Source organism: Haliotis cracherodii, unplaced genomic scaffold (genome assembly GCF_022045235.1).
Source record: "Haliotis cracherodii isolate W230 unplaced genomic scaffold, xgHalCrac1.p SCAF_12, whole genome shotgun sequence".
Lineage (NCBI taxonomy): Eukaryota > Metazoa > Mollusca > Gastropoda > Lepetellida > Haliotidae > Haliotis > Haliotis cracherodii.
In genome coordinates, this window is record NW_027266267.1 from 18,650,452 (window position 1) to 18,722,540 (window position 72,089).

The 72,089-nt window shown below is 40.5% G+C and overlaps 2 protein-coding genes across 2 annotated transcripts; one reads left to right on the top strand and one right to left on the bottom strand.

Annotated features, from left to right (window-relative positions):
- Window positions 1–7,011: 7,011 nt before the first annotated feature.
- LOC139457612 (26S proteasome non-ATPase regulatory subunit 9-like) lies at window positions 7,012–15,696 on the top strand. Its single transcript, XM_071238969.1, has 6 exons — window positions 7,012–7,116; window positions 8,782–8,884; window positions 10,017–10,210; window positions 11,925–12,026; window positions 14,075–14,163; window positions 15,376–15,696. The coding sequence occupies exons 1-6, from the start codon at window positions 7,024–7,026 to the stop codon at window positions 15,401–15,403; spliced, it is 609 nt and encodes a 202-aa protein (XP_071095070.1). The 5' UTR covers window positions 7,012–7,023; the 3' UTR covers window positions 15,404–15,696.
- Window positions 15,697–24,666: 8,970 nt separating this feature from the next.
- On the bottom strand, window positions 24,667–54,704 carry LOC139458217 (mitochondrial import receptor subunit TOM70-like). Its single transcript, XM_071239563.1, has 12 exons — window positions 54,499–54,704; window positions 52,197–52,370; window positions 42,873–42,999; window positions 40,945–41,054; window positions 39,496–39,680; window positions 36,641–36,848; window positions 33,479–33,613; window positions 30,539–30,644; window positions 29,762–29,880; window positions 28,924–29,021; window positions 27,900–28,022; window positions 24,667–26,936 (listed from the first exon to the last, which is right to left on the bottom strand). The coding sequence occupies exons 1-12, from the start codon at window positions 54,691–54,693 to the stop codon at window positions 26,777–26,779; spliced, it is 1,740 nt and encodes a 579-aa protein (XP_071095664.1). The 5' UTR covers window positions 54,694–54,704; the 3' UTR covers window positions 24,667–26,776.
- Between the last annotated feature and the right edge of the window lie 17,385 nt (window positions 54,705–72,089).

A 72,089-nucleotide genomic window follows, 5' to 3' on the forward strand; every position in this document is an offset into this window, starting at 1 on the left:
CAAACAAATAATTTGAGACGTTGAATTCGTCTTGACTGTCCAAAAGGTCTGCGGATCCAAAGACCTAGTTCAATTTCTTTTTCTGCTTCTTTTTCTCTTTTTCATAAACGATCATTTTGCTTCTATGTTCTAGAACACAGCTAATGAACTAAGTAACTGAATAAAATTATCAACTGAACAACTGAAATGGTTTCTGATAATGTATTGAACAAAATAGTAGTCCTACATTCCCGCATTCGTCCCATACCCATGCAAAGATGCCTTCACTGCTCTCCAAGTCGACGCCATATAAGGAAAGTCACATGATCAGACAGATGACGTCGGCTTCACTTTCTATCGTAAAACTATCGACCCCAATTGGCCTCATTTTTGGGGTCCTTTTTGCTAAAAAATGCTTCCTAACGAATTTCGCGCTTATATGTGGGCATAGGTGCCTACGGAGTCGGGACCCAAATACCGCAGTTGACCCAAGACTAAACTAAAGAAAGAGTAACACGAAAATTAAGACTACTCACACTTTCAACAACGGCATCAGAACTCATTTTGCAACAACTTTTAGACATTTCGAAAGACAATATGAAGATCTGTTATTTCGTAGAATTTTGTAACGTTGTGTGAAGAAATAGGCTGACTGACGCCCAGGCACCATGAGGGTAAATTACACAGACGGTTCAGAATTCGAACTGTCTACTATGATGGGGATCAAAGATAGCATAGAGCGTTACCGTAGACATCGATGCACCTTGCTGAACTTGGAGAGGTTTTGAAATAAACACAAAAATTATTACAAATACAAGGAAAAGGAATATTACCCCAAAAAGCTGATCCTGTCCGATATTGAACTAAATAAACTTCCTGAATGCGGACAGCTTGGCACCTAGTCCCCAGACACCGTGTTACTCTATCAACAGCTATTCGACCATTATGAATCACATCAAAATTTATCATGCAAAACTTTTTTTGGTTTGGTTTGTTGTTTAACGCCGCCCTCAGCAATATTCCAGCTATATGACGGCGGTCTGTAAACAATCGAGTCTGGACCAGACAATCCAGTGATTAATATCATGAGCATCGATCCACGCAATTGGGATCGATGACATGCATCAACCAAGTCAGCGAGTCTGACCACCCGATCCCGTTAGTCGCCTTTTACGACAAGCATAGTCACCTTTTTACGGCAAGCATGGGTTGCTGAAGACCTATTCTACCCCGGAATCTTCACAGGTCTCATCCCAAACTGGCTCCCACGGGAGAGGGGTGAGAGCAGATAGATAGATAGATAGATAGATATCGCTGCAATGAGTCGGTGAGTGGTTTTACGCCGCTTTTGGCAATATTCCAGCCATATCACGGCGGGCTTCACACATTGTACCCATGTTGGGACTTGAACCCGTGACGAGCGAACGCTTTAACCACTGGGCTACCCGACCGCCCTCGCTGCAATGAAAGTGCATCACAATGTTATCATAAAATCTCTCCCTCGTGTCTTTTGATATCAAATATATCAACTCGTGCCGATATATTTGACATCAAAAGACACTCTGGTCAAATTCTCTATATCAACAAACTCCTGTCATCCACTAAGCTGTGTCCACTCCACAAGTGTGTTTGACAAGTCCTCCTAAAATCCCACATGCACATGTTTCCCATCAGTCACACTTGTCTCAAATTACACACGATGTTCATTAAACTTCTTGTCCGGATTAAACTGTAACGCCGGTTCTCTTGTCATTCCTGGTTTCGGCTGTCTGATATCTCGGGTCATTCATTCCGACACCTTGACAGCAATCGTACTTTTCAAAGTTTACCTACTTTTCGTAGCTTTCCTCTGTACATTCCGCCTGTGTTGTTTTTATAGATTTTGGGCATTTTTGTCGAATGACACATGAAAAAATAGACAGGTTTTCCGTGTTTCCTCTTCTCAACGTGAAATGCATGCCAATGCTGGTGTACGACGGCGGCTTGTCTGTAAGTGACCAGATCTTGTCAAAACAATCCTTGATTAAAAACCCGATGAACCTTTTTTGAAACTTGTCTTCCCTTATCAATGCTAGATAGTTTACGCTGTGTATATCTGACAGAAATATAACTTCAAAAATGTGATCTTTAATGGTTTTAAACAGAACTATATTTTTCACACGTCTTTCATAAGATTAATAAAATAGAATAACCCACTCGTTGTACGAGTGATTACGAGAAATATGTCACTCGTGAAATTAATGTTTTAAGTTCCTCGCTAAAGCAAATAATTTTCACCTCGTGGGTTATCCCAGTGGTTAAAACGTTTGCTCGTCACGCCGAAGACCCGGGTTCGATTTCCGACATGGGTACAATGTGTGAAGCCCATTTCTGGTGTCCCCCGCCGTGATATTGCTGGAATATTGCTATAGCGGCGTAAAACCATACTCACTCACTCACTCATTGTTGTCTTCTCAGTCGCGATTTTGGAAAACGGAATAAGTTTGGATTAATTGTGCTTAGCGTTGTATTTTGAACAGCACGGCACCGAACAGAACAATAGGCTGCGCATCTGAGAAGATAGAACCACACACCTGTACCTACACCACGTGAAACGAGTCTAATAAAGTCTTATGACGTCATTCCTTTATCAATTGGCACAATGACGTCATATTGCAAGGGGCACAAGCCATGGTGTGTTTATTATGGAAATAGAACTCTCAGTAAATGTGAAATATATGAACCGATTTAATGAATAAAATAATTTAGATACTTGTGATATTTGTATTGCTTTGCCTCTGAAACTACTAGGTAAATATTTTTCATGATGAAAAAGTACAAGAAAAATTATTTTTTTCCGTGTGAACTTGCCCTTTAAGACAATGCTTATTACTGTTTACAAACTGAAAATGTTGGACAAATGATGTTGGATGACAAATAAAATCTCACCCTCGTGACTCGTTCATAAAAGTGGAAAAACTCCTCGATAAGCCTTGGTGTTTTTCAAACTTTATCAACTCGTGTTGATATATCTAATATCAAAAGACACTCGGGTGAGATTCTCCTTGAAGAACCGGGTTAGAACTGGTCTTCAGCAAGCTATTGATCGGGTGGTCTTGCTCGCTGACCTGATTGATGCAGGTTATGGTATATCAATTGCACTGACCAATGCTCATGATGTCAATCACTGGATTGTGTGGGCCAAACTTGATTATTTACGAACTGCTGTCGCGTGAAGGTCCGGGGTAGAATACGTCTTCAGCAACCCATGCTTGCCGTAAAAGGCGACTATGCTTGTCGTAAGAGGCGACTAACGAGATAGGATGGTCAGACTCGATGACTTGGTTGACGCATGTGATCGTATCCCAATTGCGTAGATCGATGCTCACGATGTCAATCAGTGTATTGTCTGGTCCAGGTTTGATTATTCACTGACGTCGTCATATTGCTGGAATATTGCAGAGTGCAGCGTTTAACAACAAACAAACAAACAAAATGGACACGCATTGAGGAAGGTGTTGGTTTTTTGGATAGTTTTTACCAAATATTAAATACAAAATACCAAGACAGACGCCTTCATGTGTAGGGCAATACATGCCAAATGTTAAGATCAATCAGCCGAGCAGTATCAGAGGAGATGTGTAAGAGCATGATAAAAGTCCAAAGGTCAGACAGTGCCTGGGTACTAGCCGTCACAGGATCATGTACCGTATAAATAGAAAGAAAATGTATTTCTGTGAAAAGGCAAATGACCTTCCTACAAATATCATTCAAATACAGTGTGGATGCGACAGAATGTAGCGTATGATATGCACAAGCAAGTATATATTATACCTTATAGCAACAATGCTTTCTATGTAGCTAAAGCCTCCTATATATCACTTCTACAGTTAGTCATACCATTGGGTGTGTGAGTTGGGTTTTAACGCCGCTTTTAACAGTATTCCAGTCATATCGCGGCGTGTCAGCTTAATGTGGGAGGAAAGCCCGAAGTGATGCAGGTCTCAGACGTTGACCCACGACCACAAACCTGACAAACCTAGAAACATAATCGGGGCGAACTGGGATTCGAACCCACAATCACAGGTTTCTGGCGTGCCCAAGGGACGCAACTCTGCACAGCGAATCGCGGTGCTATAGACGACTGGGCCACCCGTGCCCCGTTAGTGATGACATGTTTGATTGTATGATAATAGGGAGTTGCACATCTGGGAATTTAACATTATATTGTGGTACATCCTTTTCTGAAGAAATTAGAGCATGGACATATTAACAAGAAAGTGATATTCATTTATGTAGAAAACATTAACAAGAAAGAGACATTTTGAAAATAAAGATGGCTGATAATGGCAATTATTGAGTAGTATGTTTATCACGACAACACGTTTGCTTGAATCTTGATTGGTTTACCACTACCAACAGTGTAGGGCATGGACGGGTAACTCGGGTACTCGGGTCGGGTGGGTCCTGAGTAGGACCCGGGTACCCACAGGACTACCTGGACCTGTGGTTTAATGACAAAAATTATCTAAAACTATATGACAAGGTAGACACAATTTTAAGGATAACAACTTCTTTAATACTGTAAAAAGCAACGTTTCGGTATAGATCCTTATACCGTTGTCAAGCAAGACTGAATGAGGGACATAGTACAGAATATATATAGTAGGTGGAGGATTAACAGTAGAGGATTAACAGTAACAGCAATTGCATACATGAGTGGGATAACATTGGTAGGTGTAGATCTATACCGAAACGTCGCTTTTCGCAGTATTAAAGAAGTTGTTATCCATAAAATTGTGTCTACATTGAAATCCGTCAACTTCTAAGTAATTCCTATCAAACAATTTAAAACTCTATGGTTACACTATAAGTCACTAAGGTTCCCATTTCTTTCTAACTATGCACCCATTCCTTCTGACTTTATATGTCTGAATAAAGATAACACTCCAAGCGGTAAGCGTCAGTGTATGCATAACCAGATTGTTTTACACGTGTACCCAAATACGTTTTGCCAGGGCTACGGTCAAGCCTTTCCAAATCGGACAGTTGGTACTTATCTCTAGATATCTACAGTGGGTACCGGGTAGGGTCAGGTAATAGGGAGGTGGGTACCCGGGTAGTACATTTGGACTCGTCCCAGACCTACAGCAGTGTGTTTATCACGACAACATGTATGCTTGCTTGTTGGTCTGTTTATCTCAGTAGGCAGTATGTTGATCAAGGTTAGGTCTACTAATGCCTACAGTGACTAATGCCTACAAAAGTTGTTGTTTTAGTGTACACACTGTTTCACGCACCCCTGCACTCAAATATGATAATGAATATGAATTATGATAAATGGAACTATGGATGATGTATGATGTATGAAATATCAGAAGAAATGTATGAATAAAGAAAAACCACTAAATATCATTTGCTGGTGTTTGTCATTTGTCACTGTAGGCAATAGTACACTAAAATGGGCCAGTTCAACTCTGCAGAGAGGCAGCAGGGTATCACATGTAAAACCACTGAAGCATATAAATGTTTGTTTTAAACTGTAGGCATTTGTCACTGTAGGCATTTGTCACTGTAGGTATTTGTCACTGTAGGCATTTGTCACTGTAGGTATTTGTCACTGTAGGCATTTGTCACTGTAGGCATTAGTGGACTCCTCCTTGATCAACAGCAGTCAGCCGAGTCGCCAATCCTGCCACTTGCGATTAGCCTATGCTATTGCGCGAGGACCTATTTTGACCTGGCGCGATCGACCTAGACATGCAGACTACCTCTACTTTGTGATATCTTTTTCAGAAGGGTCTTATTTCCTGGAATACCCTTACAGGTGATAAGATGATAACCGACGAGCTACGAGGAACTACTAATTACGATTCGTAACGCAGAAAGAGCTCATAACAATCAAGTTGATAAAACTATTTTTTTCCGTTTCTTCCTTCGGGACGTACCTAATTCGGGAAAGAAACCTAAAACCTGCCAACTTAAGTTTAAGCTCCGGACAAAACCTCCAATTGCTAGATAGAAACGAGTTTGATAACTTGAAGACACAGAGAAATACTCTGCATGTCTGTCTGTCTCTCTGTCTGTTCATCTCTAATTCAATACAAATTAGTTAAATTACAAATATAACACATATTACAAATGTATTTAGGATAATCTGTATCTGAATACACAATGCCATTTAGAAAGTGGTCAAATGTAACTAATGTTATATTTTGGATAACACTTTCTTAGTAAAGTACAGATTCTAGTACTTTTTGGGGTTGAGTCCCGTCCGGGATTCGAACCCACACCTGCCAGGGTGAGGCACCTAATCGCCAGCACACAAAGTCAGCGATCTAACCCACTCATTCACCGAGGCTTCCACACAAATGAAAGTCTGACAACTGGTAGTCTAGATCACGTACTTTGAGTACCCCCCTGACAAGTGTAAATTGGCACGGCTCACATGGCCGAAAGCTATGAATACACAATGCCATCTAGAAAGTGGTCAAATGTAACTAATGTTATATTTGGGATAACACTTTCTTAGTAAGGTACAGATTCTAGTACTTTTTTTTATCTGTATCTGATTAACGGTAATATCGAGCACGGCTTCGCGAATCGCCATGAGCACACAGCGAGATGTCATGATAACAGTACGTACAGTTGAAGTTGATCAACATTTTTACAGGCTGACAATCAGTTAGATTTCCTTCGTCAAAAAGTGGAGACCGTTCAACTCATCTCAATCTTCACTTTTCTAACAACACAGATCTAAGATAAAATATGACTTGAATCACATGAAGAGTGCATTTGCACTTTGATAAATATTGTACATGCCCATATATATTTAGGCTTACATTTCAGCATTATTATCTATAGATGTATACTATCATCATATAAAATTACACTAGAATACTGCGCTTGTTTCTAGGTTTATCCCTTTTTTATATTAATAATAGTCTTAAGCTTGGAATCTATGAATTTTGAAAGACGGTTGTCTGTTGTAAGATATATTTTTAAGAGGAATCAATTTTCGCTGTAAAAGCCGGCGTAACTTTTTGTATATTGTAAATAAACAAGATGGCAGCCTCCACAGAGCGAATGAAAACATTGGTGAAAAGGAAAGACGACCTCGAATCAGAGATTAAGGAACTTCATTCGTTGCTTGACTCGGTGAGACTTTGGGGTAAACATACTACGAGATACGTGTATTGATTTTAAATGTATGTTTAATTGTCATCAATAGGCCTAATCACTGCAATCTTCCAATTTTCGCATGACATGGCATTTTGTAAATGGTACACCGTTAGAAATTGGCACTCGTCCTGTAGTCCTTGCCAAACTGTTCAGTAGTTAAGGTATCATAAGGACTTGTGGGCATTTGCCATTTTGAGGGTTTTGCTATATGTTGTCATTATAAGGACTAATGGACTAAAATGTTAGTTTCTACCGCTGCAACGGTAACCACAGTATGTATGATGAATACATGGAAACTCACATGATCCGGGGGCACGGGTGGCCTAGTCGTCTAAGGCGTCCCTTAGGCACGCCAGAAACCTATGATTGTGGGTTCGAATCCCGGTTAGCCCCGATTATGTTTCTAGGTTTGTCAGCACCATATCCGTGCTCGTGGGTTTCACCGAAGTGGTAAACGTCTGAGACCTGCATCACTTCGGGCTTTCCTCCCACATTAAGCTGACACACCGTGATATAACTGGAATAATGTTAAAAGCGGCGTTAAACCCAACTCACTCACTCACATGATCCTGCGGTGAATAATGAATGTAAAAGGTGGCAAGTCTCGCTTGTTATTTAGACTTGTATATGTTACAGGAAACAAGTATAATCAGTGATTAAATCTAATGACTGAAAATTTCAGTGATTATGTCTAATAACTGATTCACTCGGTGGTTATGTCTATTTACTGAAATCTTCAGTAATTAGACATAATCACTGAAATGAACCAAGGGATTTTATACTTGTTTACTGAAAGCATATTCCTGCCTTGTTTTTATAATGTGTGCTAGTTTTGAAATTAGATGAGCTATCAAAGTAAATACAACCTCCTGTAACCAGATACCTTACACAAAAATCACAGAAATATGCTTAAACAGTTCAATCTTTTATTTCATAAAATGGTATCACGTGAATGGTATGACATGTATGGTATGACAAATAGCAGTCAGATGGACACTCAGGAATGTTTGTTTGCACATGAAAGACTTGAATGACATCTAGAATTACATGGCATCTTGGCCTTAAAACATTTGCAGCGATTGGTCTGACATCGTTTAGTTCCAACACAATTACACCTTACAAAGCCTTGACCACCACAGACTGAGTCAAGTTGAACCGCTTGGCGCAAAGAGAGTGTTCAATCGGTATTGAAATCGTCAGCATTATACAGTTTGGTTTGGTTCAGTAATTAGACATAACCACCGAGTGAATCAGTTATTAGACATAATCACCTAAATTTCCAGTTATTAGACTTAATCACTGATTATACTTGTTTCCTGTAACATATATACACTGCTCTTGTGACTTTATACGACATGTGAGATACTTGGAGCAGCAGACAGAGGATACAAATTAGAAGTAATTTGAAACAGCATTTTTAACAGTTATGTTTACAAAATGTTTCCTGACTAGGGTCCAGTTTTTGCCAAGCACTTTCGGCTTTGGATGACATTTAGTCGTGTTTAATTAACTATGAACCATGTCAAAAAATGTAATGAATAGGTTTATTTCCTAACTTTCACTATCAACTCTCAACTCTTTTGTGTTTTCACCTCGTCAAATGATTTTTATTATAAAGTAGATTTCCTTTCTTTTCCACAGCAAAAAAGTGTGGGAACAGATGGTCCACTCATTGACACAGAAGGTTTTCCCCGATCTGACATTGATGTGTACTCTGTCAGACACGCCAGACACCAGATTGCCCGTGAGTGTTGAGTTTTGTGTGTTTGATGTACATCAAAGACAGAGCTGAGGGTGAAATATGCTCCCAGAGCCCCGGGACTGTCCTATAAGCCACCTGTAGTATCAGCCTGGTCTTGTGTTGAGGCGGCTTTACATGAATGCTTGCAAACACAGAGCCAAGGGTGGGGTATGCTCCCAGAGCCCCAGGACTGTCCTATAAGCCACCTGTAGTATCAGCCTGGTCTTGTGTTGAGGCGGCTTTACATGAACGCTTGTAAACACACGTTTTACTTGTTTGAACACATTCAATACCTCTATGCTTTATTTACAATACTACATCACTAGTGGCTGTTCGATGTGTAATTTGGGGGCACGGGTGGCCCAGTCGTCTCAGGCGCCACGATTCGCTGTGCAGAGTTGCGTCCCTTGGTCACGCCAGAAAGATTGTGGGTTCAAATCCTGGTTCGCCCTGATCATGTTTCTAGGTTTGTCAGCAGCATACCTGTGCTCGTGGGTTTCACTTTAAGTGGTAAACGTCTGAGACCTGCATCACTTCAGGCTTTCCTCCCACATTAAGCTGACACGCCGCGATATATATGGAATATTGTTAAAAGCGGCGTTACACCCAAATCACTCACTGACTATGTATAATTCATGCCACAGTCATCAGAGATCTGGAATTGTCCTTATTTAGACTAGTTTATGTATCTATGTTTCATATGTATGCATAGTTGAAGAAGCTTGTAACATTTAGCAAAGAAAGTTCATATTCTGAACAATAATATTAGGTAACATTTGTCTCTTGTCACAAGGGGAGCAAGGGTGGCCCAGTCGTCTAAGGCCCCGCGATTCGCTGTGCAGAGTTGGGTCCTTTGGGCATGCCAGAAACCTAGGATTGTGGGTTCGAATCCTGGTTCGCCCCGATTATGATTCTAGGTTTGTCAGCACCATACCCATGCTCGTGGGTTTCACTGAAGTGGTTAAGGTCCAAGACCTGCATCACTTCTGGCTTTCCTCCCACATTAAGCTGACATGCTGCGATATGACTGGAATAATGTTAAAAGCGGCATTAAACCCAATTCATTCACTCACTCTAGTCACAATGTGAATCTACCTTATTACTGTGAATAAACCAATCTGATGTATGGCACCAGGTCTGCAGAACGACCACAAGGAGGTGATGCGGGAGATTGAGGAGGAGCTGATCAGCATCCATGCCCAGGCCAGACAGCGTCTCAGCAGCAGGGAGGAGGACATGGAGGTGGACAAGGAGAAGCCTGAGGAGAAACCCCTAGTAGCCTTTGCCAGGATAGACAGAGTGGATGCCAACTCCCCAGCAGCTCAGGGGGTAAGGAGAACCTGGACTTGCTTTGGTGGAGTGAAATACAGCAGGCAACACAGTCTACTAAAACACCTCAGTCTCCTGAAACACCTCAGTACCCTGAAACACCTCAGTCTCCTGAAACACCTCAGTCCCCTGAAACACCTCAGTCTCCTGAAACACCTCAGTCTCCTGAAACACCTCAGTCCCCTGAAACACCTCAGTCTCCTGAAACACCTCAGTCTCCTGAAACACCTCAGTCTCCTGAAACACCTCAGTCTGCTAAAATACCCCCAAAGATCTGAGTTAGAATAGGTCATCAGCAACCCATGCTTGCCGTAAAAGGTGACTGCTTGTCGTAAGAGGCGACTAATGGGATCGGGTGGTCAGGCTTGCTGACTTGGTTGATGATGCATGATATCGTATCCCAATTGCGTGGAGATGATCCACATTCACATAGAGATGATTGTGCTTTTGGCCAGGCTTTTTTTATTTTTAGGATTATGGATTTTTCAGCCCAAAGTCCAGGGTTGGAGGAAGGAAAAAAAGAAAAGAAAGCCAGATGCATTTTTCTTATGCAGAATGCCTCAGGCATACTTTATGGACATATTCTGTGCTCAAAAGACCACCATTTGTGACGATAAAGCCTCTTGTAACAATAAAAATTCTACCACTTACAATTACCACAATTGTCAAGGGAGGCTATTCATGTTCGGCTTCGAGATCAACAAAGATCAATTATGTATCTCTTTACTAGTTGACAACGGTAAATTCATATGTTTTTTATTAAAAGGTGATGATAACAAATAACATAACTGACTACACAGCTATTGGCGGGGGAAAAAATGGACATCTGATATATATTTCTTTACATTTTCTAAAAAATTAGAGTTGGCAGGTCTGTATCCGAAAAATATAAAACGCCTGGCCTCAGATTCAGCTTGACAGCTTGTCCGTTATTCATACTTGTTTTTACTTTGTCTAAGTGTTCGTGTGTAACAGGGACTTAGTAACAGGGCTTAGTAATGGGTCTCCAAGGTATGAAATCGGGGGCCCCGAGACGTGAAATTGGGCGGTCCCAGGTTGACCACTGCACCAACAATAAACAAAATTTGGAATTACTGGGCTCGATCGTAGTGCCACCAGTGGCTATTACCAGTTATGTCCCTTCTAAGCCTCTCCTATGGACCAGTCAGATTCCATCCCTCGTATCACTTGTGTTTGCTTCACACAAAATGGTGGCGCCAAGTGAGGACGATGTGATCGATAATAAGGATCTATATTGTGAAAAAATGGGTCTTACATCGTGAAATGCATCAAATCACGTGAGCACCTTGATTAAAAACATGAAAAGATTTGGAAAATATCTGCTGACAACGAGTTGGTGGTGCACATGCTTTGCAAATCCTGCAATCGACCGAAATCTGCATGACACTTTACGAACCTGATTTTGATTTAGGTGCGCGATTTTGATTGGACTATGCATAGACTCGTTAGTCCAGACAAAATGTAACTCCATAATACCAGCCTAATCGGCAAGGGTGGAAACTGGACTTTTATAGTCAGTTAACTCTCTTGCCTCGGGAAGATGGGTAGTGCCGGCAAAATGTTATTTTCACTGCAGTGAACATTTCACTTTTCTGTGACTGCTGTGAAAATATAATTTTTCTAAACTTTAGAACTATCAGTCTTTTCATTTATAACATAAAATTATGATATTGTCTGTGATTGTGTTTTTCAGGGTTTTGAAGTTGAGGATGAGGTGATAATATTTGGCTCAGTGACGGCAGACAACTTCACCGGCCTGCAGAGCATTGGCTCCCTGGTCCAGCACAGCAAGGATGTGAGTGCTGTCTCCGCGTCTTTGCATTCATGGTCCTTTGCGTTCAGTCTCCAGCAACTATGTAACATTCCTGCTGACAGAGCAGCTGCAAAACTGATGATGCAGAGTTTAGCAATACTCATTGTTTGTTTGTTTGTTTGTTTGTTTAACACCACACTCAGCAATATTCCAGCTATATGACAGTGGTCTGTAAATAATCAAGTCTGGACCAGACAATCCAGTGATTGACATCATGAACATCAATTCATGCAATTGGGATACGATGACATGCATCAACCAAGCCTGATCACCCGATCCTGTTAGTCGCCTTTTACAGCAAGCATGGGTTGCTGAAGACCTATTCTAACCAGGATCTGTCAGTAGTCCAAAGGGCCAGCACAACTACTGGTCCTGTTGAATCTATACTAGGCACAATGGTGCTGACCAAAAAGGTTCTTAAATTGTATTACTTTGTTCTAATACTACATGCTCAATTTTTACCGAATGGGACAAGTTAATGTTGGTTTACTTCAGAGATTTGTTTGTTTGCAACAGGTCAACTTTTCACCTATTCCCAGACAGTGTGCAACACATCCATTAGTCTTAAAAACAAGTGAGCATGTGTAAGCAGTATGAGAAACCAGTCAAGAAGGTGACTACTATACCACACAGGGTTGTTTAGGGTGCTGGTTTTGCTTACACTTTAGAGTTAATCTGTTGATGATTTCCAAAGCCCGTACAAACTTAATTACTTTGTTCATCTCCAAAATGGTGCCGCTGTTGAGATGGGCCCAGGGGGCACGGGTGGCCCAGTCGTCTAAGGCGCCGCGATTCGCTGTGCAGAGTTGCCTCACTTGGATATGCCAGAAACCTATGATTGTGGGTTCGAATCCCGGTTCGCCCCGATTATGTTTCTAGGTTTGTCAGCACCATACCCGTGCTCGTGGGTTTCAACAAAGTGGTAAATGTCTGAGACCTGCATCACCTCAGGCTTTCCTCCCACATTAAGCTGACACGCCTTGATATAACTGGAATACTGTTAAAAGCGGCGTTAAACCCAACTCACTCACTCACTCATCTCCACTCTAGTTTAACTGGTCATTAAGAAAATATACTAGACTTGGCCCATCAGTGTTAGTGTCAAACACTGACACTACAGAGCTCCAGATAAGCTGTATATCCGCGTAAAATACGCATGAGAAATGCAGAAATACGCAGTAAAATAAAATCCAAGCGAATCAAATACGCAACGAACATTACAGATATGCTACAAAAATAAAACTTGTGAGTATCATCAAAATATTGTGACGTAACCCTGCGTATTCAATTAGCAAATCAGCAACTTATTTTGAAATTATAAACGGGCATTCCGTCAACCTTGCCAAACTCCATGATGACAGTCACATCATGATCATTTGCCATCACACTTTCTTGTGGAAGTATCGTGGTATTTTTGAGTCCTATAAAGTTCTCAAACCCACACGACACCAGTTTGCAGGGACTAGATGAATAGTGTTTTTAAATATTTAATTTAAATACCCACATGTGTAAAAACTAGTGGGTAACAGAAATTTGAATACCCACATAGAATTACTGATACCTGATGTTTTTAAAATGCATGGGTAAAATACCCACAACACCAAAAGCTTATCTGGAGCTCTGCACTAGCTGACATGATTCCTGTAGGTTATCATTGACATAACCAGGGAGATCCATGAGAGAGAGATAGGTTTGTGGAATTAGATAATGTATATATAAGTATAATGGTAATATTTATTTTGTGATTGCCTGTCATTGTTATGAGGTTAAGGAGGAGCTAACCACATTTTATTCGCTCACGAACTGACCAGGATCTTTTCACAATACCACAGTTTTAAAGTCTTGGGAGTTACGATCGTAGCACGACAACAGTGATAGGTCTATGTTAAAGTCTTGGAAGTTAGGATTGTCCAAGCACTACAAATGCTTTGTGGAAGGGGGCACTGGTTACATTGGCCTGGTAGTGGAGGGTCTGTCAAATGACTGGAGGTCTTTCATCTTCATCTGACAAGACCTGTTTGTGATTTCAGAAAGCCCTGAGTGTGACGGTGAGAAGGCAGGGCAAGGTCATGCGGTTGAGTCTCACTCCCAAAACATGGAGTGGGCGTGGTTTATTGGGGTAAGTAATATCCGTGGATTGGGGCAAGAACGAGGCTGATTAAAACAGGTCGAGTTTACATTGCTTAGGGACTGTTCATTTATTATTGGGATAGGTTTTGGCAAAGGGGTGGGGGAGATTCGACTTACGACTGTATCTTATTTTGCTATCGTACATGTAACAATTTATGACCCCCCCCCAACCCCCATAACAGGTTATCAGTCCCTAACTAATATTCAAATATATTTATTTGAAAAAATAGAATACTGATGTTTACTGATGGAAATGAACAAGAGAACACGTAGGGTTAGACACAGTAAAATGATATGCTATCATGGGTTCCCAGCCTTGTCTACCAAATACAATGTAAACAATGCACACAAAGAAATCTCAACATTTGATTCTGACATGTTGAATTTGCACGCGCACTATTTCAAATGTACTGACAGTGATGGTTATTTCCTATAGTTGTCATTATTCACGGATTGGTTTGGGGCACAGGTGGCCCAGTCGTCTGAGGTGCCGCGATTGGCTGTGCAGAGTTGCGTCCCTAGGGCACGCCAGAAACCTATGATTGTGGGTTCGAATCCCGGTTCGTCTCGATTATGTTTCTAGGTTTGTCAGCACCATACCCATGCTCGTGGGTTTCACCAAAGTGGTAAACTTCTGAGACCTGCATCACTTCGGGCTTTCCTCCCACATTAAGCTGACATGCCATGATATAACTGCAATAATGTTAAAAGTGGTGTTAAACCCAACTCACTCACTCACGTTATTGTTTCCATCAGTATAGGTGTGATACATTTTGACGACCCCATTTTGCTGTCATTTTTCTCATGATGTTGCGAGTTTGATTCACGTCATGGAATTGTCATATGAAAAGAAATTGTGACTTTTAACCAATCAAAAATCAACATTAGATGCATTTTAAAAGGCTGTTATAAAATTCAAATGTAAAACCTCAGAGCAAGTTATAATAGGTAAAAGTGACAGCAGGTTTACGACTTCGGTATGACGTGTGTGAGGATTTTGTATACAGTAAACTACAGTTATAACGAACTCAACTCAAGTATACAAAACAAAAACAACAACAAAAAAGTTTGTTATATCCATCAGTTCATTATGAGCATGTTCATTATTAACATAGCTAACTGTAGAAGAATCAAATGAATTTAGAAATTGATGTTAATATATCAGACAGTAAGATTTATTTTCTTCATGTCTTGATTTCAGCTGTAATATTGTGCCCACAAAGAGGTGAAATATTTCCACCTTCACGATCACCTTTCATAATTCATGAGACAAACATTGAGTGTCATGGCCGGATGAACACTTCCTGTGATGTGACAACAATATGGAGACTTGGCTGCAGCAGAGCAACTCATCCCAGTTGTCCGTCCTCCTGTGTCTGTAGCTAGTCCCGCCATGCTGGCCTGTCTGCTCAACCTGCTGCAGTTACCTTCAACAACGAGACCCGTTAAGTTTCCGGGGTAGAATAGGTCTTCAGCAACCCATGCTTGCTGTAAAAGGTGACTATGCTTGTCGTAAAAGGCGACTAACAAGATCAGGTGGTCTGGCTCGCTGACTTGGTTGATGCATGTCATCGATCCCAATTGCGTGAATTGATGTTCATGATGTCAATCTCTGGATTGTCTGGTCCAGACTCGATTATTTACAGACCGCCGTCATATAGCTTGAATATTGCTGAGTGCGGCGTTAAACAACAAAGCAACTAACCAACTTCAACAACCAACACTGACAGCAAGCGTGGACCCTGCTTTTTGATGTAAATAAAATCTCGAAGAATGCAAATATTTCATTCGGGAAACAATTTGCCAAATGTTAGTCAAGTATCTGTTATTTTTGTTGAAAACTTGTCACCAAATGATTCAGTTGTTTTTTTTGTATGTTAACATGAGTTAGTGAGTATGGTTTTACGCCGCTTTTAGCAATATTCCAGCAATATTACGGCGGGGGATACCAGAAATGTATGTTAACATGAAAAGTATGCTTAATATAAGCAGGTCACTGAAGTGCTCTGTGACGGTGTAACTCAGCCTAGTGGTACAAGTGTTCGCTTGGCACACTAAAAGCCCAGGTTCGATTCCCGACATGGGTACAATATGTGAAGCCCATTTCTGGTGTCCCCCGCCATGATATTGCTGGAATATTGCTTAAAATGGCATAAGACCCTACTCAATAATTGGCTGCTCTGGTGTTTGAATCTATGTACTCACTAACTCTGTAACTTTCAACATTAGAGTTATCATTTTCTTGCTTAATTTCGAACACTGCTAGTGTTATACATTAGAGGGAAATGGTTTCAAGTATTTGTTGAGAGGGCATAATCTGTAGCTGATTAGTTCTTCCATGTGCATTTATTCTGTTATTTGTTGCCACACTTTGTATAGGTAAATGCAAGCTATGCTTTTACCATATTTTTATGATGAAACGTTCATGTGTTTTCAATAAACACAGTGTATGAAGTTCTTCATTTCATTCTGTTTCTTGGACTTTTTGACATGTGTACAGTACCTCATTATCCTCACAATGCCACGATACGTAACCTCAGACAAGAAGCGAAAGCATGACGACAGCCAGTCGACCGATGCAGATCAGTCGAGCGGATCTGCCAAACCCTCGAAGTCTGGATGATCATTTTGTAAGTCGTGGCTAAGGACTTTCACTTGGTTGACATACAATGAGGATTTGCAGATTTTATTGTTTTCAGTAGCTAGTCGTATATTGAATCTTGATTGATCGCCATTTTGCTTTCTGTGTCGATCAATATCAATTTTTTTTATGGTCAATAATTAAGTTCAGATGAAAAAAGTATTCAAATAACTATTACTATCAACGATATTTTAGTATTTGTGATTATATTATCTGTCTTGTTTTTAAATAATCTTTAGTTTAAAAAAAACCTTTTCCCGTGAGGTCACGTGATAACCAAATATGGGATAATAGTCTCGATCCAAATGTTACAACGCATACACTTGAGCAGACTCATGAATATGACTCATGAATATAACTCATGAATATTATTCAGACCGTTCACTACATTAACAGATCGTTATTATAACAGAAACAAACGTATGTTTTCCATGTATATCTAAATTGATATTATTTGTTATTAATTGTCCGGTGAATTAAACAATTTAAATTGAAACAATTCATAATTCATCATATTATGAATACGTAACAACTTGTAATGTGTGTGAAAAGTCATACTAAAATACGCTATTTGAAGGGGGCATGGCCTAAATGCAAATGTCCGATTGGGATTTTAAATTTTCCGGACCCCTCGTTTACACGATAATTATCTTAACCTTTTGCTTGTAGCTTTACCGGCTGTATTATTCCATCAAAATGCTTTAGTTGTGATTCTTGACAGAGTGGAGTCTCAGTACTCCATGCTTGACGTGTCTGTCATCCCCTGACGATTGGCGGTTACAGTGTGTGATTGTTGGAGGTCTTGACCTGACAGAGAGGAGTCTCAGTACTCCATGCTTGACGTGTCTGTCATCTCCTGACAATTGGTGGTTACAGTGTGTGATTGTTGGAGGTCTTGACCTGACAGAGAGGAGTCTCAGTACTCCATGCTTGACGTGTCTGTCATCTCCTGACAATTGGTGGTTACAGTGTGTGATTGTTGGGGTCTTGACCTGACAGAGTGGAGTCTCAGTACTCCAACTCTGTACAACACTCCCAGTTACAGTATGTGGCCTTGGTGATTGTTTGATGTGATGACCTGACCAGGGATTGATCTAGACCTAATTAGGTCGATTTTCGGCCCAAAGCCCGAAGGAAATATCGGTAAAACTTTCCCACATCGGGTGATTAGTGTGTGGCCCAGATGACTGTTTGATGTCTTGAATTGACCAGAGATTTATATATCTAGACCTACTTATTTTAGAATTCTAGAATCCTGCCTGACAGTCGCTCATGCTGTCAACCACATGTAATTTGTAATGCCATGACAGATTAACTATGGTAACAAAGAATTGGATCGTCCTTAACATATTTTGAGTAGTATAGATTTAGTTTGAATGTGGTGCAAAACAGGATACAGTTAACAATTAGTTGGAAAAACTGTGTAAGTTTGTGTTGACAATGTCGATTGTCCCGCATCGCGATCAGTGAAACATTGTGTATAATTCTAAAGACAGATTCACGCAGGTTTTTCAATTCACAACTCGTGCACATGGTCGGTTCCATGTGCAGAGCACAGAAGACAAATATGGCGAAGATAAGCAACGTTGGCCACGGAGAGGACTTAGATAGGTGACCGTGTCTGGAAAGCTTGTCTGCGAGGGCTCCAGTACTGCCCCATACTGAACCACGTTACCGAATTCTACGTAATAAGCGCCCAGGGCGCTCTCAAAATTAGAAATAGGGGACTCTTATTAGAATATCATTTTGGTGAAAAAAGTTGAAAGATAAATTTCGTGGTAAATGCTGACAGCCTGAAATGTTTATGTGCGATAAATATATTTTTTCCAGAATTTAATTGCCCATATTTAAGGGTAAATATAACACACGAGTGCATATTATACGTGAATAAATAAGTCATCTGACATTGATCAAACGGAAGGGGTGCCAATTGGGATTGTTCACTAGCCAATATATTAGCAAATATCGCCATGGGCGCTTATTACGTCGAATACGGTACTTGTGGTGTCTCCTTAGGCAAGAGACATTGCTCGAAATATGCCTCTGTTCACCATGCAGTAGGATGAGTTTGTAAAGTGGGGCTTCCAGGCCGCTTTCATAACGTTGGCCATGATATATCAAGTTGTTATGCTTCTGTGAAAGATTGTTATACATTGTGATTAGCTTGTGATGTTCTCGTACTGATCTCATGTGCTTGTGACACATCGTGCAATCGTGATTGGTTCACGGTGTCAGATATTTTGGATATGGTCATATTATCGCCAATACTCATGTTAGATTGTGTCCTGCTCGTGTTATACTTGTGTTCTCAGCTTTGTTCGAAGTTAGCTTGTGTATATCGTACTACACTCGTAATGACCTCGGCAGTACTTGTGGATTTGGTGTATCATAAGCATGCACATTATTATGAACTCCAGGAACCGAAAAATAAATCAATCCTCAGATGTGACAAAAGACAAGAGACAGATTGTTGTTCACATGGGTGCTTTAATCCATGTGACACATGATCCTATTTACATAGATGACACACACATACAGTATACACATGTATACAGATACAGTATACACATCGCCCACCTTGCTACACTACAGCCCAGGGGGTATTGTTTCTGCACTCTCACTCAGTGTAATCTGGAGGCCACACAGGTGACACAACTGGATGGCTTCTAAAAGCTATTTCAATACAAATGACGAAAACAACCGTCTTTACACCCTTGAATATGGTCAACTCTGAGTAAGTGGGGTGAAGTATGGTCTTCACTATTCACATCATTCATGAAAGAAGACATTAGGTACAACACTCACATGAAGGTCTGATAACGTCCAGAGTTGACTGTACAGGGTTAAAAACTGACAGTTTTTGTCCACTAGTCCTTATAATGATATCACATAGCAAAACCCTTAAAATGGACCAATTTCTACTAGTCCTTAGGATACCTTTACTATTGGTCAGTTTGGTAAGGTGAGTGAGTGAATATGGTTTTACGCCGCTTTTAGCAATATTCCAGCAATATCATAGCGAGGGACACCAGAAATGGGCATCACACATTGTACCCACAGTTTGGTAAGGACTATAGGACTAGTGCCAATTTCTAACGCTGGTGTATTGTAAATATCAAAATCTAAATTTGTCACTGATTATAAATATTGACACATCAAAAGATGGACCACAAGCAAGAATTAAAGAAAGGAAGAAGACAATCTAATATTTACTACAAAAATGCTTTTGAAATACATGAAATATTAGACAAATGTCAAGTTTGGACTTAATTTGTCCACAACTGGATGCATTTCCTGGAAAGATTCAAACAGAATCAAGGAACATGATATTCACCAGCATGGGAGAAAGGCCTGTTTCATCAGTCAGTTTGCAACCTTGGCCTCTGATCGACGTGTCTTGTACGATGAATTCCAGTCTGGTTTGTTCAGCCAACAAAAGCCACACAAAAATAAACTGAAAATGATGCCTAAATGACAGGTTCAGGCAAGCAGTCTAATGTCTGACACAGATTGCAAAATGTATTAGGGGGGCCTGAATATGGAGAATGGTTGTGATGGAAGTCATTGATGTATTTGTTCAAAACATTCCCATGTTGTTAGACATACAGGAATCAGTCAATTATGCACATTCCAGGTGCAACCTCCTATATTATGTTTGAAGCAAATGAAGTCACATCAGCCTGGTGTACAACTGTACAATGCTTGGTAATAGCTTGGCGTACAACTCTGTACAACACTAGGTTACAGCTTGGTGTACAACTCTGTACAACACAAGGTTACAGCTTGGTGTACAACTGTACAACACTAGGTTACAGCTTGGTGTACAACTGTACAACACTAGGTTACAGCTTAGTGTACAACTCTGTACAACACAAGGTTACAGCTTGGTGTACAACTGTACAACACTAGGTTACAGCTTGGTATACAACTGTACAACACTAGGTTACAGCTTAGTGTACAACTGTACAACACTAGGTTACAGCTTGGTGTACAACACTAGGTTACAGCTTGGTGTACAACACAAGGGTACAGGGGCCTGTTCCACAAAGGGATCTTAGCGCTAAGGTGATCGTAACTCCAATACTTTAGCATAGGCAACAGATTATCATAGCACTAAGATTGCTTTGTGGAATGGGCCCAGATCATTGCAGAGTTATGTCATAGGGAAAGAAAATAGCAACATTTAGCAGCAAAATCATCAGGATAATAAAATTCACATTTGGAAAAAATAATCACTCACACAGAAGCACAAGCTGATTCAGATATTCATCCATAAACTCATCCACACACAGCATTGAATCATCGGTTAGGTGGTGTGGGCAAGATGTTCACATACACTGGCACACACATTCACATTCATTTCACAAATGACTGGTGACTATATGCTTGTACGGTCTTGAAAAGTAAGCAAGATATTGAATGACAACTATCTTCTCGAATGGTCTGTGGTAAGGGCAGCAGGATGTTGAATGATGAGTCTATCACTAAGTGGTCTGATAATGTAGGCAAGATGTTAGATGAGAACTTTACCACAAAATGGTCTGGTAATATTGGCAAGATGCGATGTTGACAGAGGGTGTTTGACACTTGACATGTTACAGTGGCCTGATAGTGATCACTGCCTGCATGTTACAGTGACCTGATAGTGATCATTGCCTGCATGTTACAGTGACCTGATGGTGATCACTGCCTGCATGTTACAGTGACCTGATAGTGATCACTGCCTGCATGTTACAGTGGCCTGATAGTGATCATTGCCTGCATGTTACAGTCACCTGATGGTGATCATTGCCTGCATGTTACAGTGGCCTGATGGTGATCACTGTCTGCGTGTTACAGTGGCCTGATAGTGATCACTGTCTGCATGTTACAGTGGCCTGATAGTGATCACTGTCTGCATGTTACAGTGACCTGATGGTGATCACTGCCTGCATGTTACAGTGGCCTGATAGTGATCACTGTCTGCATGTTACAGTGGCCTGATAGTGATCACTGTCTGCATGTTACAGTGACCTGATGGTGATCACTGCCTGCATGTTACAGTGGCCTGATGGTGATCACTGCCTGCATGTTACAGTGGCCTGATAGTGATCACTGCCTGCATGTTACAGTGGCCTGATAGTGATCATTGCCAGGACATTCAAACTGGTGATTGTGAAATGTAGAACCACATGATTGTTGAGTGTATAATGTGCCACATCACCACATCATGATGTACATCTGTGAGTGAGTGAGTTGGGTTAAACGCTGCTTTTAACAGTATTCCAGTTATATCACGGCGTGTCAGCTTAATGTGGGAGGAAAGCCCGAAGAGATGCAGGTCTCAGACATTTACCACTTTGGTGAAACCCACGAGCACGGGTATGGTGCTGACAAACCTAGAAACATAATCGGGGCGAACCCGGATTCGAACCCACAATCATAGGTTTCTGGTGTGCCCAAGGGACACAACTCTGCACAGCGAATCGTGGCACCTTAGACCACTGGGCCACCCGTGCCACATACATCTGTGAACACTGACTAGCACCTGTATGAGCCAAGTGTCAGGCTACCCACTATCTACATCGAAACTGTTGTCAAAATACCATCTAATGGAGAACATTTCCCATGACCTGATCAAGGCTAAAAAAAATAATGGTCTTGGTTCTCAGGCACCATCTGCATCATCATAAAGTTTGCCGCATGTTTCATTTTTATTTCCATCTTTTAAATTATTTTTTAAAAATCCTGAAATTTTCCAAGTCCATAGGTAGTACCGTATTTCAGTATTATATATTAATGTAGGGAGGCCCTTTCCCACAACTGTTTATTTGGCTATACATCTGTTTATTTGGTTACATATTAGTTTGAACAACCAAACGAAACACACCGCCGGCCCGCACTATATTTTCAAAAGCCATTGCCTGAAAACCAATTATTTTATTTTTTTAAGCCCAATCCAATTAGTTGTCTTTCATCAATCTTGATGTGTTGACTCATTTTATCAAATGATAAATAATTTATTCAAATATTTATCTTCCATTTCAATACAAATTTAGAAAATCAAATTAATATCATAACTTGAAGACCTTTACATTCTATGATTTAAACATGAGTTGTCTCCCTTGTTTTCACTTATCCATACAAACTGATGCCCATGTGTTTCTAATGGTGTGTGATGGCAACTCTCTCATCCAGTCATGCAACTCATCACACCTCAATGCAGCATCACACACAACAGCATCTCTAACAAATGATAAACTATGAAACATCTCACTCCATGTTAAAGCACAATAACAATAATAGCCTCCACATTCAAAACAACAGCAAAACATAGAACATACAAATCAATGACAATAGCTGATATATTAATGTGATAAACAGGTGTATACGACTTCCACATCTTCATCTCCATCAACTAAAACCCATGTAGGAATAGGGAAGAAACCATGGCAACAGAACGAGACACCAGCTCCCAGTTCAACAGAAGCAAACACCTTGACGATAACGGATAAAACAAACTCAAAGGCAGCAAAAATTATCATTGCAACAAACTCAATCTAGCAATATTTGTGTTCATTACTTGTTTGGTGAAATAACTGGTTAGCTATATTTCCACTGGGAACGAAGTACATTTAGTCCGAAAGGGAAAGACAAGATCAGGGTTAGAAACTAACAGTTTTCGTCCACTAGTCCTTATAATGATAACATATAGTAAAACCCTTAAAAAGGGCAAATTTCTACTTGTCCTTATGATACCTTAACCATTGGCCAGTTTGGCAAGGACTACAGGACTAGTGCCAATTTCTAACGCTGAAGATTGTGTTATCACATTTTGAAACAATACAGCATTAAGTCACTTCCGAAGGAAAGGGAGTTAACTGACTGTAAAAGTCCAGTTGCCACCCTTGCCCAACTAGGCTGGAATTCCAGGGATCGATCATAGCGCCACCAGTGGATATTACGAGTTATGTCCCTTCTAAGCCTCTCCTATGGACCAATCCGATTCCATCACTTGCGTCCAGTCAAGACGATCTGATCGATAATCAAGATCTATATTGTAATAAAACAGGTCTTACTATGGAAAGTTCATCAAATCATGTGAGCACCTTGATTAAAAACATGAAAAGATTTCTGCTGACGGCACGTTGTCGGTACACATGCTTTGCAAATCCTGCAATCAAACAATATCTGCCTGCAGTTTACTAACCAGTTGTCCATTTCATTTCGCTAGTTTGATTGGACTATGCAAAGACCCGTTAGTCCAGCCAGATTACAACTCCATTATTCCAGCCTTGTTTACCATGCGTGGAAACTAGACTTATTAAGTCAGTTAACTCCCTTGCCTCGAGAAGATGGGTCACCCAGGACTATATTCACATGCTGTTTGCTGTTTAGAAGATAGACTAATATCATCACAAATATCATGAATTTCAGTTGTAAACAATTTATATAATCACAGATACTACACTTCTTTTAAGTCCTTTTCGAAAAAAGTTGACAAAAAAACCCTCTTCAAAAGCCCAACTTACGTTCTACTATCAGTTATATATATATATATATGGAGATCCTCTGAAAAGACTGAAGGATCACCACTTACTATAAGCGCCAAACTTTATCATAAGTATCGTACCATGAAGCACATGGTGAAATTGTCGCAACACAAATATTCTGTTTCACCTTTCAACTAGGTTCGGTGGAAGTGGATATTGACAACACATAGACATCTGTTTACATCACACCTAGCACTGTCAGTCTCATCATCCCCATTCTCTCTTGTATAGTAATCTGATAAGGCCAGGCGTTTTATATTTTTCGGATTACGGACCCGCTGACTAATTTTTGAGAAAATGTACCGGTAAACATTTTTTATAAAAATAAATAAATCAGATTTCCATTTTTTTCCCCCGCCAATAGCCGTGTAGTCAGTTATTTTATTTGATATCATCACCTTTCAGTAAAAATGTACCGTTGTAAACTAGTAAAGAGATACATAATTGATCTTTGTTGATCGCGAAGCCGAAAATGAATAGCCTCCCTTGCCAATTGTCCGTGTTGTAAGTGGTAGAATTTTTATTGTTACAAGGGGCTTTATCGTCACAAATGGCGGTCTTTTGAGCACAGAATATGCTCATAAAGTATGCCAGAGGCATTCTGCATTAAAAAAAATGCATCTGGCTTTTTTCCCTCCTCCAACCCTGGACTTTGGGCTGAAAAATCCGTAATCCTAAAAATAAAAAAAAAAGCCTGGCCTAATATAATAAAAGTAGTACAAAACGAGCTATAATTTACAAGTGCAAGTCCAACTATCTACATGAACATCCAGTTACTTTGTCTCATGCTTATATCACAATTACACTCAATCCTAACTACCAGTATAAATGCAGGAATAGACCAAGCAGTCGAAGTGCATTTATAAACATAATCAATTGGATTCCAAGACATATTCAGAAAAAGGTTCGTTTGATGCACTGGAATGCTTCAACAATATTTCTGGGTTTTTCTTCATCTTATTAGGTAATAATTCTAACACTCATTCACACAGTAACATTTGGTAGTCCAGCAAACAGGGCTGTCCTAACAGCACATATTTCTCACCGTTAATCAAAACAGAATTAATAATTTTACATGGTACTTCCATAAAGAGTTTAATTATTCCTAGATAACCTGATAACTTATCAATAACATTCCAAAACTTCAGGTCTTTAGAGGTACTTAGAAGTGATACACATAAGGAAGAGAATATATGGATGTCAACTTTATTATGAGGAACACAACGTTTCGGAGTACAATTGGATTGCCCACTAATTAAGAATATAAACTTCGCTTGTGGTTCTCTTTTATTGCATGCATGTGCTTCTAAGATCAAAGGATGTATAGTGTGAAAAGTTAACTAGTTGAACAATCGTATTTCCGGGACTTGCCGCGGATGTTTTCAAACAGATTATTAGAACTCCATTCAGCGATAAACGGTTGATTATGCAATGAGAAGCTTTATGTGCAAATGAACAACGAACAACAATACAATTATGTCTGTGTAAAACTCTCAGTATTAAAAGTGTACATAAATTTTGGGAGCCATGCGTTACCGCGTGTAGTAACCGAGGTAGCGAGGGATCACTGTATATGGTTACTCCTTCATTCACCTGATGTAGGACTAAGCATATACTGCGAAACGTTGTGTACCTCATAATAAAGAAGTTGACATTAGGGCTGGGACGGGTAACCAGGGTACTCAGGTCGGGTGGGTACTGAGTAGGACCCGGGTACCCACAGGACTCCCTGGACCCGTGGTTAGTCATGTGGTATATTGTTTCAAGACAAAAATTCACTATATAACTACATATTTCCACGACAATTTTAAGTCTCTCTTGTTCGCATTTCTTCATGACTATGAACACGTTCCTTCTGACTTATATATGTTTGAACAAAGCATAATCTTCAGTCTACTTCAGTGTATGCATGACCACATCGTTTTATACGTGTATCTAAATACATTTTGCCAGGGCTACTGTCAAACTATTCCAAATCGGACATTTTGAACCTATCTCTTGACACTAACAGCGGGTATCCGGGTAGAGTCGGGTGATAGGGGTGTGGGTACCCAGGTAGTAAATTTGGACTCGTCCCAGCCCTAGTTGACCTCCATATATTCTCTCCTTTATTCCCAAACTTCTAAATATCTTTTTTTTTAAATTCCATTCCCCCAATATATAGTATTTCTGTTCCAATTAGTCCTAAATTACAATTCAACAAGCTTTGAAACATCAATATCAAAACAGACAACAAAATATCATATATTTCCACATCAACAATCTTCTAAGATAATCTACATCAGAAAATCTTCTAAGAAACCAACTTGACCTGAGTATCCATAACTTCAAATGATCTTCATAAAATTACAAGACATTTTTTCCTTTTGCTAATTTTTATGGAATACCTGTGCTGTGACGAGCCCTGTTTACCTGTACGTGGAGGTGGTTTATGGTCCGAATGTTGGGACGTCGATGCCCAGCTTCTGTGCGACTCGGGTTTGTATCTGGGAGGCGTGGAGTAGGGAGAACAGGTGCGCCATCTCCGCCTCTGACTTAGACAGCTCTATAGCCTTGTTGAAGTGGTATTCAGCAGCCTGCATGTTGGTTCTGAAGATGACAGACAGGAGTGTGAAATGTTGGTTTCATTGTTTATTTGTTTGTTGTTTAACGCTGCACTCGGCAATATTCCAGCTAAATCAGTTGGTTTCCACACAGGCTTTGAACATTATGTTACATCACTGTTGGAAATCGAGTTTGTTTGTTGTTTAATGCCCTTCTCAGCATTATTGAAGCTATTTGATGGCATCCTGTAAGTACATTGAGTCTGGATTGACAAGTGATTGATGTTGAGTCCAACGAACCACTTTGTGAGGTTCAGTGACAATGAGTGAGTGAGTGAGTTTGGTTTAACGCCGCTTTTAACAGTATTCCAGTTATATCACAGCGTGTCAGCTTAATGTGGGTGGAAAGCCCCAAGTGATGCAGGTCTCAGACGTTTACCACTTCGGTGAAACCCACGAGCACGGGTATGGTGCTGACAAACCTAGAAACATAATCGGGGCGAACACGGATTCGAACCCACAATCATAGGTTTGTGGCGTGCCCACGGAACACAATTCTGCACAGGGAATCGCGGCACCTTAGACGACTTGGCCACCCGTGCCCCCTCAATGACAATGAAACAACCAAGTCACCGAGTCTGACGACCCCAATCCATCTGGTCAACTCTTATAAAAGCATAGGTGTCTTGGGATATTTTTCTACCCCTGAAAACTCACAAGGTTGAAATTAAAAGGGGCTTTCAGGATTAATTGAGGTTTGATCCTATAGTATTTGAATGTTTGGACCCCACAATGAACACTGGCTGCTGGCCCATCCAATGGACAATACGCTGTTCATTGAACTGTCAACATCTTTCACTGCGCCATGTGACAACGATGACAGACTAAATATCAGAAACCAAGGTACTTCAAAAACGAGAGATGTCCCAAAAAGCATGACCAGCAATTCACTTTTGCCCCTTAGGGACCTATTTTGACCTTGTTTCCACACGTTATAGCAAAACCTCACCTCTGCACCTCAATAGTGCCAATGATTTCATGAGCATATTCACATAGCGGGTCGACCTCCACGGCTCGTCGGATGATGGTGAGGGCTTGGTTAGCATCCTTGCTAGTCTGCAGACACAGCAACCTGGAGAAGCAGACAATCACACTGACACCAGGACACACAGCAACAAAAGTAACATGACAGTAAGATCTACAAACTCCTACAACAAGCATGGGTTGCTGAAGTCAGTTCTCACCCAGATCTTCACAGGTCACATAATACGCACTTTTAATATATATTTTGCACAGTGTGTGAGTGTTTTGTTTGTTTGTTCTTTAACGCCGCACTCAGCAATATTTCAGCTATATGACAGCGGTCTGTAAATAATCGAGTCTGGACAAGACAATCCAGTGATTGACATCATGAGCATCGATCTACGCAATTGGGATCGATGACATGCATCAACTAAGTCAGCAGGACAAACCACCCGATCACGTTAGTCGCCACATATGACAAGCATAGGCACCTTTTACGGCAAGCATGGGTTGCTGAAGTCCTATTCTACCCCGGATCTTCACGGGTCCAGTGTGTGAGTGAGTGTGTTAGTGAGTGTGTGAGTGGGTAAGGATTGTTTTACCCCGCCTTTAGCAATATTCCAGCAATATTTCAGCGTGGGAAACCAGAAATGGGCTTCACACATTGTACCCATGTGAGGAATCGAACCCTGGGTGACGAGCGAACGCTTTAACCACTAGGCTACCCGAATGCCCCAGTTTTGTACAGAATGCAATTAAAAAACAAGTCACAACAAGTGGCAAGCCTAAGTAATTTATGTTCAGTTGACGACTGTGAACCACGAGTAACAACTACTGGTTGACTTGTCTCAAGGTATTTCCATATTGCACAACAGACTTATGATACTAGCATATGAAACTGGTGTTTAATAAGTAAGGTCAAATTAAGCAACCATTTGTGTTGTTGTACAGCAATCAGTTCTCAATTCACAAGTTCTAAGTTATTCCAGAAGGAGGTGGAGTCTGCTTACCCACGATGCACCAGGATGTTGGCGTTGTCGGGCTCCAGGCTCTCGGCCCGGGTGAACAGTTCCTCGGCCCGGGTGAAGTCTCCTTGGTCACACTGGGCCTGTCACAGACAAGCAGTTACTACAGAATGCACAGTCTTGTGTATACAATGGTATAGCTCAACACCTATCACAAAACATCACACTAAATCCATATAGAGTAAATTTACCTGACCATCATGTGTCACCACTTGATATTTTGTGTGTGTTTTTTGTGTGTTCTTTTATGTTGTTTTTTTTATTTTGGTCAGGGGGTGGTCACAAAATAATTATTCCAAAACATATTAGAAGAAATAATTATGCGTCAGACTGTTGACCAAAAAAAGCGTCTGCCTAAAAAAATACATTGTTGCAAAATGATTTAAAAAATACATATGTTCAGGCATTTAGTATAAATAAAAAATATATCTGGTTTTGCAGCTTTTAGCTAAACAAATGGTGGCTAGTCTCCATACAAACAGCGTTAGAAATTGGCACTAGTCCTATAGTCCTTGCCAAACTGCCCAATGGTAAAGGTATCATAAGGACCAGTAGAAATTTTGCTTTATGTTCTCATTATAAATAAAGACTAGTGGACTGGAAGAGTTAGTTTCTAACCCTAACAAAGATCCCAGGCACCTTCTTCCCCCCTCCCCCATATCATCAAATTGTTAACAGCATCATATGTATCACAGAATGACTCAAGTATTACAAACATGGTGTACTGGAGACCTATTCTGTCAGGCATGGTGTACTGGGGACCCTGTCTGCTGGGAGTATCGATGTAACCTACAATCCACATCTTTCCCTGATTTTGTCATACCTGTCCATACAGCAAGTAGATGTCGGAGCAATTGGGGAACTTCTCCAGGGCCTGCTTGAAGCTGGCATCGGCCTTCATCAGGTTCAGCGGGCTCTGCTGCGTCACCGCAGATCGGTGCTCTGTGTAACATTGAAAGAGATTGTATATTAAAGAAAGTCACAAATGAATGCAAGAACTTGGCTTTACACCAGGTAAGTGAGATGTGATGTGACGTTTGTTGTTTAACACCACACTCAGCAATATTCCAGCTATACATGGCGGCCTGTAAATAGTCGCGTCTGGACCAGACAATCCAGTGATTGACATCATGAGCATTGATCCACGCAATTGGGATATGATGACATGCATCAATCAACCAAGTCAGGGAGCCTGACCACCCGATCCCATTAGTCGTCTCTTACCACAAGTAGTCACTTTTTATGGCAAGCATGAGTGACTGAAGACGTATTCTACTATGGATCTTCATGGGTACATTCTGTGTTTGACGCTGACCAAAACTTGTCAATGGTTCAAAGGGTCAGCACAGTCGCTTTTTACGGCAAACATGGGTTGCAGAAGACCTATTCTACCTAGATCTTCACGGGTTACAAGGTAAGTAATGTGTCAGCTGAATCTGCTTGGGTCTTGAGTTATCATCAAATGAGCGCATGTTGTTTTATGATACAGTCACCATGTTCAGTCTTATCCGAGTCAGGCAACCCAGCATCTACAGGGCAAGCCAAACATCGCCCTTAGTACTCCCATGTATCGTAGGACGAAGCATCTCTTGCCACATACCTGCATAGGCTCTCTGTACATAGGACGTTGCGAAGTCCGGAGACAGGCTGATGCTCTTGTCAAAGTCTTTGATAGCATCATCTAGTTTCTCCACCAAAAGCAGTTGCTGTAAGAAAATTCCACTTGAAACTTATTGAAGATGTAGGTCTTACATCACCAGTAAGAAAGCAATATCACAGAAACATCACTGGCAATATCAGTTGGGACAATTCCTTCTTAGCCGAGCCACTGGATCATTGGCACATTCAATTTTCAAATGGTGCATGTTGAAATTATGGAGGGTCCATGATTACGCTCTGTGTGGTGAATCTGTTTACTTCATCGTCAGCAACATCATCAGCAACACAGTAACATCACAGCAACATCACATTAAGTGTTTATATGTTAACATTGATATCACTAACGTCACAGTAACACCACAGTAACATCACAGTAAAACCACAGTTACACCACACTAACATCACAGCAAAACCACAGTTACACCACACTAACATCACAGTAACACCACACTTGCATCACAGTAACACCACACTTGCATCACAGTAACACCACACTAACACCACAGTAACATCACAGTAAAACCACACTAACATCACAGTAACACCACACTTGCATCACAGTAACACCACAGTAACATCACAGTAAAACCACAGTAACACCACAGTAACACCACAGTAACATCACAGTAAAACCACAGTAACATCACAGTAACATCACAGTAAAACCACACTAACATCACAGTAACACCACAGTAACATCACAGTAAAACCACAGTAACACCACAGTTACACCACACTAACATCACAGTAACACCACACTTGCATCACAGTAACACCACAGTAACACCACAGTAACACCACACTAACATCACAGCAACTTCACATAGGTGAGTATCAGTGTGAACTTTGATGTTGGTAACATCACAGATATATCACACCACGACTATTAGCCAGCACAACAAGCTCTGTGAATGAACATGAGTTGTACTTCAGCTATGCCACCAGATCATGACTGTAGCTTGCACACCAATCTGGACACAACGAGACATATGGTCAGTGTTACTAGGGTATGACACAAGACTGTCCAGCTCAAATATTGTAACTACTTAACCTGTTTTAAGTTCGATCTTTCAAAAAAACATTGTGTACGGTAATTTGCCCGGGAGTTCCAATGGGTGATCTTTCCTGAAAAATCTTTCTGGTTTACTTAAAGCAGCGTTAGAAATTTACACTGGTCCTGTAGACCTTGCCACACTGCCCAATAGTTAAGGTATTATAAGGAATAGTAGACATTTGCCATTTTTAGGGGTTTAGCTTTATCATATATATTATCATTGTAAGGACAAGTTGACTGAAACAGTTAGTTTCTACCCCTGTAAAGCTTAATCTAAACCTGAAAAAACCCAGGTACTTAGCCTTAGAAATGGGCACTGGTCCTGTAGTCTTTGCCAAACTGCCCAATAGTTAAGGTATCCCGAGGACTAGTAAAAATTTGCCTTTTTTAAGATTTTTGCTATATGTAATCATTGTAAGGACTAGTGGACTATAAATGTTAGTTTCTACTGCTGAGAAGGAAATAATGCACTGACAACAAGAACACTAATGTTGGGTTCAAGTAAACATTCTGTTGAATCAGAGTGTGCTTTAATAGTCTACACTCTTTGTACTGTTTTCACCAGGGGTCCGGAAAATTTAAAATCCCAATCGGACATTTACATTTATGCCACGCCCCCTTCAAACAGCGTGTTTTAGTACGACTTTTTTACACACAAATTACAAGTTGTTACCTATTCATAATATGATGAATTATGAATTGTTTCAATTTAAATTGTTTAATTCACCGGACAATTAAAAACAAATAATATCATTTTCGATATATATGGAAAACATACGTTTGTTTCTGTTATAATAACGATCTGTCAACGTTGTGAACGGTCTAATTAATATTCATGAGTCTGCTCAAGTGTACGCGTTGTAACATTTGGATCGAGACTATTATCCCATATTTGGTTATCACGTGACCTCACGGGAAAAGTGTTTTTTTTAAACTAAAGATTATTTAAAAACAAGACAGATAATATAATCCTAAATCCTAAACTATCGTTGATAGCAGTAGTTATTTGAATACTTTTTCATCTGTACTTAATTATTGACCATAAAAAAAATTTGATATCGATCATCCGAGAAAGCAAAATGGCGGTCAATCAAGATTCAGTATACGACTAGCTACTGAAAACAATAAAATCTGCAAATCCTCGTTGTATGTCAACCAAGTGAAAGTCGTTAGCCACGACTTACAAAATGATCATTCAGACTTTGAGGGTTTGGCAGATCCGCTCGACTGATCTGCATCGGTCGACTGGCTGTCGTCACGCTTTCGCTTCTTGACTGAGGTTACGTATCGTAGCATTGTGAGGATAATGAGGTACATCGATGATGCAAGGTATTTATGTACAGTTGTAAACACATTTTACTCAAATCAACAAGATGTTCTCAGTAATAAATCCTCGATTAATCAGTGTCAACTCAGTTTATTGCCTATTACAGTGATTGACCGATTGGACTATCATTCTAGGTACGATGTATTTACAGCAATCAAAACAAACAAAGCTTGTCAGTGTAGATAATCTTCATTGTGTTACAACTGCAGACAGAAATTGCTCAGTCCTAACTGTTGATCATGTCCGGTCAAAATTTAAGAATGTCCGGATAGAAAAATTTAAATGTCCGGTAAGCAATATTTTAGACCGGACATTTGAGATTCCCAATCGGACATGTCCGGCGCATATGACGGTTTCCGGACCCCTGGTTTTCACTGATCCACAAGGGGAGATGTCTTGAGAGCGACCTTTGCTTTGCTTGAGTCTAAATTCTAGGGGAAAAAAGGTTGCTATTGGACTCTAATATCTATAGTACATTAAATGACAAAACATGGCCTGACCTGTCCACGATGGTGAAACACGTCCGAGTTGTTGGGGTCCACCGTCTCAGCTTTGGAGAAAAAAGCCAGAGCCTCCTGGGACTTGTCTGCCTGCATCACCAGACTCCCCATCTTCACCAGGGCATTCACGTGGACCTGCATAACATGCACAAACCTCCTGTCATGTCATGTACTGGTCTCACAGACATCTCATACTTCATCCTTATTGTGGGGCACGACTAGACTTGATAACAGGCTGTATTTTTAATAACAAGCATCAAATACTCAAATCCCATGCCACTATGACATGTCTGGTTGTGTGGAAGGCAAGAAATATTATACGGTTATCAAGATCTGCTCCGGAAAAGAGCACTACCACCATTTTCAAACTAAGTCATAGTCGTTGCCATGGAAACTTGAAAATAATTTCAACAAAATTCCCAATCTATCAAAAGGCACCAGTTTACCACTAGGCCTTTCTATGCGCAAAGTTTGGTGAAGAAATATTGTACAAGTGTTCAAGATCTGCTCCGGAAAGGAACACTACTGCCATTTTCAGTCTAAGTCAAAGTCGTTACCATGGCACCTTGAAAAATATTTTTTGTAAAAATCCCAAACTATCAAAAGGCACCAGTTCACCACTAGACCTATCTATGTCTGACAGACAGTTTAGTCAGTAATTTAGGCCTCAAGGCCCATAGTACAATGCAGATTGGATATTAACATGATGTACATGATTAGATCTTAAATCAAGTTACACATTCCTCATTTTAAAGACATGCTAATTGCTTACACGCCATAGACCATGACAATCTAGAGGAGAACATAAGACCTAAATATTTATAGAAAGTGACTACACTCAAGGCAGACGAACCAAGAAACCTTTTTTCATGTTTTGCAAAAATACCTACTTTCCTATCTATGTGCAAAGTTTGGTTAAGATATCAGATATGGTTTTTGAGTTTTGCTCCATAAATAAAACGCGGTGGACGAACCCATTCCTATATCCCCCTTATTATTTTCAATAATACCTCTGCTGAAGTTAGCCTTTTTGCTTGGGATTGTAACCTTGAGAAGGGCGTCCTGGGAGAGACACATCAGTGAATTATGAAATCCGAACTACAGAACCAGAGCATGACTATACTAACCGCTGTCTCCACTACTACAGAACAAGAGCATGACTATACTAACCTGTCTCCACTACTACAGAACAAGAGCATGACTATACTAACCTGTCTCCACTACTACAGAACTAGAGCATGACTATACTAACCTGTCTCCACTACTACAGAACAAGAGCATGACTATACTAACCTGTCTCCACTACTACAGAACTAGAGCATGACTATACTAACCGCTGTCTCCACTACTACAGAACTAAAGCATGACTATACTAACCTGTCTCCACTACTACAGAACAAGAGCATGACTATACTAATTGCTGTCTCCACTACTACAGAACTAGAACATGACTATAGTAACCTCTGTCTCCACTACTACAGAACAAGAGCATGACTATACTAACCTGTCTCTACTACAGAACTACAGCGTGACTATACTAACCTGTCTCCACTACTACAGAACTAAAGCATGACTATACTAACCTGTCTCCACTACTACAGAACTAAAGCATGACTATACTAACCTGTCTCCTCTACTACAGAACAAGAGCATGACTATACTAACCTGTCTCCACTACTACAGAACTAGGGCATGACTATACTAACCTGTCTCCACTACTACAGAACTAAAGCATGATTATACTAACCTCTCTCCTCTACTACAGAACAAGAGCATGACTATACTAACCTGTCTCCACTACTACAGAACTAGGGCATGACTATACTAACCGCTGTCTCCTCTACTACAGAACTAGAGCATGACTATACTAACCGCTGTCTCCACTACTACAGAACTAGAGCATGACTATACTAACCTGTCTCCACCACTACAGAACTAAAGCATGACTATACTAACCTGTCTCCACTACTACAGAACAAGAGCATGACTATACTAACCGCTGTCTCCACTACTACAGAACTAAAGCATGACTATGCTAACCTGTCTCTACTACAGAACTACAGCGTGACTATACTAACCTGTCTCCACTACTACAGAACTAAAGCATGACTATACTAACCTGTCTCCACTACTACAGAACTAAAGCATGACTATACTAACCTGTCTCCTCTACTACAGAACAAGAGCATGACTATACTAACCTGTCTCCACTACTACGGAACTAGGGCATGACTATACTAATCGCTGTCTCCTCTACTACAGAACTAGAGCATGACTATACTAACTGCTGTCTCCACTACTACAGAACTAAAGCATGACTATACTAACCTGTCTCCACTACTACAGAACTAAAGCATGACTATACTAACCGCTGTCTCCACTACTACAGAACTACAGCATGACTATACTAACCTGTCTCCACTACTACAGAACTAGAGCATGACTATACTAACCGCTGTCTCCACTACTACAGAACTAGAGCATGACTATACTAACCGCTGTCTCCACTACTACAGAACTAAAGCATGACTATACTAACATGTCTCCACTACTACAGAACTAGAATATGACTATACTAACCGCTGTCTCCACTACTACAGAACTAGAGCATGACTATACTAACCTCGGTCTCCACACCATCTATTTCCAAAAGAGTGGACAGGTCCTTCATGGCCTCCTCGCCCTGGCCGTATGACTATACTAACCGCTGTCTCCACTACTACAGAACCAGAGCATGACTATACTAACCTCGGTCTCCACGCTGTCTATTTCCAACAGAGTGGACAGGTCCTTCACGGCCTCCTCGCCCTGGCCGTATGACTATACTAACCGCTGTCTCCACTACTACAGAACTAGAGCATGACTATACTAACCTCGGTCTCCACGCCCTCTATTTCCAAAAGAGTGGACAGGTCCTTCATAACCTCCTCGCCCTGGCCGTATGACTATACTAACCGCTGTCTCCACTACTACAGAACTAGACTATGACTATACTAACCTCGGTCTCCAAGCCGTCTATTTCCAACAGAGTGGACAGGTCCTTCATGGCCTCCTCGCCCTGGCCGTATGACTATACTAACCTCGGTCTCCACGCCGTCTATTTCCAACAGAGTGGACAGGTCCTTCATGGCCTCCTCGCCCAGGCCGTATGACTATACTAACCTCGGTCTCCACGCCGTCTATTTCCAACAGAGTGGACAGGTCCTTCATGGCCTCCTCGCCCTGGCCGTAGAGAACATACATGGTGCCTCGCATCAGCAGGGCCTTGTGGCGGTGTGGGGTGTCCTTCAGCTCCAGCTCCTTGCTGCACAGCTCAATGAGCTGCCTGTACTGCTGCTGGTTGACCTGTTGCTGAGCCAGCTCAAAGGGGCTGAGGAAGATATGGGTTAACTGTTGGTAAAGGGGCTGAGGAAGATATGGGTTAACTGTTGGTAAAGGTGCTGAGGAAGATATGGATTAACTGTTGGTAAAGGGGCTGAGGAAGATATGGGTTAACTGGTGGTAAAGGGGCTGAGGAAGATATGGGTTAACTGTTGGTAAAGGGGCTGAGGAAGTTATGGTTAACTGCTGGTAAAGGGGCTGAAGAAGATATAGGTTAACTGTTGGTGAAGGGGCTGAGGAAGATATGGGTTAACTGTTGGTAAAGAGGCTGAGGAAGATATGGGTTAACTGTTGGTTAAGGGGCTGAGGAAGATATGGTTAACTGTTGGTAAAGGGGCTGAGGAAGATATGGGTTAACTGTTGGTAAAGGGGCTGAGGAAGATATGGTTAACTGCTGGTAAAGGGGCTGAGGAAGATATGGGTTAACTGTTGGTAAAGGTGCTGAGGAAGATATGGATTAACTGTTGGTAAAGGGGCTGAGGAAGATATGGGTTAACTGGTGGTAAAGGGGCTGAGGAAGATATGGGTTAACTGTTGGTAAAGGGGCTGAGGAAGTTATGGTTAACTGCTGGTAAAGGGGCTGAAGAAGATATAGGTTAACTGTTGGTGAAGGGGCTGAGGAAGATATGGGTTAACTGTTGGTAAAGAGGCTGAGGAAGATATGGGTTAACTGTTGGTAAAGGGGCTGAGGAAGATATGGTTAACTGTTGGTAAAGGGGCTGAGGAAGATATGGGTTAACTGTTGGTAAAGGGGCCGAGGAAGATATGGTTAACTGCTGGTAAAGGGGCTGAAGAAGATATGGGTTAACTGTTGGTAAAGGGGCTGAGGAAGATATGGGTTAACTGTTGGTAAAGGGGCTGAGGAAGATATGGGTTAACTGTTGGTGAAGGGGCTGAGGAAGATATGGGTTAACTGTTGGTAAAGGGGCTGAGGAAGATATGGGTTAACTGTTGGTGAAGGGGCTGAGGAAGATATGGGTTAACTGTTGGTAAAGGGGCCGAGGAAGATATGGGTTAACTGTTGGTAAAGGGGCTGAGGAAGATATGGGTTAACTGTTGGTAAAGGGGCTGAGGAAGATATGGGTTAAGTGTTGGTAAAGGGGCTGAAGAAGATATGGGTTAACTTTTGGTAAAGGGGCTGAAGAACATGAAGAAGATATGGGTTAACTGTTGGTAAAGGGGCTGAAGAAGATATGGGTTAACTGTTGGTAAAGGGGCTGAGGAAGATATGGGTTAACTGTTGGTGAAGGGGCTGAGGAAGATATAGACTTATTGTTGAATCTCACTTTTACATTAAGTCTTTCAGAACAGAAATTATGACTTCCTGACATATAGGTTAAATAAGGTGACTAAATTGTTTTTGGTTGGAGCCAGGGAGACACAAGGATCTCAATGTTAATGCTTGGCAGCCCAAAACAATCTTTTACGGGAAGCAAAAGGCGACTATGCTTGTCGTAACAGGCGACTAATGGGATCGGGTAATGGAATAGAATGTGGGGCAGATGTTCAACTGTTGTGCAGTCAGTTGCTAACTGCCACCTGCACTTGGTACAATGGAGAATTGGTTTTTGAAAAAATCACACCCTGATTTGTGGTGGTCAAGGGGTACTGACAGGAGGTAACCATGTGACTGTCAACTCAACTCACAATGTCAGCCTGACTTAATTGAGTGAGTGAGTATGGTTTTACGCCGCTTTTAGCAATATTCCAGCATTATCACAGCGGGGGACACCAGAAATGTGCTTCACACATTGTACCCATGTCGGGAATCGAACCCGGGTCTTCGACATGACGAGCGAACGCTTTACCCACGAGGCTACCCGACAGCCCCCTGACTAATGTATTGCTGTCTTCGTAACATGAGTAAGGGCACATTTGGGAGTCTTATTTGGGAGTACTTGATGCCCAGAAATTTCATTCTGAACTGACAGTGTTAGCTCCTAAGTGTATTCTTGTACTGCAGAACTTGTACAATAACTAACACTTACACAGATTAAGCCAAAGACTTTCAAAAATATTTCTGAATACTGTATTCGACGTAATAAGCACCCAGGGTGCTCTAAAAATTAGAAAAAGGAGGCTCTTATTAGAATAATATTTGGGTAAAAAAAAACGGGTTGAAAGATCGTAACTTTCGTGGTTTACGATGACAGCCTGAAATGTTTATATGCGACAGATATATTTTTCCAGAATTTAATTGCACATAATTAAGGTGCATATAACACAGGGGTGTGTATTATACACGAACAAATAAGTCTTGTGTACATTGATCAATCGGAAGGGGTGCTAATTGAGATTGTTCACTAGCCAATATATTTGCAAATATCACCGTGGGCGCTTATTCGAGCGGGGTGCTTATTACGTCGAATACGGTAAGCTGGAAGGTGACTTGAATGAGTGAGTGAGTGAGTGTGGTTTCACGCTGCTTTTAGCAATATTCCAGCAATATCACGGCGGGGGACACCAGAAATGGGCTTCACACATTGTACCCATGTCGGGAATCGAACCCGGGTCTTCGGCGTGACGAGCGAACGTTTTAACCACTAGGCTACACGACCGCCCCGTGAATGAGTACATATGATAGTACAGGGAACACAGGTATCGTAATATCTGACCACTGGTTGAAGTTTTCTCACCTGGATTCTTGTGTGGCGCCCTCTGCTTCTCCATTCACTACAGGTTCCTCAGTTATCTCCTCTTCATCTGGCTTCTTGAGGGGTTCTGCCTTCCCAGCATTGGATGTTTTGAAGATGGGGTCATGACAGAAGCCAGCAAAGTAATTCTTGATGAAGAACTGGGACGGCAGTGACGGCGTGCGACTCTGAGGAACAAAGTGAGTGGATGTTGGTTTATGGCACAGTCTTCAATCTTTCACCCATACAACAGCAGGCTGTAATTTATGAGTGAGTGAGTTGGGTTTAACGCCGCTTTTAACAGTATTCCTGTTATATCACGGCATGTCAGCTTAATGTGGGAGGAAAGCCCGAAGTGATGCAGGTCTCAGACGCTTACCACTTCGGTGAAACCCACGAGCACAGGTATGGTGCTGACAAACCTAGAAACATAATCGGGGCGAACCAGGATTCGAACCCACACTCATAGGTTTGTGGCGAGGCACAAGGGAGGCAACTCTGCACAGCGAATCGCGGCGCCTTAGACGACTTGGCAACCCGTGCCCCCCCGTAAATAATGAGTCTGGCCAGTGGTTGACAGCATGAACCATCCACTCTTGGGTTACTGTGATACACGATCAGCCAGGTCACACATTTCAACTAAAGAATCCGGTTTAGTCAATTCGTACAACAAGCATTGGGTACTTAGGAGATGAACCTAGTGTTTTGAAACTTGTTTTGAAGTCCCACAGTAGAGTAGATATCTCTTATCTAAATTTGGAACCGAGCGCTTTATCAAGAGTGCTTTGAAAACGGTGCTCTCTCGGAACACGTAATTACACATGGGTACAAAGGTCGCTATCTTAGAACATTCTGAAAAGGTGTCACAGGTAGTTGATGTAACAAATATTACTAAAGTCCAAGGTTAAATTACTCATAGTCTTGACTGGTTCAAAAGTAGTAAAATCTAAATAGTTTTTGCATTTGTATACTTATCCTGCATTACTCCTTAATGCATCCATAAAGCAGTAATTCAGAATAAGTAAAATATTTAGTAAAATCTAAATAAGTTTTGCATTTTTATACTTATCCTGCATTACTAAGTTTAAGGATGCATTTCGGAGGAATGCAGGATAACCAAAAATAAAGGGTTCAAAACACATAGTTTTTAACAAAGAAGTTGACAAATAAAGTTCAGAATGCCGAAACAAGCAAGGGATATAACTCCAAAAACATCTCCAACAAAAAGATGTAATTCTTGAACTCGATGTGTATTTCACAGCAATATTTCCAAAAGTATTTCTTTGATTCTGCTGGCAGGGTTTGGGTAGACAATTAGTGAGCTCCCTCATAAAGCTTGTATCTCCCTGTCTCACTTCTTGGAGGTGATTATAACTTTGCACTGATGATTCCCCTACACACTGCGGGTGGAGATCCATGATCAAAGCTGACAATAAACAATGTGACACTTACTGAGTATGCTGCATGAGCCTTGCTCTTGCCGAGCAGTTTGAGGACGCGGTCCGCCACGATCAGACTCTGCTGGTTCTGAAAGCCCTCCAACAAGCAGCAAGCTGTGATGTCTGCAGGTACAAACGTGAGACAGGTGAGACAGTGTACATATGAGATGGGTGAGACAGTGCATGTGTCAGATGGGTGAGACGGTGCACATGCAAGACAAAACACATGCAAGACAAAGCACATGCAAGACAGAGCACATGTGAGATTGATGAGACATTATTAATGTGAGAATGGTGTGACAGTGCACATGCAAGACAGAGCACGTGAGATGGGTGAGACAGTGCACATATGAGATGGCTGAGACAAAGCACATGCAAGACAAAGCACATGTGAGATAGGTGAGACAGTGCACATGCAACACAAAGCACATGCAAGACAGAGCACATGTGAGTTTGATGAGACATTGTAAATGTGAGAATGGTGAGACAGTGCACATGCAAGACAGAGCACATGTGAGATGGGTGAGACAGTGCACATGCAAGACAGAGCACATGTGAGATGGGTGAGACAGTGCACATATGAGATGGCTGAGACATTGTAAATGTGAGATGGCTGAGACAAAGCACATGCAAGACAGAGCACATGTGAGATGGGTAATCAGTGCACATGTGAGATGGGTGAGACATTGTAAATGTGAGATGGTTGAGACAAAGCACATGCAAGACAGAGCTCATGTGAGATGGGTAATCAGTGCTCATGTGAGATTGGTGAGACATTGTAAATGTGAGATGGTTGAGACAAAGCACATGCAAGACAGAGCTCATGTGAGATGGGTAATCAGTGCTCATGTGAGATTGGTGAGACATTGTAAATGTGAGATGGTTGAGACAAAGCACATGCAAGACAGAGCTCATGTGAGATTGGTGAAACATTGTAAATGTGAGAAGGGTGAGACAGTGCACATGCAAGACAGAGCACATGTGAGATGGGTAATCAGTGCACATGTGAGATGGGTGAGACATTGTAAATGTGAGATGGTTGAGACAAAGCACATGCAAGACAGAGCTCATGTGAGATGGGTAATCAGTGCTCATGTGAGATTGGTGAGACATTGTAAATGTGAGATGGTTGAGACAGTGCACATGCAAGACAGAGCTCATGTGAGATTGGTGAAACACTGTAAATGTGAGAAGGGTGAGACAGTGCACATGCAAGACACAGCACATGTGAGATTGGTGATACATTGTAAATGTGAGAAGGGTGAGACAGTGCACATGTGAGATGGCTGAGACAGTGCACATGTGAGATGGCTGAGATAGTGCACATGTGAGATGGCTGAGACAGTGCACATGTGAGATGGCTGAGACAAAGCACATGCAAGACAGTGCACATGTGAGATGGGTGAGACATTGTAAATGTGAGATGGTTGAGACAATGCACATGCAAGACAGAGCTCATGTGAGATTGGTGATACATTGTAAATGTGAGAAGGGTGAGACAGTGCACATGCAAGACAGAGCTCATGTGAGATTGGTGATACATTGTAAATGTGAGATGGTTGAGACAGTGCACATGCAAGACAGAGCTCATGTGAGATTGGTGATACATTGTAAATGTGAGAAGGGTGAGACAGTGCACATGCAAGACACAGCACATGTGAGATGGGCAAGTCAGTGCACATGTGAGACGGGTGAGACCGTGCACATGCAAGACAGAGCACATGTGAGATGGGCAAGTCAGTGCACATGTGAGATGGGTGAGACCGTGCACTTGTTAGACAGGTGAGACAGTGCACATCTGAGATGGGTGAGACAGTATACATTTAAGTTGAGTGAGACAGTATTAATGTGAGATAGGCAAGACAGGTGTCGTGAGACTGGTCATGTGAGAATGACAGGGACCAGTCATACAGCTACACCTACAGCTAAGTAAGGACTCACCTTCTAATGCCATTGCATAGTCTTGTGCTACCTCGTGAGCCCTGGCCCGGCGAGCTAGTGCCTTGGGGTAGCGTTTGTTGAGGGTTATTGCCATGTTCAGGTCATCAAGAACACTTTTATTCTCCCCCTGATAAATAAAACTCCAGATGAGCTGCGTATTTGTGTAAAATATGCAACATAAAGAAGATAGAAATATAATTGTAACATAAAAATATTACAGTCTCGCTAGCATGTTGACGTGAACAAAGTAGAAATATAACTGTATCATAAAAATATCGTCAACATGGTTAGTCTTGGGTAAATCCTGTATACCCCACTAATCATGCTGATAACATATGGAACTCAAAATATTTCTTCTCCATGTCTAGCCTCAACTACAAGACATTGGTACCTGTCTATACTGCTTCAACACAGAGAAAGTGATCATGGTAATGCATGGTTCATACAAACTAAAGCCACCAAATCTAAGGTGAGGTGAAATGGGGTTTAACGTCGGGTCCCCGATTTTTGCACTTATATAGAATAGCGACGTGCATGTGTGTTTGTGTGGCTGCTTGGTCCGGACTGATGCCGATTTATAGTGCTAGCTCACTGAGATACCATGCCACAGTATAACATGAATACTCCACTTAGACACAGTATACTGACTCCGAGCCGACCAGTCCTTGTTTTAGCCCCTTAATGCTGAGCGCCAGACAGGGTAACAACAAGTACCATCTTTTAACGTCTTTTGGTATGACGTGGTCGGGGATCGAACCCCGGACCTTCCGCTCCCCGGGCGGACGCTCTACCACTAGGCCATGGAGGCTGTCTCCAAATCTAAGGCCTTTTCAATACAATTAACATGAATAAGGATCACACATATAGATGATAAATGTGAGATTCAGTAGGACATTCCTACTTTATTTCACTGTCAGAATGGCACCGATTGTACTCGTATATCCATATACAAGATGAAACCAGAGATTGACAATCGAGTTGTGGAATAATCCTTTGCGATGTCAGTACACATTTTCAAAATCACAGAAAAATATACTGTAAATCTGGAAAGTTTTGCAAACAAGAAGGTCCTGCGAAACTGCCTGTGACACACTCTGTAGTTTCATGACAGTCACATATATTTTTGCAGATCAACACACAAAACACCTGAGGAGGCCTATGTCCTATAATTACTTCCAAAATTGTGAACAAGCCAGTGCGAATACCATATTTTCTTGAGCATAGTGCACACTCAAGTATAATGCACACCCCCCTCTAGGGGATTCTGTATTTTGAAAAAAAAATAATTCAATATTATGCGCAGAAAAAAATTACACCGTACCCCTTCAGTGAGTGAGTGAGTCAGTGAGTGAGTGAGTTGGGTTTAACGCCGCTTTTAACAGTATTACAGTTATATCACTGAGTTTCAGCTTAATATGGGAGGAAAGCCTGAAGTGATGCAGGTCTCAGACGTTTACCACTTCGGGTATGGTTCTGACAAACCTAGAAACATAATCAGGGCGAACCGGGATTTGAACCAACAATCATAGGTTTCCGGCGTGCCCAAGGGAAGTGAATTGCGGCGCCTTACTGTTTAAATTGTATTTTCTGTTCTGCCAGGCATTGTTTTCTACACACAGAGATTAAGATTCCTTTGTGTACAGTTATAAATATAATAAATAATCTTCGCCATCTTCTTTCCTTATATGCACATTGCCACTCAGCATGCTCAGTGTCACTAGGCTGATCAGGAAAGTTGACTAACCTGCCACACCTCGTCAACACTGAGTAAACAAAGGAGATAGCTCTATGGATACAACATTCTTATTTCATTGAGATTTCCTTGTTCCTTATTTCCGTTGGTTGGTTGGGGTTTTTTTAACGCCGCACTCAGCAATATTCCAGCTATATGACAGCAGTCTGTAAATAATCGAGTCTGGACCAGACAATCCAGTGATTAATATCATGAGCATCAACCCACGCAATTGGGATTCGATGACATGCATCAGTCAAGTCAGCGAGCCCGACCACCCGATCCCGTTAGTCGCCTTTTACGACAAGCATAGTCACCTTTTACGGCAAGCATGGGTTGCTGAAGACCTGTTCTGCCCTGGATCTTCACGGCCCACAACACTGAGTACTAGAGTAGCCCAGACATATGCCAGTCAGTCCAGGGATCTATTTCACTATAGTCCGGCGGAGAAATGAATATTTTCCCCCAACCCAGAATTAGGGGATAAAGTTTTTTTTATTGCTGGATTTGTTTAATGATGTACTCTAGATTATGAAACTGACTGATGACACTCTGTCATCTTTGGGCATTTTGAAATATTCAAGATGGCCGACAAGATGGCTGCCAAAACATGAAAATATCGCTTCCTTGCTAACAGTATGGAATATGATACCACTTTTGGAGCAAATCACTAATATTTTGCTTTCAACTAATTAGAATATGGTATTCTAAATGAACTGGTATCATTTAAAACATAATTTGATTCTAAAATAAGCAAGATAACTGGCAAAATGCCTGTCGAAACATAAAGTCAACAAGCACGGCATTCTATTTAAGGATAATTGATTATTCTGAACTTTCAAAAATGAATATTGGCTCAAGGTTTTCTTCACATACATACAATCAGTTTAGGTTTCTTCCTCATCATCAACAACACGGTTAGTGAGTTGGTTGAAGCAGACACTGGAGCTACAATGTAATAGGAGAAGGCCTCGTAAGTGTGTCACTTGTGCCTAAACCCATTGTTTTTCCGAAATAAAATATGTTTAAATCAATACCGCCGCTGGTAGTTTAATTTGTGAAAAATAGCAGGACATTCAGCTGCCGGGGCTATGGGTCAGTGGGTGATTGACGATTTGTGATGGCGCCAGCTGGGGTAGGAGACGACACACTTTCCAAATTATTTCTCAATCTTATCTAATGCTAATTCAACAAGAGACACAGAGACACATAGTTTTTGATAGAGGCTACTTGTTATAATATATTGTTGATTAAAATATGTAAAACTATGTATCTCTGGCTGTCTTGTCATCTCTTCATTCAGTAAAGTGGACTGTTCCAACTACCCACATTACCTAATTATAAATCTCATCCAGGCATGGCATACCCACATCACCTAATTGTATTTTGGTACCTTGTGAGGAGAAATTAGGCGATCTGGGAGGACACCGTTATATCATCTAACATGGCCAACTCTGCTCTTAAGTAAACAAGAACCTAATCAGTGAGGGGTCCTTTATCATCCATATTTGACTGCTTATAAAAATCTTATATCTCTCCTCACAGCTGGTTATTATATATTTTTGCTGCTGAATATTCGAAACAGAGTGATTGAGTTGGTACAACACATGTATACGGTTCCATTTTAAATGACTGCAGCGCTCCATTATCAAAACAAGTTGTTTTAACGCCGCTCTCAGCAGCATTCCAGTGATATATGATGGCGGTCTGTTGTATATGAAATAAATGCAAATTGAATCTTGAATCTTGAAAGTTGCAGCTTTTCCGCAAATCAGTATCACATGCAGTATACAGTATATCAACTGCAATTTACTGTATACAACATGCAGTATACAGTGTGTCGCGAGCTCCGCGCTGGGCTGGAGCACACATTTCCTGCCCCTCTCCCTTCTGCAAACACCTCATGGGGGGTGTAATGAGGTCACAGGTCAGGCGTGCACTCGTCAGTTGTCTGATACGGTCAAGAGTAAGATCTTCCGGACTATCACTGCACTAGAGGAATGTGGATTGTTGATGAGGTACAACGTGTTTGAACACAAACAATTTTAGAGAAGAGCTCACCATAAAACGTTATGGACTCGCGGACGGACTTGTGTTTTCAATTCAAGACGTACATGTACCAAGTTGAACTTCTACGACAGATATAACTTGGTTACCGCTTCCTAACTGTAACATTAACTGAACATTACGCCTTTTATACATATTTGTGATGGGGAGACAATGCGACAACGAGACATATTTTGACATTGAAAAATGTCGCGTTACGGCATTGTCGCCCTTTTGTAAAATATAGAAAAAGATTATTCAAAGAGCAACAATGCGACAACGCGACAATGCGACAAATGGCCAAAATATCGCGTTGTCGAATTGTCGCGCTTTGGTTAATTTCGACACATTTTGCTTGTTTTTGTAAAGGCGTCAATGCGGCAATACGACAACGCGACAATGTCCCTTCCAAGATTCCATAGTGATCCGTGCAAATAAAACTGAGTTATGAAATAGAAGTTTAACATGCCAGTTAAAAGATAAAGTGTAAAAATGCGCTGATGAGTTCATCTGCATGCCGAGTCTATACGCTGTGATGAACAATATTGCTCTGAGCCAATACATTTTGTCAAATGTATGACATGTATTACCTGTAGGAACATATTGCTTATACTCGTCCATGTTTTTGACGGACAATATGATTTATATGCTCGGTAATAGTGAGGACGGGCATCATTGTGTGTTTCCGTGCTTTGTTCAGGTGAACAATTGACTTGTCCTTGCATGTGTTTGTGACGGGTGCCACCTGTATGGCAGAATACGCTCACCTTTCGCGAACACCCGTTGGATGGCCTGAACCACTTCGGATTTTTATCCCACATCAGTCTGATACACCGCGATATAACTAAAATACTGTTCAAAGTGTTGTTTAATGCGATCACCGTAGTGTGTTACTGCAACTGTCCAAATTTTGTGTAGTGATGTTATGTAATATGTAAAATAAAGCATATTCAATTATCCAATTGATTTGATTAGAATATACTTGCGTCAGTGTATTTTATTAACGCCCAAAACCGTATTTGTTAAACACATATAATAACAGATCATATACACGCATGTTGCCTTGACTTACTATTAGCTTTAATATACCATTCCGGAATTAAATAGTTCCCCCCAAAGCGAGGAACATCTGTTTTAGTTTGTTTACAAGAAATGTATTCTAAAAAATATCCTCATTAGATGAGAAGGTCTGTTAAGAACTACCTCAGTAAGTCAATCACAATGACAAAATGGCCGACACGATAAACGTGACGGGAGATATTTCCGAAGTTGTTAATTAACCTGTGGCGATTTCAAGCCTTTGTCATCACTGATCAATTGGCCGATCATTGAAAGGTGATTGTAAAGATGTGTCAAATAGATACTAAGGTAAATTCATAGATTGCTATAGATTATCACTACGATAGTTTGGATTTTTGGGTTGTTTTTTTTCTCTAGGATGGGTATCCTTGAACGGGCATGCAACCAAACTCTATGACTTATCCAAGAGTATGCTAAGACGCTACGTACAAAATTAAAGGGTCTAAATGATGAAAAACAACGCTTCTGTATGAATTCGTACTTGGGAATTCCCAGGGTTTTCCCCAGGAATGTGGAAGTCAGTGTTTACGTAATTTCAAGAATACAGTCACCTGATAAACGTCATGGGACCCACCTCTCGTCCTATGGAAAAGCCGTATATCGTGTAAACTTCACATTACAAAATTAGTTACTGTTATAACCAAATGAAACACAACCCATTATCCGATAGAGGTAACTGTGCATAGCGGAGGGATATGTTATCTCAATAAACTTGGTAGCATGGTTCGGTTTGACTTCTTGGCGCGTGTCTGAATTCCATTACCATGTTACATATCCTAAAACTGACTTATCAGCAAATCTCGCTGCACTGCGCGCGACAGATACTAGAGCAAGGCATGCCAGAAATACGAAACCTAATGCTTCCGAAAAGAAGCCTTGGGTATCACGTGCGTCGGGGGACCAGCGCCATCTGATTGGCCGTTAACAGTTGTACAAGGCGGAGCAAAAAGCATCGTTTTTCCGTCCATTTTACGCTTGAAAAACTCGACGCTTTTCCGGACACTTTCTAGACGACGCTAACCAATTAATCAGTTTTAATGAATTTTTAGTTGTTTTTCCGTCTAATGACCATATACGGAAAAAAACGTCGTTTTCGTGTTTGCAGTGCATGCTGAGATGTCAAGTTCAAGCTTTGAGGCAGCCATTGAAAGGGGCCAGTCATTAATTGTTCCATTCTTTTTTTCCAAAAAAGTTGGCCCAATCTTTTTTGGCCCAGTTTGTTTTGGCATGAATTTCTTAAAAGTATTTAACACAATTTAATACAACCATGTGTATAACAGACATAATAGGTTTTGCTTTATTTGCACCTCTTTTGAGGTTACTATTATTTTTATTTATCTTTATTGTTTTTTATAATTTGATTTCAAAATGCAGTGGGAATTTATCTTATTTTGTAACTATAGAACATTAACAATCGTTAGAAAATCCACAAGCATCCCAGTTGACACTGAATAATATAATAACAAATGTATATATAACGATATATACTGATTTGGGGGTTTTCATAGACAATATTGCCTATTATTTTGATTAATTACATTTCCAAATGAAACTATTTCATTAAGAATAACATATTCTTATATGTTGATGGCAAAACAATAGTGATATGCACCAAAAGTAGTCCCATATTCCATACAATTAGCACGGAAGAGATATTTTCATGTTTAACCGGCCATCTTGGCGGACATCTTGAATATTTTAAAATGCCCAAAGATGACAGAGTGTCATCAGTCAATTTCATAACCTAGAATGTGTACTTAAACAAATCCAGCAATAAAAAAAACTTTATCCCCCAATTCTTGGATTTTGTCCTCTCTGCCGGACTACTATGTCCAAGCTGCGCCAATGCAGGTAAAACATTGTAAGTGCAGGTAACATTTCTCACAAGTGCACAGCAGCAATTATATTTGATAAAAGTGAAAAACATAACAACAGTTGACATCTTCGGGACATTTTCAACACATTTTTTTCAAACCAAAGGCTTTTTCAATGCGTCCACGCCTGGGCATAACTTGTGATACTGACTTGAGTTCTTTCCTAACAATCATCCAAACTTGAACCAGGTGGGATGGGGGTGTCTCACGAGAGTGAGTGAGTGAGGTTTTACGCTGCTTTTAGCAATATTCCAGCAATATCACGACGGGGGACGTCAGAAATGGGCTTCACACATTGTACCCATGTCAGGAATCGACCCCGGGTCTTCGGCGTGACGAGCGAACGCTTTAACCACTAGGCTACCCAACCGCCCGGTGTCTCACGAGAATGACCTTTCGACTTAATTGAGGGATTCCATGTTTGGATAACAGGAGGGGGTCTCGTGACCAAAATTCAAGAGACAGGAACAGAGTGACCAAGCGATAGATTGATGTGACATTTATTGGCGAGTAAGGATGTTGATCGTCATCATCACTTGCATGATGGTTAATGCACATGTAGATTTGCAGTATCATTCCTTTCCATCGTGGAGGCAAAATATTGTGCTCTGAAGGTTTGGTGTACAGATATAACCATGGTAACAAGACCAAACATGCAAGGAAGTCTATGCAGTGCTTGATCAAGATCTGTCTCTTCCGATTATCGATGACAGCTCAACACAACCATTTATGATTGTATTTTAACCAAATGTTTAGGGGTAGTGCAAATTATATGTTATATCTGACACACTAATAACATGCCTTTCTTTATTTCTGGTGAATGTGAATTTGGTTTGAAAGTTCGTATACTAAACCTGACACTAATTATTGTCCTATCAACATGATAAACATTGTCAAGGACAATACTACAGACTACAAAACTATAAAAAGCTGAGAGAGACATCTGAAAAAAACATATCTAAGGCAGGACGGCGTTTGAACAGGTTATGAGGCAGGTGGCAAGCAGGATCCAAAGTAGAGGAGAAACCGAGTGGCTAGATTCCATCCCCCGATAGACCATCTTCAGATGGACCAACTAACTCTTGTAGAGTTTGCTGATGAGACTGCCTGTGTACTTTCCATTCAGACTAAACTTTGTATATGACTTCAAATATAGCCAATTTGGCAAAGTGTGCCTGATTATTTTTGAGACACTCCACCTATCTCCCGTCGTTCCCTCCTAAGGAAACATTGGTCAAAACCGTTTCTAGTCTCTCCTGAGCGATCTTTTCCCCCTTGAATTTAGACTCAAGCAAAGCAAAGGTCGCTCTCAAGACATCTCCCCTTGTGGATCAATGAAAACAGTACAAAGTGTGCCGGCTATTAAAGAATACTCTGAGGCAACAGAATGTTTACTTGAACCCAACATTAGTGTTCTTGTTGTCAGTGCATTATTTCCTTCTCTACATTACAGTTTGTTTGTTGTTTAACGCCACACTCAGCAATATTCCAGCTATATGACGGCGGTCTGTAAATAACTGAGTCTGGACTAGACAATCTAGTGATTGACATCATGAGCATCGATCCACACAATTGGGATACAATGACATGCATCAACCAAGTCAGCGAGCCTGCCCACCCAATCCCATTAGTCTCTTCTTCTTTGACATTACAGAACCTCCATGACATTACAGAACCTATATTACATTACAGAACCTCCATTACATTACAGAACCTCTATTACATTACAGAACCTCCATTACATTACAGAACCTCCATGACATTACAGAACCGCCATGACATTACAGAACCTATATTACATTACAGAACCCCCATGACATTACAGAACCACCATGACATTACAGAACCTCCATGAAATTACAGAACCTCCATGACATTACAGAACCTCCATTACATTACAGAACCTCCATGACATTACAGAACCTCCATGACATTACAGAACCCCCATGACATTACAGAACTTCCATGACATTACAGAACCTCCATTACATTACAGAACTTCCATGACATTACAGAACCTCCATGACATTACAGAACCTCCATTACATTACAGAACCTCCATGACATTACAGAACCGCCATGACATTACAGAACCTATATTACATTACAAAACCTATATGACATTACAGAACCGCCATTACATTACAGAACCTCCATGACATTACAGAACCTCCATGACATTACAGAACCTCTATTTCATTACAGAACCTCCATGACATTACAGAACCTCCATGACATTACAGAACCTCTATTTCATTACAGAACCTCCACGACATTACAGAACTTCCATGACATTACAGAACCTCCATTACATTACAGAACCTCCATGACATTACAGAACCCCTATTACATTACAGAACCTCCATGACATTACAGAACCTCCATGACATTACAGAACCGCCATGACATTACAGAACCTATATTACATTACAAAACCTATATGACATTACAGAACCGCCATTACTTTACAGAACCACCATGACATTACAGAACCTCCATGACATTACAGAACCTCTATTTCATTACAGAACCTCCACGACATTACAGAACCTCCATGACATTACAGAACCTCCATGACATTACAGAACCTACCAGTTGTTCAAAGGCTGCTGCTCTGTTCTGGTGGAATGTGGCGATATCTCCAGAGTGTTCCCGTGGGCACAGGTTGATGGCCTCTGTGTAGCAGGAGATGGCGGCGTTGTATTGGCCATTCTTGAAGAAAACATTCCCCTCCTTCTTGGATTCCTGAGCTTGTTCTTGTAGTGACTGTAACACACAATCATGACAACAACCATATACTTCTTTGACTGTAACACACAATCATGACAACAACCATATACTTCTTTGACTGTAACACACAATCATGACAACAACCATATACTTCTTTGACTGTAACACACAATCATGACAATAACCATATACTTCTTTGACTGTAACACACAATCATGACAACAACCATATACTTCTTTGACTGTAACACACAATCATGACAACAACCATATACCTCTTTGAGTGTAACACACCATCATGACAACAACCATATACTTCTTTGAGTGTAACACACAATCATGACAATACCATATACCTCTTTGACTGTAACACACCATCATGACAATAACCATATACCTCTTTGAGTGTAACACACCATCATGACAATACCATATACCTCTTTGACTGTAACACACAATCATGACAATACCATATACCACCCTGACTGTAACACACAATCATGACAATAACCATATACCTCTTTGAGTGTAACACACAATCATGACAATACCATATACCTCTTTGACTAACACACAATCATGACAATACCATATACCTCTTTGAGTGTAACACACCATCATGACAATACCATATACCTCTTTGACTGTAACACACAATCATGACAACAACCATATACCTCTTTGAGTGTAACACACCATCATGACAATACCATATACCTCTTTGACTGTAACACACAATCATGACAATAACCATATACAACCCTGAATGCAAGACACAATCATTTAACCATTTCACAAAACATAAATGTCTAAAAGATTGTAAATTGGGGTACTTTAGTCTTTCCCAGTGGACAGGACTACACAATCAGACAAGACACACATTGTAATTTTATGCAGTCTGTGCAAAAACTTTAGAGGCCACTAGCTTGAGCTTGGTGTTTAGTATCATTTTCAGTACAATTTACTGTGATATGGCGTTTTCTTACCCAAAAGAATATTATTGGACTGCGACATGTGGCCGTCAATTAATGTTGCCCTGTTGTGTATATTTTTTAGCATCAAAGGATGGATTCCACAGGAGATAATGCTTGGGTGAGTTCAAGTATGGTGAGTCTATCTCCTAGTCCTGAGATATCACTAATGTAACGAAATATAACATTTGTCACATCTGACCACTTCCTAAATGGCATTGTGTTCATTGATGTCACTAAAATAATATTGCATCACAATGCTTGCAGATCATTGTCACTTCATAAAAATTGAACCTATCTTCTTCAAGTAATGAAGATTGCATAAATTTGTTAAGAGTGGCGAGATACCTCATCATTTTATCAAATTCACAGCTTACTCCAAGTATAGGAAAGGGGTACGTAACCCTTATGATGATAATGGGATGCATGAATGGAAAGGATCCAAAGGCTAACCTACCCTAACCATAACACAACTAAACTAAGTAACGATAAGAACTAGATTACAATTAGGAGTGATGTTTCTGTATAGGTTCCATCAACGTTATGAAGCAAGTAATATACAAAGTCTGGATGAGAGGCATTTAACATGTTTAACTGTAAAAACACTTCCTCATATTTGTATGGGCCTATAGAGTCTATATATATAAGCCCCTCTCATCCTGACTCAGTTGTTTGATGACGTTGTTGGAACCTACACCAAAACGTCACTCATAATTGTAAAAAAAGAAGTTGTTCATCCCAATATTTTATCCCCACTTAGCATTCTCAGTACTCCAACCTCTAAATACCTCTCAAGGCAAACGACCTAATCATATAGATACATGTAAACTATCAAATCGGTTGAAACTAGGCCCTATATCCTATGCTATAGGTCTCTAGCACAATCACAGCGTTAGAAATTGGCACTAGTCCTATAGTCCTTGCCAAACTTCCCAATGGTAAAGGTATCATAAAGACTAGTAGAAATTCGCCCTTTTTAAGGGTTTTGCTATATATTATCATTATAAGGACTAGTGGACGAAAACTGTTAGTTTCTAACCCTGAATCACTGTGGCGTGTACATGCACAGGGTTGTACAAAATATGGAGCGTTTTGGAGACATAAATGGCATACAGCTTGACTCGGGGGAACAATCTAGGAAATTAACCAGAGGGTTATTTATAACCATGGGGATTTACGCCATTCCCATTTTACCTTCGGTTTAGCAGACGGCTTGTTGCTGGCATTTTGGTTAGAATCGACAATGTCGAGCTTATCGACTTTGACCTCTCCTTTCCTTCTCATATAATACCAAAGTCCGGCGACCCCTAGAGCTCCAACACCCACAACTAATCCAAGCTGCCATTTATTCCAACCCTCGGTCATATTCAACTTCACGGCGGACGCCATGCTTGTATCGTCACGAGCCTCCCGAGAAACAACGAGAGGACGGGTATATGTAAAAGATGAAACAGAGTGAATGTTCTGAAACGGAGGGAGTTCTTCACGGATTTTTATTGCTTTCAAAAAATCTACAACAGATATATTAGCTTGTGATTTAAACTAGTTCATTTATCAAATAACAAAAACATATTGAATTCTTCATTCTATTGCGCAACAGTGATCATGACGTCGTAATCGGACTTTTAAAATCAAATCTAGAATTTACCGTCCAAAAATGCCCGTAGGGTTGAATCAAAGTCTGAAATATCAGTGACTGGTCTAAATTAAATTAGTTACCGGCCGATGGCGCTTCAATGTTGATGATGAACCTCACTCGTTCCTTTATGCACATAATTTTAAACCTTCAAAATTTTATAACGAGACTGAATTAGTATCAGTGATTCTTTGAAATAACATTGTTTTTGGTTATTTATCAGCCTGTAATCTGTTTCTCTTACACCTATGCCCGATCAAGTAGCTGCGATGTCCTAGAAGTGTACACCTCTGCTTTTTTTACCGGGTAACATGTCCAGACTGAATAAGTACTATATATCTCCGCTAATAGCTGGGTCCGCAGTCTATTCAAGACCTGTTCACATTTCCTCGTTTTTCCAGTGCCGATAACGTCTGATGATATAATTTGTGTGTGTGTGTGTGTGTGTGTGTGTGTGTGTGTGTGCACGCGTCTCACGCACTCACGCACTCACGCACTCAATCATGTGTGTATATGTGGGGAAATCCTAGCTAGTGGTTAAAGTGTTCGCTCGTCACGCTGAAGGCCCTGGTTCGATTCCCCTTATGGGTACAATGTTTGGAGCCCAGTTCTGGTGTCTCTACTCCGCCCTATAGCTCACTCATGATAAATCACTCACCCACCCACCCACTCACTCACTCACTCACTCTAATCCATGGGCTAAACTGTTTCCCAGATCACAAGAGCCGACTGAATTAGTTGGTTGGCTTCTTTGTGATGCCTGTCACTCACTCACTCACTCACTCACTCACTCACTCACTCACCCACTCACTCACTCACTCACTCTATTCCATGGGCTAAACTGTTTCCCAGATCACAAGAGCCGACTGAATTAGTTGGTTGGCTTCTTTGTGATGCCTGTCACTCACTCACTCACTCACTCACTCATTCACTCACTCTAATCCATGGACTAAACTGTTTCCCAGATCACAAGAGCCGACTGAATTAGTTGGTTGGCTTCTTTGTGATGCCTGTCACTCACTCACTCACTCACTCACTCACTCACTCACTCTAATCCATGGACTAAACTGTTTCCCAGATCACAAGAGCCGACTGAATTAGTTGGTTGGCTTCTTTGTGATGCCTGTCACTCACTCACTTGCTCACTCACTCACTCACTCACCCACTCACTCACTCACTCACTCTAATCCATGGGTTAAACTGTTTCCCAGATCACAAGAGCCGACTAAATTAGTTGGTTGGCTTCTTTGTCTGGCCTGCAGAATAATATGTGTCATTGTATTTTAATGACATGGGCGTTTCCTCGTCTCTTCGTACGATCAGCCACTAGTTTGGCCAAGAGTCGATCTTATAAACATCTTGTCATGATACATGTCTACATTATTGCTGACTGCACAAGTCTGTTCATATGATAATCAAAGTAAAAACACATTCATTCCACAATATCACACTTAAACATCCTACTCGTCAGAAATTAATTGAACTAATGTCCTCTACAACAATCATAGATCTTGCTTTGTATCTGATGAGAAATGTATGAAAAATCAAATTTAAAAAATGCACAAAAAACAAACATAACTATGTATCATGTACGAAGCCACATAACATGGAATAATTGTACATCAATTGTGTAAGATCCACAAGTAAATAAGATATAAATGTTTTATACTCTGGGCCAAGATATTCAAATAAAGAATCTTGACTCTTGACTGTATTTATAACCTCTAGTATTTCGCATGTTATTGGAGACGGAATTTTAATCTTATGAACCACAAAGCTGACGATAGAAATTGTCCAAACGGTTACACGACGATTCAAGGTTGGTAAATGAAAACTGTATTGGGGAGGAGGAATTTCTAGTTCTGGAAAGATTAGCTATCATGCATAACGTTGTGTTCTATTTCATAAACGCCCACTAGTACTAGTCTGTTTATATTATAATCAAAGTAGAAACACATTCATTCCACAATATCACCTTAAACATCCTACTCGTCAGAAATTAATTGAACTAATGTCCTCTGCAACACATTCAACAATCACTGATCTTGCTTTGTATCTGAAGCGAAATGTATTAAAATCAGATTAAAAATAACACACACGAAAAAACAAACATAATTAGGTATAAGGTATTACGTCACGTACCATGGAATAATTGTGTATCAATTGTGTAAGATCCACAAATGAATTAGATATAAATGTTTTATACTCTGGGCCAAGGGGCCTCTAATAATGAAATAAAGAATATTGACTCTTGACTGTATTTACAAACTCTTAAAGTATTTCGCATGTAATTTGAGACGTAGTTTTAATCTTATGAGCCACAAAGCTGACAATAGAAATTGTCCCAACGGTTACACGACGATTCAAGATTGTTAAATGAAAACTGTATTGGGGAGGAGGAATTTTTAGTTCTGGAAAGATTAGCTATCATGCATAACGTTGTGTTCTATTTCATAAAGGCCCACAGCAACAGCAATGATATACTATTCAATAAGGCTGAAACTATTCAGAACTTTTGAAGTGTTAATTAAAATCTTCTATAAACAAACTAAACTCATATAACCCCAAATCCACACCACCAACCCATCCAACCCACTCAGCACGACAATGGAGCACCCCTAAAATATTTTCTTGTTGTAAGGCATCAATGAACAAGACATGTCTCCAGCAAAGGTGAGATGAGGTGAAATGGGGTTTAACATGAATACCCCACTCAGACACAGTATACTGACTCCGAGCTGACCAGTCCTTGTTTTAGCCCCTTAATGCCGAGCGCCAGACAGGGTAACAACAAGTACCATCTTTTAACGTCTTTTGGTATGACGCGGTCGGGGATCGAACCCCGGACCTTCCACTCTCCGGGCGGACTCTCTACCACTAGACCACAGAGGCGGTCTTTGACTTAATAAGGAGAATGGAAGAATGTATGGTTTTAAATGCATTACTGACTAAGCAGTGACTACTCTAATGAATAGTTGCCAGACAATTGTCTGCACTGATTTCCCTGGTAATCCCTAGTCCAAAATGAGATGACACTGAGCTAATCTCACTACTGACCTGTTAGCGTAACGAGGTAATTATACCAAAGATGTGTTCTACGGATGAGGTTTAAAAAAAAGTAAAAATTGTTAAGTTTTTCTTCTTTAATTTTTAAATATATATTTTCTTACTGTGATATTGAAGGTACAAGGTAAATGTCTCTCATTTTCCCTGTGAGGCCGGGTGTAGGACTTCAAAACGCGTCTCAGCATATATCATGTACTTTTTAGACACTATAACTATATATAACTATAATATTATTATTGTTGTTGTGTTCTGGGAAAGAGATGTTAAAATTTATTTAATGTTTATTTAAGATTACATTTAAACAGGAACTTCAGAAAATAACTATGTTTCACAATGTATAATCTGCTAATATAATGTGGAATGTGTGAATGAATTTATATGTAGGTTAGTGTGCCATGATGGTATTCTCAATAGCTACGTTTGTATTTAACATACAGTAAAGTACGGTTATAACGAACTCAAAGGGACTACTAATTTTAGTTCGTTATAACCGTAGTTTGTTATAAGCATATATACAGCATAACTACAGCTAATAGTCGGGGCCAAAAAGTAAGTTCGTTATATCCGCCAGTTCGTTATAAGCGTGTTCGTTATAACCGTAGTTGACTGTATGTGATATATGGGATAACACTTTCTTCGTGTAGTATAGATTCTCGTACTGTTGTGGGTTGAGTCCCATTCGGGGTTCGAAGCCACACTGCCAGAGTGAGGCACCTAATCGCCAGCACACAAAGTCAGCGATCTAACCCACTCAACATGAAAGTCTGACAACTAGTAGTCCTAGTAGTCTAGATCACGTTCCTTGTGTTCCCCTCTGACGAGTGTAAATTGGCACGGACCCCATGGCCGAGAGCTATGAATACACAATGTCATTTTGAAAGTGGTCAAATGCAACAGTGACGTCAATGTTTCTCCGGCGACAACGTGCCGGGCAGTGATGTATATAATGTGTATGTTTTTGTGAGTGATAGATGAGTATGTGGGTAGTGTTTGTATGTGATGTATGCGCACGTGATATTGAGTGGATGTGGTGAACTGCATGTGTGATTGAAAATGAAATGTGTGTAATATTTATGTGTGTGTGTGCGTTTATTTAATGTTTATTTAAGATTACATTTAAACAGGAACTTCAGAAAATAACTATGTTTCACAATGTATAATCTGCTAATATAATGTGGAATGTGTGAATGAATTTATATGTAGGTTAGTGTGCCATGATGGTATTCTCAATAGCTACGTTTGTATTTAACATACAGTAAAGTACGGTTATAACGAACTCAAAGGGACCACTAATTTTAGTTCGTTATAACCGTAGTTCGTTATAAGCATATATACAGCATAACTACAGCTAATAGTCGGGACCAAAAAGTAAGTTCGTTATATCCGTCAGTTCTTTATAAGCTTGTTCGTTATAACCGTAGTTGACTGTATGTAATATATGGGATAACACTTTCTTTGTAAAGTACAGATTCTCGTACTGTTGTGGGTTCATGGCCGAGAGCTATGAATACACAATGTCATTTTGAAAGTGGTCAAATGCAACAGTGACGTCAATGTTTCTCCGGCGACAACGTGCCGGGCAGTGATGTATATAATGTGTATGTTTTTGTGAGTGATAGATGAGTATGTGGGTAGTGTTTGTATGTGATGTATGCGCACGTGATATTGAGTGGATGTGGTGAACTGCATGTGTGATTGAAAATGAAATGTGTGTAATATTTATGTGTGTGTGTGTGCGTGTGTGTGTGTGTGTGTGTGTGTGCGTGCGTGCGTGCATGCGTGCGTGCGTGCGTGCGTGCGTGCGTGCGTGTGTGTATGTGTGTGTGTGTGTGTGCTTTCGATTATGTTCGTGTATTATTCTTGCCAATTTATATAATGGATAATTTAATGATTTTAAGTGCCTCATAGGATCCTTCATGGGTCGGCTGATGTTTTTATATATCATACGTATGTATACGTGTAATGTGTTTTTACTGTTCTTAAACACCAGGTGGCACTATAATAAAATAATTTTCTTCTTCTTCTTCTTCTTCTTCTTCTTCTGTAACAAATGTTTAAATCCAAAATAGCATTGTGTAGCCACACGTTCGTTTTGACCATGAGCTGAGATACACCAGCAGGTGAATTCCCTTGGTGTTCAGTTACACACTAACAGGTTTTGAAACCATGCAGTGAACAATTTTCTAACCGGATGTTGTTTGTTTGTTGTTTTACGCTGCACTCGTGAATGTTACAGGTATATTCGAGTATTGCCAAAGACACATCAGTGATTAGGATTTACGTCATCGGAATACGATGAACGCAATACAACGCTAATATTCCCACTTAAGATCAGTGTTGGTTTAAGGCTTAATCAGCTATGACTTCACCGTTGCTCAACATGGCCTACTCCGAGAGAGCGCATGGACTAGTGATCACACAGATTAGGCAATCTGGGCTCACCAGTAATTAGACAATGTGGGTATGAATTTTATTGGTTTAGGGAATTAGACGATCTGGGTATACTCCTCATACCTAGTGTAACTTAATTGCCCAGTGTCTAAGAACACCTGCATGTATTTGCGAAACAAAACCACGAGTTTTGAGCAAAGGGGAATGTTCTCGCCCATGGGCCAAACTTTTCTCGCACATAAGCGAAATTTTTAATATCGCTATAAAATCGTTAAATTAGGTTAAAATGAGTTAAAGTTTGTGTCATGATACTTGAAGGAACTACATTTATATATTTGCGAAACACAAACATGAGTTTTGAGCAAAGGAACATATTCTCGCCCATGGACCTAACGTTTGCTCGCCCAAGGGCAAAATATTTCAACTACGTTATAAAATCGTTGAATTGAGTTAAAATGAGTTAAATTGTGTGTCGTGAAACTTGTAAGAACACCTGTATGTATTTGGGAAACAAAAACATGTGTTTTGAGCAAAGGAAAATATTTTCGCCCATGGGCCAAACCTTTTTCTCGCCGAAGGGCGAAATATTTCAATATCGTTGAAATAGGTTAAAATGAGTTAAATTTTGTGTCATGTTACTTCAAAGAACTACATATATGTAGTTTTGAGTTTTGAGAAAAAGAAAATATTCTCGGCAGGCCCATGGGCGACATAGTGTAAATATTGAGTTTTTGAACATTATTTTTTTCATTTTTTCTTCCTTAGTATGTTCCCATGAAAACAGCATGTTTAATTTTGTAAATACCCTTGACTGAGACTGGGCAAAAACCGTAGAGTTTCTGGACTATTGGGTTTTCAGAATTAAAATGGGTCTTGTTCAAGTTGAACGGAGGTGCTGGCTCGTACACACAAAATACAGGTCAGCGGAGATTTCGGCTCACACACTAAGAACGGTTATGCTTACTTACTTACTTACTTACTTTGGAGATTTGACGTGCGCTTTCCGACTGATGCGTATTTCGCACACGGGCCGGCCAGGCCATTTAATGTGTTTCCGAAAGGGGCGAAAGTGGTGTGTGCAACCCAAGAGGGGGCTTTAGGGGTTGCTTATATAGAATTTGGTAATTTTGAGATTTGGAATAGATGCCGATGGGGTTGGGGAGGAGAACTAAGGGAGCTGGGTATGGTGGATGTTTGTTTGTTTATGTGATTTTGATTTTGTAGGTTATTGTGTTTTTAGATGCGTTTTATTAGTTCCGTTTTGATTAAGAATACGCCTAAGGCCTTGAAGTTTTCTAGTTTATTTTGTGGGTTTAGTATTGCTTCTAGAGTGAGAGCCTTGTTTAGATTGAGGGTGGTTTGTAATGCGGTTCGATGTGTGTGTGCAGTGGATGAGTGCGTGTTCTGGGGTTTCTAGTTGTTTGCAGTGTGGGCAGTTACCTGTAGTGTGTTTATGGTTCCCGGTCATACTTAATCTGAGTTCAATGGAAGTTAGTAATCACATTCTCTGAGTTCAATTTTAACAATTTTAGTAGATTATATCTTTCTTTATTTTTCCGTCTCACGAGTTCAATGGAAGTTAGTAATCACATTCTCTGAGTTCAATTTTTTTTATATCTCTTTCTTCACTTTTCCGTCTCACAACACCCCAGTGTCCTCAATGTATAAGTGTCCGTTGTATACATAACGAGGGTACACATCACTGATCTTTTCATTCGCCTTCCCGGTCCCCAGTCCCTTACCCCTCCATTTGCCTTTCCGGTACTACTGGTAAATAGATTTTCGACTTCCCGGCCCGACACCCTAAGAACATTGGACGAGTTTCCACCGAGCGGCACATCCTGCCCGCGGTCGCCCATGCAGTCGGAATACCTGACCGCTAGATGCTTTTGTATCACAGGTATCACATTGAAACAGACACTAAACATCGTTGAAGTAAAAGTACACTGATGACGTAGGGACAAAAAAATAATGTGCATAAAGCGTTGTCGTATGCATATGAAAGTAATATTTTCATGAAAACAGTAAGATCATTGAAATTGGGAGTCTTATATTGTGAGCCTAGACTCGACCAGGCTAGCAGATGTGAAGTGTGATCTTCGCTAAAAAGTAGAATGTATATGCAAAACCTAACCAACTTCAAAAGTCTAAACTGGATTGTAATGAAAAATTCAATCATGTGAAATTGTCCTGAAGATATTTGAACGAATCGTATTTTGTGTGCCAGAGACCTTTAACGGTTGATCGCACGAATATACATAATTTTCACCGGTATTCATTTTGATAAATCAAATGAAATCAAATGTATCACTGAATTTTCAGTCCCTTGTGGGGGCGCTGGGGTAATTAAATCATTCACTCGTCACGGCGAATATTCAGGTTCGATTCTCGACATGGGTATAATATGTGAAGCCCATTGCTGGTGTCCCCCGTCGTGATATTCTTGAAATATTGCTAAGTTTAGTATTTTATTTACTACTCGTCAAACCAGATTGTCAGAAGGGCTGTATTCCTGGCAGCAAACTCGTTTACTCTCCCAATGTCAGTGAACAGATTGTGGGGTATCAAACCTAAGGCACCGAGAACACTGAAATGCAAGCGTGAAATTTCGAGGTCTGCTTATTTCCCATGTTTTTCCTGACACTTGTACATCACATTAGTGTTAAAAGGGAAAGAATGTGCAATTGGTACTATACCGGAGCGAGTTTAGTATTTTATTTATTACTCGTCATTTGTCTTTTACACTCCTCACTGGTTTAATCCTAGAAACATCGCTTGCGATCTATTCAAAAAAAGTTTCTCCAGATGCTTGTAAATCAATACATATGCAACGCGTGCGAAACCAATTGTCATGGGAAGCCCACATCGTTCTTGTTTTTTTCTATATTGCAAGCTGTTGTGTCAATCTGACAGGTGTAAATGTCAATCCAGTGAGCATCGATCCACGCAATTGGGATCGATTACATGCATTAAAAAAATCAGCGAACCCAACCACCCGATCCAGTTTGTCACCTCTTACAAGCATAGTCGCCTTTACGGCAAGCATGGTTGCTGAAGACCTATTCTATCTCGGATCTTGACGGGTCAGGAGCCATGTGGTGTACGCTGCAGGCACTATATGGTCAGGCGAGTGTAAGTGGCAGGAACATTAAGGCGACTGGTCTAAAGTTCACTGCGTCAAAAGCATCAACAGCTTGTTTACATTATTCCACGGGGTAAACTCCAGCCTCCAGGTCCAAATGGCAAGTTGCGATAGCCCCTTTAATACATAGACTGAGAGAGAACTAAAGACGTCCTGAAAGCATAGATCACTTGGTTAGACCAACAGGTAACATCACCAGCAGCACACAGTGAGACGGTCGTGGGTGAGAGTAAGAGACAGTTAGACAGTAGCTACTTTGAACTTGATGTAATAAATCATTTATTCCTGAACTACGAAACGTGCTGTGCTACACGTGCACACACGTGTGTATTGTGTGTATGGCGACTTGTACAAGTCCGGACTGATGCTGATTTCTAGTGCTACCACTGAGATACCATACCGCAGTTGAACATGAATACCCGACTCACAGTATACTGACTCCGAGTTGACCAGTAACAATAAGTGCCATCTTTTGACGTCTTTTGGTATGACGTCTTTCAAACCCCGGACTTTCCACTCTCCAGGCGGACGCTGTTGCACAAGCCCACGTAGGCGATCTGATAAGTGAGAGAGAAATAGTTTACTAACGTGTCACTCATTAATCATGTCATGTTACAATAGATAGTTAAACAAAGGATCGGTAAACCATACAAAAGAAAAGTTCTAAGGCACAGTTTTTTTGTGTGTGTTTTTTTTGTTGAGGGGTCCGCACCATACCTGTGCTCGTTGGTTTACCATGTAGGTAAACGTCTGACACCTGCACTTGGGGTTTCCCTCTACTATTAGGCTTACACGTAGTGATAGAATTGGAATACTGTTCGAAGCGGCGTAAAACCCACCTCATTCACTCACACACTTTATCTTATGTTGCCTTGAAGATAACATAATCCTGTTGTGTCCATGGATGGCATTATTACCATCTGACCTGGTTTAGAATTGGCCTTCAACAACCTACAAAGGCATGCTTGTCGTATGAGGTGACAAGGCACAGCGACTCTTTTGATATATGTCATAGTGTCCCAAATGAATGGATAGATGCTCATGATGTCAATCATTGGATTGTCTAGGCAGACTCGATTATTTACAGACCACCGTCATATAGCTGGAGTATTTCTGAATGCGGCGTAACACAACAAAACACCGACCAGAAGTACAGAACCTGACATAAATATCAGTACATTGAGATGAAATGGATCAGCTGTCATTTAATTTACGATATGTTCATAAGTTGCAACATTTAAAGAAGTTGCAAAAGTACAAATACCCCAGGAAGCTGTAGGAAACATTACACGATATTAAGTCTTTCGTATTCGTCCGTTTATGTTTAAAATATTGCCGAACTTGACGATCTGTAGGGTTTTCCTTTCAGGCCGAACACCTGGAGCCGTTATCGTTGAACAGACAGACGAATTGAGACGGCTATTGATTGGTGATTGGTGGCTGGCTACACACTGACATAGTATTGGCTAGGAGGTTTGTGGAGTGTTGTTAGATGCTCACACTGACCTCCCTGTAGCGCTGGGGTATTGCTAAAGACTAGAAGGAGGCGCACCATCTGAAGTATTTCGTCACAATGAAGAAGTATCGCCAGCTCGCTCTTCTGACCATTCTGTCCTGTTCTGTTCTGTCAATCATCCTTTATGTGATTTCTGACATTGACAAAATAAAATTTAGTCAGATCCAAACTCCGGATCTGGTTCGTCGGGTCCACACCCCGGATCTGGCTTGTCCGATCCCCTCCTTGTCCAACAGGACCCTTCCAAAAACAGCTTTGGCCAGTTATCCTGGATCAGGCAACACGTGGATGCGACACCTTCTCCAAGAACTCACAGGTACTATTAATTCTTTTATGATATGTCAGCAAAAATATAAGTGGTTTATAATTACTTGCTTCTTTTAAATTTCATTTCAGCATAATATTATTTGGCATCAGTTTTTGTTTCTAATGCCTACGAGTCCACTCCTTTCTTTCAAGTTGCTACATGTAAGGCAAAAGGCTGTCATGGTTGATGGCCGTGCTCATGAGAATCGTATTACATGCCCAATGAGCCGTCGACCTGATATTTCCATCAAATATTTTGTATATATAAACCGATTATTACCGAGCATGCTGGCTAAACGGATACCACTGGGCGTAAAAGGAACAGTAGCAGAGACAATTATATGAATGAATCACTGAAAATCACACCATTGTTGCCTAACGCCGCATAGGAGGAAAAAATGAAAGTGTATGTGAACAATTTAGTAAATATTATGAAGTTAAACAGAAGCAAACGTGTTGTGGGTCAATAAGACATTTCAGTTGTCTGTTCGTCAACAGTGGAATTATTTTATTTCCACAAGATACATATATCTAAAACAAAAATAAAATTAAAAAAAATCTTATTTCAGTTGGCTTTGGTAAAGATTTAAGAAATGTGGCAGGAACCATTGAGTTATGTAAAGATACCGTTGAGCTATTACAATGCATGCCACTTAAATAAAAATCTTCACAAACACACACTCACACACATACACACACAGGGAAATTTGTTTATTAAATGTATCCTCGAGAGTCAGTAAGAGACCAGAAATAACTGACTTTGTTCTATAAATCTCAAAATGTTTCAGCTGTCGCCTCTTTGTGGAATAAGGCTTTACATTTGTAAAATGATCTCTCTTATCTGTCTGCACCCTCAATTTAACTACCCCCACCTCCTGCAGTTTTCCGTCCCACAAGGAGCTGTATGCTTGCTGATGAGCCAGGTTAAGTTTCGCCTGGCCCTCGCTCAGTCCAGTTATCCTAAGTCTGTCACACAGACCCTCATACATATATATCCAATACGGTCCTTGCAAGTCTCTAATGTTTGACAAGTTTAGATTACTGCAGTATCTGAAAAGGAAGAGAGTCTCTCTTTTATTATAGTTTTGTTAAGATAATTTAACATCTGTTTTTTTTCTGTAAGATTTATTCATTCAAGAGCCAAACTGTTAGTCTACATTATACTGTAACCACGGACCAATATGTTGTGAAGGAGTAGCCTTGCTGTGGCTAAACATTTTGTAACAATTCAGCAAACTTTGATATGTAAACAGCAATATAATTCAGTTTTATGTCATCCTAATATATCAATTGAATCCAACTTGGGCCGTGAGTATCTGGGTTAGAATAGGTCTTCAGCAACCCATAGTTGCCGTTCGAGGCGACTTTGCCTGTCGCAAGAGGCGAATAACGAGATCGAGTGGTCGGGCTCGCTGACTTGGTTGATGCATGTCATCGTATCCCAATTGCGTGGATCGATGCTCATGATATCAATCACTGGAGAGTCGGGATAAGACTCGATTATTTTCACACCGCCTTCATACAACTGCGTTGAACAAACCCCCCCCCCCCCAAAAAAAAAAAAACCCAAAAAAAACAAACCCCGAATCCTACTTATTTTGTGGATACTATAAAAATAAATCAAAGTTGCTTTGGAGCTAGCATGAATATCGTAACATAATTAGCAAGTCTACGCTCATAGTTCCTCTATTGGTCCCACATAAAATGTTCTTTATGAAAACTGTAAATAATGACATTAAGGCAACAAGGAGTCACCACATTAATGCGAGTATCGAGCCCTGGCCTAAAATGCGTCATGAAATGTATGCGAGTAGCATTGCAAGAAACACCCAGACTGTAGACACAGAATTGCTTAATGTACTATTGGCTAATATACGTTCGGCCGAATAATATCATTTGCTATCATCACAAACCTAACTGTTCATCTAATACCGAATGCATAGCGTAGAGAACTACTTCGTTTAAAGATAAGTCACATATTTTGAAATAATTATGGTATTATTGTCAATATTATTCCTTCAGATGATTACAACCAAAAGTTATTACTTGTTCATGTTAAACACAGAGAGAGGTATAGAGAACCAGATTTTTTTTAACATTGCCATTATTATTAAATTTTCGTTGTGTTCATTGAAATTCCGGCATTCTGATTAGCTGAATGGGTCACGTGTTTTTGCATTCATTTCCCAATGAATGTAAAAAATTAAGCCACACCCACCGAGGCGCACTACTTTTATTACTTCGGAATGTGGGGGAATCCCAATATTACAGTCGAGGGAATTCCCTTTCTGCTCACGTGTATCGTCATGCACAGGACATTTAGCCACATTCATTGTCCAAAATACCCTTTGAAACCGAAGGTCGAGAATGAATGAAACAGCAAACGTGCAGGCTCGCTCGCCTGTTTTTTCCCGCTCGCCTCGGGTCAACTTTCACGTCTTCGGGTTTCATTTCTAACTAGCATTTTTCCAACTGTGTCTTCACGTTTTCTGGGAAGTAACGTTTAAATCTGGCGGTTACGAACCATGTAATTTGAAACAGCCGCCTTCTCCCGGTTCGTTACAGTCAGACTGTTGCAGTTCTTCTCACCTCTTGCTTTAATTGACAGGTCCTATGAACATTGATTTGATCCTAATCTCCGTTGATTGGCTACTGACTGTGTAGGCGTGTCAAGCTATGTGCATAAATTAAACGATCACCTGATTCATGTCACGCCACAGTGTGTATTCATGCACCTGGAATGTTTATCAATCTGATCATTTTTTCTGTTTTGATATATACAACTGTTTTTGGTTAAACTTTTGTAGGTAAAACATGTTTTACGTTGTCGAATTTAATTACGCAGATTCATACAGTTTGCACATCGGTTTTTCGATTCATACTTCAGTTAACCGAAATAAATACACAGTCAATCCTTAAATAAACACAATTATCAATTCTTATGGCTATTATGTTTCGTTTGTTGTTTAATGCCGCATTCAATAACTTAAGAGTATTACAACATGCACAACTTTATGACATTGTATAATTAAATTTTATTATTTTGCAGTTGGTACAGAGACTCGATGATGAATAGACCCTATGCTTAAAATTAAGCATATACTAGATGTAAGTCGAAATCATATTTGTGTCTGCTATAGCTACACGATTGTTTGAACATGGATACGTCACAATTGACACATATTTGATGATATAAGAACAAAGAACAACGAAGAGTGGCTTATTTCACGATAAAACATTGTTCTATAATGATGTCATTTCTGGAGATTCTAACATGCGCTCGCAACTTGATGACGTAAATTTGACAACGTTATTTTTGAGAGGGAAGTGTCTAGTGAGTGGTTTCCCTGTAGATGTCGCTGAGCAACGTAGAGTGAGTGAGTTGGGTTTAATGCCGCTTTTAACAGTATTCCAGTTATATCACAGCGTTTCAGCTTGATGTGGGAGGAAAACCCGAAGTGATGCAGGTCTCAGACGTTTACCACTTCGGTGAAACCCACGAGCATGGGTATGGTGCTGTCAAACCTAGAAACATAATTGGGGCGAACCGGGATTCGAACCCACAATCATAGGTTTCTAGTAACACGTGAGCAATGGATTCAGCCTGATTGGAAGATGAACAAACCTTGTCATAGAGCTTTTTTGTGGCCGAGTCTGAGGCGTGAGATGGCAATTTTTTCAATTTTCCTTTCATTTGAGCATGAATTTGACTTTTGTTGGATCTTGGGTTGAATTTTGTATAGCCATCTGCCGATCTTATTTGCGTCCCATTGGGCTTGCCATGTTTCTGCTATAGAGGCTTTGCTTTTGGGGATCCAAGACAGCTCCACCTGTTGCCCCTGGTCCGATATTTATGGATGTCAGTATAGAATATGGTTTACTGTGTTTGGCCTGGAGTTTGAGTTTCTGCCACTAATGGCTTGAATTGCACTTAGCGAGTCTGATAGGACGACTGCCGTTGCTTCCAGAAGTTCCGGTATGAGTTTGAGTGCATGATGAATTGCCTCCAATTTAGCCGTGAATACTGACTGACCATCAGGCTGGCGAACCGAAAGTGCTTGGGGTTTGGGGCTGTGGATATGGATCCAGTAACCAGCACAGTTGTTGATAGGATTCTTGGATCCATCAGTGTATGTATATTTGGGTCCAGCTGTCCCAGGTAGTTTGAATTTTAGTGATAGCTACTGATCGTAGTAGGGTTTGGTTTTCTTTGTAGTGACTTCTGATGTTATAGCAGTATCAACTTTGGGAGTCCAAGGAGGGTGTAACCCTTTGTAGTGACTTTCATGAGATTGAATGTCATCACAATTGTGACTTTGGATGAGTTCTCGTACTAATATCCAAGATGGCTTTAGTGAGGGATTTTTATCGAGCAAGTGCTTTTTGTCTTGCCATATCTTTTTAACCAAAGGGTATGATATTTGTCCCCAGAACGATAATATTGCCTGCATTTTCTTAGTTTCAATAATAGTTCTCCCGTTTCTACTTGTAGTCCTTCTAATGAAGTGCCTGTTACTGAGCCTGTGGCCAGCATTAGGGCTTTGTATTGTATTTTGTCCAGGCAGCTCAAGACAGTTTTTGATGCTGAGTGAAAGGCCTCAAAACCATTGTCCATTTTTTGTGATTTGTAGAAGGTCCAACTGAGTGTCCTTCGATGTTAACCAAGATGTGCCTGAAATTGCCCGTAAAACGTTCAGGTCTTTTTTACATCTGTTTTCCACATATTCTATATGTTTGCACCAAATGAGTTGTTGATCAAGGGACACCCCTAGAAATATTGCGGATTTTTCGAATTTGATTGGTTTGCCTTTCATGGAGACACAGGGTATCATAGCATCTATTCCCCGGCGTTTGAATAGAACTCCAACAGTTTTTTCACTTGAAAGGGTGAATCCCCATTTATTGCACCATTGATCTACTCCGTCCAGGGCTGACTGGAGTTTGTTTTCTGATTTGTGAAATATCTCTGTGCTTTACCCATATTGCTCCGTCGTCAGCGAATTTAGAAGTTTGGGTAGGAGAGTTGACATGATCAAAAAGATCATTAATCATGATGTTAAACAGGGTTGGGCTTATAATGCTGCCTTGTGACGTGCCATTGTCCAGTGCCATAAAATCAGATCGATTGTTTGCCTATTTTAAGTGATAGCGACCTGTCTTGCAGGAAGCTGTCTATGAAGTTTGCCATTTTGTAGACAAACGAATAGAAAGAAATTGTCATGCTTTACGCGCGCATCCATATGCAAATCAGATATACCACTGGTATGAAGCTGAGAACTGACATGCCAAGTAATACCTGCATTCACACACGGAAGCAATAAAATTCCTGTATGTATGCCCTCTCCTCTGCAAAATGTATCACTAAAGTATTTACACAGTAATAAATATAGTAATGAATAAAACCTCTTAATTTGTTGTGACTCCGATAGATGTGATTTTCAGATGGCAAGTTGATGGCAATAAAGTCTGAATCTATTCAATTTTCCCGTAATGTAAACCCTAATCGCAAACCTAACTCATGTATGAATGGTACAGAAATCAAAGATGTACAAAGTCATAAGCACCCATGTATTACTTTACAAAGTAATTGTACATGGAAAATGCACATTGATGATATTGCAAGGAAATAATGAGCAAATACAAACATTAGATTCTATTTAAAACTTCATATTAAAAACTGGAAGATTGACATACAAAATATATTTATTATATATACACATCTAGCTTGGCATGTACAATATATTTATCTAATCTTCATTGATGCATTTATTGTATCATGTCTTTTGTGTAATGGAGCGGCATTGACATAAGCGCTTCGCTTGTTTACCAATCCATTTTCACATTTGTGACTCCAAGAAAATGTCTACACGCTCTGTGGTGAATCTTTGTAATTGTAGAACATTCTCGAGTTCCCCAAACTGATGCACCACACGTAATCACAGGTAGCACAATCGCATCATATAGTTTACCACTCTATTCTCTGTTAACACACATCTTGTTATTGGCACACCACTTGTGAACATTATTTGGAGATCCGTTTCATTCCCCGCGAGTAATACAAGGTCATCAGCATAAAGTAAAACACATACTAACTCGTCGTTTATTTTCACTCCTTTCCCAAGCGCCTTTAAAGTGATTGCTAGATCATTAATATATATCTTGATGTGTAATGGAGACAGCAGACAACCCTGTCTAACACCACAATGTATTTCAAACCAGTCCGTTTTAAAACCATTTATTCTCACACAACTTGAAACGTAATATCTGTAGTATGTTTCCACCCAGACCGAGTTGGTGTAGCTCCTCCCACAATATTTATCTGTCCCTTTAATCGTACGCCTTTTTAAAGTCTATGAGTGCAATTTCTTCTTCTTTCTCAGCTCCACAATCGAGGTCAGAGTGTTTAAATGATCAACTGTACTTCTTCCCTTTCTGAATCCATTTTGTTCTTCAACTAAAATGCCATTTTGTTCAACCCATTTCGTAAGTCTATTGTTAAGAATATTGCAAAACAGTTTATTCATAATATTTATCAGAGTAATGCCTCTATATGACATTGGATCTCGCATGTCTGCTGTAGATGCTTTGGGGATTGGGTTGATGATACCTTGTCGCCATGAATCAGGAATTACGCCACTGCTAAAACATTTGTTGAGAAGGCTCAGACGAAATGCAAGCAAAAGTCCATTACGTACTACTTCAGTTAGTATTTCCTCACTTCCGGTTGC

What these genes read in the sequence shown, in the direction of transcription:
- LOC139457612 (XM_071238969.1), top strand. Translation starts at nt 7,024, where the DNA reads ATGGCAGCCTCCACAGAGCGAATGAAAACATTGGTGAAAAGGAAAGAC. An exon ending in TTCATTCGTTGCTTGACTCG is followed by an intron (nt 7,117 to 8,781) that starts GTGAGACTTTGG and finishes TCTTTTCCACAG; the next exon opens with CAAAAAAGTGTGGGAACAGA. An exon ending in CGCCAGACACCAGATTGCCC is followed by an intron (nt 8,885 to 10,016) that starts GTGAGTGTTGAG and finishes GTATGGCACCAG; the next exon opens with GTCTGCAGAACGACCACAAG.
- LOC139458217 (XM_071239563.1), bottom strand. Translation starts at nt 54,693, where the DNA reads ATGGCGTCCGCCGTGAAGTTGAATATGACCGAGGGTTGGAATAAATGG. An exon ending in AACATCCTGGTGCATCGTGG is followed by an intron (nt 28,023 to 28,923) that starts GTAAGCAGACTC and finishes CTGCTTCTCCAG; the next exon opens with GTTGCTGTGTCTGCAGACTA. An exon ending in GGCACTATTGAGGTGCAGAG is followed by an intron (nt 26,937 to 27,899) that starts GTGAGGTTTTGC and finishes TGTCATCTTCAG; the next exon opens with AACCAACATGCAGGCTGCTG.